General features: G+C 35.0%; 1 protein-coding gene and 2 long non-coding RNA genes across 12 annotated transcripts; 1 reads left to right on the forward strand and 2 right to left on the reverse strand.

Moving 5' to 3' along the window:
* Nucleotides 1–1299: 1299 nt before the first annotated feature.
* LOC123686341 lies at nt 1300–1988 on the reverse strand. Its single transcript, XR_006748451.1, has 2 exons — nt 1788–1988; nt 1300–1730 (listed from the first exon to the last, which is right to left on the reverse strand). It is a non-coding gene; the product is annotated as an uncharacterized LOC123686341 (long non-coding RNA).
* Nucleotides 1989–25818: 23830 nt separating this feature from the next.
* Nucleotides 25819–60574, forward strand: LOC123686342 (inositol-3-phosphate synthase 1-A-like). Of its 9 annotated transcripts, XM_045626396.1 has the most exons (7): nt 29757–29874; nt 31114–31252; nt 36655–37061; nt 38908–39336; nt 54305–54802; nt 54857–54965; nt 59803–60574. In XM_045626396.1, exons 4-7 carry the CDS (start codon nt 38971–38973, stop codon nt 60237–60239), a joined length of 1410 nt encoding a protein of 469 aa, XP_045482352.1. In that variant the 5' UTR covers nt 29757–29874; nt 31114–31252; nt 36655–37061; nt 38908–38970; the 3' UTR covers nt 60240–60574. The 9 variants fall into 9 exon arrangements, with proteins under 9 accessions (XP_045482350.1, XP_045482352.1, XP_045482351.1 ...); XM_045626395.1 differs by lacking the exon at nt 36655–37061; XM_045626398.1 differs by lacking the exon at nt 36655–37061 and having other exon boundaries at nt 29767–29857.
* On the reverse strand, nt 35700–36285 carry LOC123686343. Of its 2 annotated transcripts, XR_006748453.1 has the most exons (4): nt 36171–36285; nt 35998–36083; nt 35876–35944; nt 35700–35823 (listed from the first exon to the last, which is right to left on the reverse strand). It is a non-coding gene; the product is annotated as an uncharacterized LOC123686343 (long non-coding RNA). The 2 variants fall into 2 exon arrangements; XR_006748452.1 differs by having other exon boundaries at nt 35876–36083.
* Nucleotides 60575–60948: the final 374 nt, after the last annotated feature.

Consider the following 60948-nt stretch of genomic DNA (forward strand, 5'->3'; position numbering starts at 1 on the left):
GTAATTACTGCCCTAAAATAACGAAATCAAAAGTGTTTTGTTGTGTTTATGGATGCAACAGTAGAGCAAACAGAGAACCCGTTTCATTCCATAGCTTTCCCAAGAATAACAGTTGTAAACTGGAAATAATTAGCAAAAGTGGTATTGTCGAGAAAGTTGATGTACGAAAAATTTGGGAGAAAAATTTGAAGTGCGGAAAGAAAATAACACCTTCCATGAAAGTTTGTTCAAAGCATTTTGAAGAGTCTGATTTTCATATACAAAGTAAGTTGTAAAAATATCAGTATCAATCGAGCTCCATGTGTAGTAATATTTTTCAATATTCAGGTAAGGAGCTGAGACACGCAGATTTGTGTTTGAGACCGAGAAAAACTAACTTGAGACGCCGAAATTTGAAAAGAAATGCAGTCCCAACAATAAACCTTCCTACAGGTACTCATGAGAACATAAAGAAGAAAGAAAGACGGAATTCAACTAGATATGATCCTGTACAACAACCAATTGTAATTATATAATGATCCTTTTAAATGAAAATAAATCTAATATTTACAAAATTTTCAGTTGAAATCTGACTGTGAAGTAATGATCCAAAATCAAGATGAAAATGAACTTCATGCTCAGGTAAAGTATTGAGATATTCTAGTTGAATCAAATGATGATATTGAAATTTCAGGAAATGATTCACAGGCCTGATGAATTTTTGGCTGCTGAAGCTCTATGTGCTTTTATCAATAAGGATAATTTGTGACAATATTACTACAAATCAAAAGCTTAACAGCTTGACAGGGTTGAATTCTTTCGAAATGCTGAAAACTATTGAAATTTTAGTATTAAGAAGAAAAAGAGAAAATTTTGTTTCATCCCTCAATATTAGGGAAAAAATACATTTACAAAACTAAAGAATGACACGAGCTATGTTGTATTGTCTTTACTCTTTGGAAACATCAGTTCCCAAAGTATAAAAGAAATTTTTTATGACATGCTCACTGTGTTAATGGCAGTATTGAAACCTTCGATCTATCTTCCACCTATTGAGTAATGTTTTACCGTGGAACCTGGTTCCTAAAATAGAAGAAATAATGATTATATGTTGTGCAATTGTAAACCTGTCAAGCCCCATTTTTTCTGAAGATAATTTCTGAATATTTTTGTATTTTGCCTTTATTTCGAGTAGCAATATAGATGTTAAATCTAAAGTTTCTGTGTAGCAAAACAATTGTTATTTATATATATATAATCTGTATCCCATTTGTTACCTTTCGGTGTATGGGTTAGTTGTTATTTAAATAATAACTGGAATTTTATTTCAAAAAATATATTAATTTTTCAATTATTCATTACAAATATGGTGTAACATTTTCTCAATATATTTTTTTTTCAAAGAAGTTAACATATTATATGTGTATTCTTCATCAAAGGGCACCTTAATTTCAATGAATGAATTATTGCTTGAAAAATAAATAATAAAGTTGCAAATGTCTAAATTTAGGATTGCAATTCCCACCTGCACCTGTGCAAAGTATTTATGTTTTTTTTCAGTTCATAATTATTATTCTCTTTTATAATATATTTACAATTCCCCAAGTCAGAGGCTTGCTTTGCTGAAATATAAAGATATTTTTTTTAATATTATTTTCAAGATGTTAAAGCGAACAATTCTAAGCATAATACTAATACTTTTACCTATATTCCCACACATAATACATGACCGGCATTCAAGACCGCTTCTCCTAAAATGTTTGTTTTTTAGATAATGGACGATTATTCTTAAATTAGAATGAATTCACCTTCTATCACATTCCTAATATTTGGAGTTGCTTCCAAATACCGGAAATATTCAGTTAAACTGAGGAATACACTATTTTCTTTGTCCATCATATTTCTTTCTTCACAAATAACACTCAAAATATTTTTGTTTACAATATCTTACCTTTAGCCGAAAAAGCATGCTGAAGAGGGCGCTGCCTACCCTTGAATCGGGAATAGATTTAGACAGGTTGTCTCGTAACTTTCAACCAATGAGCGTCAACCATTCGTGAAGTCACCCAGTTTCTACATTCAAATAAATAACATTAGATTGCGATGAAATCGTTGGTTTTCACGGATTTTCTTATTAGTTTAATCGCGAACATCGTTTGTAGCCTATACTAAATAGTCTTTATTATCTTCAATCTCAAAAAAGCTACGATAAAAATAGTAATAGATATGTTAATATACAATATTTTATTATATATATATATATATATATATATTTTTTTTTTTAATTATCACCAATAAGGGATATCTGACATTAACTGGATGATTCATCAAAGTTAACACCATGCTCAGAAACCTTGCAGAAACTTCCTAACAATTCGGGTTGTACTTAAGATGACCTGCTTCTGGGAGGTAGAGACAACATCAGGTTGCAGACACAATCGTTTTGTGTTCTAAGGTAAGTGCGCTTCCACCATTCCATTAGTTGATATTATTAATGGAAGAATACCAATTTTTTTCAGGTCATACATCTCCTTTATCTGAAATGCCAGATCACCGTACTTCGTAATTCGTAATTAAATATATATATATATATATATATATATATATATATATATATATATATATATATATATATATATATATATATATATATATATATATATATATATATATATATATATATATATATATATTTTTTTTTTTTTTTTTTTTTTGAGCTTGACAATATGGTATATCACATTTTAGTAAGATACAGCCTAGTGCCGTCTACCCAGTCCTCTTCTCCAAGCCTCGCGATCCTGTGTCAGTTCCACGCTCAACTGTCTCTGTTCCATAGATTGGTGCACTCCAAGAGCGTCTCGGTCTACCTCTTTTCCTTCGTCCTGGCGGGACCCACTCAAATAACCGCCTAGGCCATCGATATTCGGGCATTCCCATTAAGTGTCCAAACCATCTTAGACTTTTGGTTTCGATTCGGTCTATTACTGTTTCTCTGGCCTGTAACCGATCTCTTATGCTATCAATGGTGATATGTTGTAGCCTTGATGTTCTTGCACTCCGTCTCAGATAGTCCATCTCAACTGCGTTCAGTCTGGGTTTTAGGTCAGCGTTATAGTCCAGTCATTATAGTAAGTTCACCTCGGAATTCGAGATACCCAGCTGTAAGTCTGTGAATACTTGAATATTGACACCCTAAAAGTTGTCTCAAAACCTACATATGGTAGTGTGTAAGCAACTATTAAATTTCAAGGTCAAAGTTCACAAAAACCGTTTTTTTGCGCTTTTTTTGGAAATATCTCATTTCCTACGGGTTTTTTGCTATTAGTATTTATTATCAATTTTGTAGAATACAAAATTCTCTACAAATTTTGCCAAAAAAAATTTTTATATGATGAACGGTTTTCGAGATAGAGGGCGGAGAGCGCGCGATCTCACCATCACTTCAGGTCAACCGGTGCCTCCGGTCGAAAACGCGCCATATATAGTTGATGGACTATCGATAAATCAATGATTATAAATAATTGTCAATTTTTATTAACTATTATATTATATTTTTTCCTAACCTATCTACTTTTTATTCAGTATTAATTTATTTAACAACATTTACCTGCCCATGTAATTGCAGAATTGTTGATGAAAATATAGGAATTATATTTAAATTTTAACCTAATTAATACTAATAACTTCTTACATGATGAAAGAAAAAACAAAGAAATTATGAATTAATCTTTTCATCAAAAAATATCATTCAATTCATTTATTTTTATTGAAAGTAAAAAAATAGAATAAAGGGTACAAAAACTACAATTTATAATTTTAATCATCTTCTTCCTCTTCATCGTCGTCTTCTGGCTGCTGGTAAATTTCAAACTGGTCTTCATTATCATCTTCAACGACATTTGTCTTAAGTTCTTTCATGATTTCGGGGTAAAAGGTTCCATCTTCGTTAATGTCGCTCTGATATGGTTGAGCATTGAGACAAGCTTGCCCATTACATTGGCCACAAGCTAAAGAGCATTGCAAGCCCGCTTTCCTGCATCCGCATCGCGAACCACAACCACTCTTGCAGTTGCAGAAAATTGTATTTAGCAAACCTTCTGGAGCAGGTGGTAAAATTGTCATGATGGGCTCCAGAAAATCGTTTCGCGTTGCCCAACCCCATACTTGGGCTTCCAAATCATGTCCTAACCAAGTTTGAACTTGATAATATACACGGTTGAAATGTTGATGAGCAGCTGCACTTGTTGGTGGAATATTTGAAAGCTGCATAGGTTTATTAAGTTTTGTAGACTTGACGTAATGCATATAACGAAGATGATCGAGACTTTTCACAGATTTTGGAGCATTATAGACTGCCAATAAGGTTTGAGTTCCACTCTCTAATAATCTCTGGGCAGAACAATTTTCTTCTTCAAATGCTGCAGCTAGTTCATCCAAATTTGTCAGTTTCTCAAAAACTTTTAAAAATGATTTTTTTCCCTTTTTAAAAAGCGCAGAAGTTGTGTCACAGCCACTTAATGCGTGCAGAAATAAAATATATGTTTTGGAATGAGGATAATTATCAAAACTTTTAGTCGAGTATATCTCCGTTTTTACATTTCCTTTCCCAACTTTTTCAAAGAAAATTTCTTATTCGTAAGACAATGTACGCCCAATTAAAATGACAAGTAAATCAATATCTTGTCCTATTATAACTGCAGTTTTTTTAGACTTTGATTCTTCAATTGCAGTTTCAACAATAAGAACATCCGCATCATCTCTGGCTTGTTTAGTATTAATATTTGCAGCATGTAATTTTTCAATTAACATATTGATGAGCTTATCTTTGTTATTTCGATTTGATAAGAATTTTTCTTGAGTAACTGGTAAAACAGACTTCATACGTTTTTGAAAGTGCAGCAGTTCTTCTCTGCTGCTCCATAGCTTTTACGTTCTTACTGTAGTCTGAATATCCGTCAAATACAACAATTATTTTGGAACTGTAATGCCTTTGTAAATAATTCATGTATTTATCAAAAATAATAGAAAAAGTATCTTCTCTGCTCCACACAACATGATGAAGAAGAAATCCGCCATCAATAATGAACGTCACATTATTTTCATTGAGAACAAAATCAATTGGGCTCATCTTGTTATACAATGACGATTTTGTTGTTTTTCTCATGCCATCATTATCAAATAGAGCTGTTGGAGACGGACTCAATTCATATTGAAGATATTCTTCAAGATTACTCTCAAATTGTTTGCTGACAGTAATTCTTTGGAAGAGTAATAATGGATCCACTACAACTTCACAATCATTTATTTGTACAGATTTGTTAACACTGGAAAGCGGCATTACTTTTTCGGAACGTTTCAACTTTATTTCATTAAATGATAAGTCGGTGATCTTCTTCATAGACTCTAATCCAATTTCGTTAGCCCTGTGGCCGTTAATTTGCTCATTTCTAACAATTCCAGAAGCTATCGATATTAACTGCGTTGTATTTGGAAAAGGATCATGGAGTTTAAACCAATCAAATAGTATATTTACGTCAGCATTGTCTTTTTTCACTCTTGAGTCTCTGAAATCTACGTGTTGCTCGGTCGACTCCAAGGAGATATTACAGAACTTCTCGATTTCCTCACAAATAGTACTTGTGGCGTACATAGCATATACCCATTTACACAAAACACTTTCTTTCGTACTTCGACCACGAGATACTCCTCCTTCGGTTTTCATGGATTTCATGAGACTTTGTTCGATGACCATATCTGTCCATGTACCTGAATTATATTTTTCTGTTCGTTTCACTGTGAAAAATCCATTTCTGAAATTCTCATAAGTTTGACAATTATTTATAATCATTGATTTATCGATAGTCCATCAACTATATATGGCGCGTTTTCGACCGGAGGCACCGGTTGACCTGAAGTGATGGTGTGACCGCGCGCTCTCCGCTCTCTATCTCGAAAACCGTTTATCATATAAAAAATTTTTTTGGACAAAATTTGTAGAGAATTTTGTATTCTACAAAATTGATAATAAATACTAATTGCAAAAAACCCGTAGGAAATGAGATATTTTCAAAAAAAGCGCAAAAAACCGATTTTTGTGACCTTTGACCTTGAAATTTAATAGTTGCTTACACCCTACCATATGTAGGTTTTGAGACAACTTTTAGGGTGTCAATATACAAGTATTTACAGACTTGCAGCTGGGTATCTCGAATTCCGAGATTCTTACCTAATTTAAGCTTAAATGACTGGACTATTAATGGTCCATATTTCACTGCCATAACACAGAGTTGATTCTACCATCTACAACAATATTTTATTCAAATTCGAAATATGATGAATCGAATCAATTAAGGTAATTGCATAAAGTTGAAATTTTTGGAAAGTAAATACGAACATTTTTATACAGGGGTGTCATATTATTACATACAGTAATAAGGAAAAATTGGAACTTACTGTGATTTCTGAGAATATTTTTATTAGAACATCTTTAGGTATTTTTTGACTTCTCGAAATAAAAACAAAATTTTTGCAATTTTGAAATTGATTTCTAGTCACTCTGTATCAAGCATCTCAATTAGATATTGGTAGCATATAATATATATATATTTTTTTTTGATATTAGGGATATTGGATAGTGGGGGGAGAAATGTACAATTCTATTTTATGAAAATATATATTTTTTACAAAACAATGAACACACAATTATTATTTATTCTGTTAATTGTTTTACAAAATGGTCCTTGCAGAAAGTACACTGATCAACAATTGCTAGGGATCACTTATGAACTTCTCTTCATTTGTATTTTTTTCAAGTTATCTCGTGAATATCTGTACATTATATGTTCTCCAAGGAAAAAGTAAGATGTTTTGAGTTGATTATATCAAAGTCTTCCTCACTTCATCGGCTCTTGTTCACAAAATCGATTATTATCTGTAGGCTGTTACAGGTGGAGTGAAAAGCAATGTGGTATTTGTTATTAAATCTGTTTTTTTCTCTCGTTCAAACACATAAGATGACAATAATTGAAGAAATGAGAACAATATCAGCTTATCAGTCATGCCGAGAAGACGTTTGGCTCCTGTGCAACTGGACCAAATCATACGGTGGATACAGGAAGGTTTGTCCCAGCGAGAAGTGTCCCGGCGGTTGAATGTTTCGCAAAGTGTCGTGAGTCGGGCTTGGAATAGGTTCATCCAAAACGACTCAGTAGCTTATGTTCATGGGGGAGGTCGGTAGCGCAGTACAACAGCTGCCCAAGATCGTCTTTTGATCCTCAATGCTAGGAGAAATCCCACTTACCCGGCGTCGCGGCTCAATAGATCACTGAGAGTTGCAACAGGAGTTCTAATTTCGAACCAGACTGTAAGACGACGACTACATGTTCGTGGTTTGAGAGCACGTAGGAGGGTAAAACATCCCCGTTTGAATAGGGAACACCGGGTTCATCGACGGCAATGGGCTGAGGAGCACCGCAATTGGACACTTGAAGATTGGAGCCGATGTTTATTTACGGATGAGTCTAGATTTCGTTTGGTCAACTCCGATGGACGTATTCTTGCTTGGAGGGAAAGAGGTCGAAGGTATGCAGAACAGTTTATGGTACCCACAACAGCTTTTGGCGGAGGTTCTATATGTGTATGGGGAGGCATTTGTTTGAACCAACGCACAGAGTTGGTTGTTCTGCAGAACACCACCATGACCAGCCAGAGATATCACGATATGATTATCGAACCCATAATTGTTCCGTTTGCGGCTGCCGTGGGCGAGAATTTCATTTTAATTGACGATAATGCCCGTCCACACCGTAGTCGTCTGGTTAATGAAGCGCTAGAAACTCATGCTATTGATAGGATGGACTGGCCAGCTCGCTCTCCAGTCATGAATTGCATCGAACATGTCTGGTCTGAGATGTCTAGACAATTGTCAACCTTAGAACAACCGATCAATAACCTGGAGGACCTTTCTAACGCTTTATTGGATATTTGGACGAATTTGCCCCAAAATTTTATAAATCGTTTGATCGAAAGTATGCCTCGTAGGGTAGAATGCTTGAGACGAGCTCGTGGGGGACCAACTAGGTACTAGCTTAACCGAAACTTCAGCCTTCTTGTGGTTTCATCATAAAATGTTTATGTTATTCAAACACAGAATTTTGAGTGTTCCTAATAAAGTCTTTTTTTCTCTCCAACTTTCCATATTTTTTCATTCTTTTCTCAAGTGAACCATATTATCAACTGAAAATACTCTGATATCTGACTGAATTTATAATCTTGGAGCGAATATTTCAGAAATAAATTTAGAACAAGTAAGTGATCCCTATCAATTGTTGAGCAGTGTACTTGGGAGTAAAAATTGATAAAATTTGAATTTTAAATTACATGTTGAGTATATTGCGAGGAAGATGGCACAAAAAATTAAGTTCATAAATAGAATAAGTGACAAAATAGATATAAAAATAGATCGTTTTTATTTAGGGCAATAGTTTTATCTCATTTGGACTTTTGCGCGTCATTATTTTTCAACTTGAAATCGAATAGCATAGATAAGCTGCAGAAAATATTGAATCGTGGTTTGAGAATGGTCTCGAGGTGTAATAGAAGAACTCCAATTAGGTTGATGCTAGAAGCGTTAAATTTGATGAATGTAAGGCAAAGGATTAAATTCAGATCATTAGAAATGATATATAAAATTGAACATAAAATGCTGCCCAACTATTCGTCTGAAAATATTAAGTATATATCTGAAGTGCTTGAGTATAATACAAGAAATAGAAATAACTTTTATGCGGATTCTTTTCGTACTTGTTCTGCATCAGGGTCAACACTTGTGAAAGGATTAACTTTATATAATTAATTAATTATAATAATAATAATTGCGGGTAGCGGTAGGTGAATCCACAGCGATTCACCTATCAGGAGAGTTGAATCGACTTCTGCTCACCGCAGATTCCAGGAGCTCCCTGACCCAGGAAGCTGAAACCTGTCAAAGGGTCCCTGTCCAGGGTAACGGACGAAGCCGTGTGGAAAGCAGCTCAAGAATTCTCCCACCGTAGCTCTGTGGATCGTAAAAAGCGATCAAAGGCCGTCTCCCCCACGACACGGAGGAACCCATGAATGATGGTGAATTTGAGGAATAAGAATATAGAGCCGCTGCCTGAGGTTCGCCAGGTCGTGTCTGGAGCCGGCGCTGGACATGACAGTATGCGGGACGTCGGTGATAAAGTGCTAAGGAGACGGGCGTATGTCGAACGAAATGCTACGTCTCCACAATCTCAACATTCTAGGCGAAGAATAACACGAGTTTCTCCGACCGCTGAAGGTGCTGCGCAGGATCCCCAACCAGCACTCACCCAAGCAGGTCTACCAAGAAGGCGCATGAAATGGACAAGTTCGATAAATGAAACGATCATGCGCATATATTATGAAGTGACTAATATGGAAGAGGATACAATAGGCTAACGGCAAAAATTATTTGCAGAATTCCACAGAAACTATCCCGAACTTCAAGTTTCTGAACAAAGAGTAGCCGACCAATACCGGGTCATATTGAGAAATGAACTTGTACCCGATGAGAGACTTAACACCATAAAAAATGAAGTCTAACTGAGGTTACAGAATAGGAACCTCACTAACAACGAAGTGACAATTGAAGAAAACTACGATTGTGCTGAAAACCAACACAACATCAATGCACAAATTAATACTGAGGAACAAAACAGCGGAGATTTGGCACTAGTAAGAGATGATCAATGGCGGAATATACAAACTGCAACTATGGAAAACCGAGAAGAAAGTCGAAGAGATCTATTAGAGCAATTATCTGTTACAATGAATAGATATTTCATAGAATTCGAGGGTACTGATCCTCTTAAACCACCAATTCTTCCTAGACTGAAGAGATCGAAAAAACTCTCACATATTCTGCACATAACGAACAAAGAGATAATTCCACCGTTTTTTTCGAAAGACCAAAACCTAGAGTCATTGCATCTCATTACCTACTGTGCAGCCTCTACAATATCAGCAGTGCTCGGTGTGAAGCCAAAACCTAGAAGTGACCAACCAGCACAGAAAAAACAGCATAAAAAACCACATTGGCAAAATAGGCTAGAAGCAAAGGTACATAGCCTCCGATAAGATATAGGAAGGTTAACACAATTTGAAAAAGGTTCTCCGTCGAGAAAACTACAAAAAATAGTGGATGCAATTATGGATTGCCATAGGCGACATGCAAACTACGACGCCAACAATGAAAGTGCTCAAGAAACTCTAGATACACTCAAACAAAAATTAAGTGTATACTCTGAACGACTGAGAAGATACAATGAGAGTTATAAACGAAAACATGACAATATGATTTTTGAAAACTCCGAAAAGAAATTTTATAGAATGCTTAATGAACAAACGTCAACAAAATTAGTGAGTCCTCCAAGCGCCGAAGATATGGAGAGTTTTTGGACCGATCAACTGTCAACACCAAATCCTTTTAACTACAAAGCGCGTTGGACAAGAAGAGAGGAGAAATCATGTGAGACCATAGAAAGTATGCCACATAGTGTAAAAACGTCTGAAGAACTACAAGAAATATTGCAGAACACTCACAATTGGAAATCTTCAGGCCCAGATGGAATTCACAACTTCTGGTTGAAGAAGTTTTGGTGTCTGCACGGCAGGCTAGTCGAATACATAAATAACATAATACATAATCCAACAGAAATGACAACATTTTTAACAACAGGTATCACTTACCTAATACCGAAGGATTTTCAAAACACTATGGATCCATCAAAATATAGACCTATAACATGCCTACCAACAATATACAAAATCATCACATCATGTTTAGCATCTCGTATCTACGAACATTGCGAGAAAAATAAAATAATTACAACATAGCAGAAAGGATGTTCCAAGAATGCACAAGGATCGAAGGAACAGCTGGTAATAGATTCCTTCATATGCAACCAAGCCTTCAAGAAACATAGAAACCTTTTCATGACTTATTTTGATTATAAGAAGGCTTTCGACTCACTTCCACATGGCTGGCTGAAAAAAATTTTGGAGTTATACAAGATCGATCCAATTATAACCAATTTTCTAAAGCTTGCAATGGACAATTGGAAAACGAACATCGAGCTTTCCACGGCAAACATAAAAACCAAACTGATTCCAATTAAGAAGGGAATTTTCCAAGGAGACTCCTTGAGCCCTTTATAGTTCTGCTTGGCGCTGAACCCACTCTCTAAACAGCTGAACGCTACTGAAAAGGGTTTCAACATTAAAGGAAATTATAATACTACCATCCTCAATCATTTGCTGTACATGGATGATTTGAAACTGATAACAGGCAATAAGAACCACCTAGAAATTATGGTCAAACTAGTGGAACATTTTTCGAGAGATGTAGGTATGGAATTCGGATTGGACAAATGTTTATTCAGAAGTAGGTAACAACAATTACAAACTCTTATAAATTTTAAAATAAAACAAAATTTTATGAGCATATATTGAGGAAGAAAAATCGACCTAAGCTACATAAAGAAATGTATCTTGTGTGCCAATCATCTCTTCCCAAAAAATTTACATTTGAATTCATAGGCTTTGAGATGAAGGCAACAGCCCGGCGGCAGGAACGGATCGGAGGAAAAGTCCAGAATGAAACCATTCTAGTAAAGTTCATTAAAAAAGCTCTGGTGCGCTAATAAAAATTGTTTTATTTTGATCTTAAAACTTCTAGGATTTTGATAACTGTTTTTAAGCTCTGTAGGCAGCCTATTGAAGAGAATTGGACCATAGTATGATATGAATCTTTGGGTGACGTTTGTAGGTTTGAACGGAACGCTGAAAGTTCTTTCCCTTGTTGATCTTGTATTATATTTTCTCAGTGCCATATCAACCGGATGACTAATTTTATTAAAATATGCAATAGCTGAGTGAACATAAAGATTTCTGATATTCAGCACATTGAGGTCACTATACAAAACTTCTGAGGATAACCTATATGGTCTTTTAAACAATATTTTCAAAGATGCGTTCTGGGTTATTGATAGCTTTTTCAAGGTGCTATTATAGGCACATCCCCATATTACAATGCAATATGTCAAATTCGACACAATCAGTGCATGGTATAATGTCCTCAGCAACTTATAGTCTAAAACTTCACGGAGTTGATAAAATTTATAGAATATATTTCTAATTTTTTTATTTAAGAAAGCAACATGTTCCTCCCATTTTAGGTGATTATCCAACATTACCCCAAGATACTTTATTTTGTCAACTTTTTTTATCCTGAGGCAACTACATATATTTTTATCTGAACAGTTTTTATAATGGTCTCTGATTTCACTTATAATCGGCGGATCTACTGACGTGGCACTAAATGTCATAAAAAAAGTTTTTTTATAGTTGAGGCTCAACAAGCTATTGCTCAGCCAACAATAAACATCTTTGAGACCCTGTTCAGCCTTGTCATAGACTTGCGGCCACGAGTCACCCGCAAACAACAACACTGTGTCATCAGCATACGAGACAACACTACAGTCCTTCAGTAAACCTCCCATAGCGTTGATATATACTAAAAAGAGCAATGGCCCTAAAACATTGCGGTACTCCGCATTTAATAAACTTAGGATTACTAATTTTTTCATTTATTTTAACATATTGGGTTCTATCAGATAAATAATCCTTCAGTAGAACCAAGGGACCGCCTCTAATGCCCACTCTCTCCAGTCTACTGAATAAAATTTCGTGTGACACCGTATCGAAGGCTTTCGAGAGGTCCAAAAATACTGCCAAACTTTTTTTTTTACCTTGTAAATTATTATTGACGTCATTTATCAAATTGGAAACTGCATCTTCAGTACTTCTTTTTTCCCGAAATCCGTATTGCCCATCATACAAGATCTTATTTTTGTTCAAAAAACTAATTATTCTAGATTTCAAGCATTTTTCGAATATTTTAGCGAAATTGTTTATAACAGATATGGGTCTATAGTTGGTAGTTTCATAGCGATTGGCTGATTTGTAAACAGGAGTCACAACAGATATTTTCCAATCTGAGGGCAACTTGGAAGATGTGAAGGACAAATTTATTAAGTGAACAAGTGGTCTCATTATATGCACATGAATTCTTTTAATTAAATTTACCGATATTTTATCCCGCCCTGATGTCGAATTATTTTTCAAAGATTTTATATGCATTATTAGTTCATTATCTTTAATTGGGAATAGAAACAGAGTATTGGAGTTAGATTTAGTTTCTTGATTATAGCATGATTCATCTCTAATTATATTTTTCTGAATATTTGAGCCAACATTTATGAAGAAATCAATGAAAACATTACTTATTTCAACCTCATCCATCACTACTGTACCATCATTCTCCAATATAAACTTTTTTTGTGGAGCTCTTTTTTGGGTGTTTGTTATTTCATTTATTAATTTCCATTTTTTTTACAGTCATTCCTAGATTCCTCTAATTTAAATTTATAATAATGAATTTTTGCCAACTTTATAAGTTTGTTTGAATTATTTCTTAATTTTTATATTTTGTTTCATCTTCAATATTATGATTTTTAATTGAAATTTTTTCATATTATCCCTTTCTATTATAGATTCAATAATTTCTTGTGTTACCCACGGCTTACGTTTTCTATATTTACTACTTAATTTAATGGTCTTAGTATGTTTCGCCAATAGAGATAATATTTTATTCTTGAAACAATTATATGATTTTTCGACATTCATATCTGACAAAACATCCCTCCAAGATTCTCTCGATAGTTCGTTATTTAACTCTGTGTAATTTACTTCCACTTTGTGCCGTTGTTGATCAGATACAATATTGGGCCTCGTTACATTTTGCAACGACAACCCTATTGGATAATGGTCAGTTAAGTAAGTTTTGAATACTATAGGCAAAATATCATCCCTGAACAAGTCAATCTGTTTCATTCTCAGAAATAAGTGATCCAAGCATGTCGACGTATTGTGCGTTACACGAGTTGCCTGATTTATACAAGATATATACCCATTTTGAGTCATTATATTTAAATATTTGATAACATTTATATCAGTTTCCTCTAAAATGTTTATATTAACGTCCCCAATAAATATATCGCACATGGTTGAATCACCTGAAATCCCCTTATTAGCCAGCCCATTCAAGAAAACGTTCAAGTCAGAAGAAGGTGGTCTATATACCCCCATTATACTAAAAGACCAGTCCCGCATTTTCACAGTACAGCGCAACAAATTTATTTCCAAAGAATGAAGCAAGACTTAACGACTGAGTTCATTGGGAGAACCAAAAAAATCTTAAAAACAAACCTCAACAGCAGGAACATGACGAGAGCCATCAACACATACGCATGTTCAATTCTAACATACTCATTCGGTATAGTTCCATGGAGCAAAACAGACATCGAAAACTTGCAACGTAAAATGAGAACGTTGATGACAAAAGCAAACAAGTACCATCCGAAAAGCATCATTGAGAGGACTACACTGCCGAGAAATAAAGGAGGCAGGGGTCTTACGGACATCATGGAACTTGCTAGTGGGCAGATAGAAAGCCTACGGGAATACTTCAGAGATCAAGCAAGTACATCAGATTTCTACAAAATACTGTATGAAGCAGACGAATCAACACCTTTACAACTTCACAAGGAGCAATTTTCATATAACCACCAGACAAACCAAGAAAAACTTGAAAGATGGAGAGAGAAGCCCCTACATGGAAGACATTTCAACTAGGTGAACCAGGATCATGTCGACATTGAAGCGTCGAACTATTGGCTCACATCAGGTGCAATGTACCCAGAAACAGAAAGTTTTCTCTTAGCCATACAAGATCAAGTGATCACAACTAGAAATTACTGCAGGCATATCATAAAGGATCGAACTCTTACCGACGATCGATGCCGATATGGGTGTCCAACAAATGAGACAATACAACATATCACGGGTGGATGTCAAATGTTTGCAGGAAATGAATATAAAGAGAGACACGATGCAGTAGGAAAGATATTACACAGAGAAATGGCAAATAAATCAACACTTATTCATTCTGAAAAAGTACCATACTACAAGTACCGACCGGAAACCATCCTGGAAAACGAACGCTATAAACTGTACTGGGATCGTACAGTTTTGACTGGATAATGATTGAACGGGTAATAATAATTTCTCAAGAGAAATATCAAGCAACTAGGACTTAGTGAGTATATATGTAATATAATGTAAAAAGCTGTTCTTTTAGGTACTGCAAGGACAATGAGAAAATTCCTAGGAAGCGAAGGACAGGTCCAAGGATTGCGTGTAAGAGGACCAGAAGTTCGATGAGAACCAGAGGGACCACAAGGACCGGACACGACCGAGCTCTACCCTTCTGATATTTTAAATATCTGGGATTGAGTGAATGTTCCTCTTAGCGAGGAGTGAGAAGCCGACGGCGAGGAGAAATCCTACGCGTATAGGCAAAAGTCGGGTGGATAATATAAATTTATTTTCATAATCAGAGTACATTCCGAATAGAAAACAAGTCAAAGTACAAAAAGACCAAAAGGATGAAACAGCAAAAAATAACAAATATGGAGGTCGGTATCCAGGTACTCACTTATAGAGTATGGTTCAAGGTTCAGTAGTAGCTTTCGAGTAGCATTCTTAAACTCTCTGAAATCAGATAAGGTTTGAAATTTTTTTGGTAGCTTATTGAAGAATTTGAGGCACATAAATTCCACATTTTTTTGAGTTAATACAAGAGGGCACATGGGAAAATGGAAAGGAAAAATTCGTCGTGTATTATTCAGATTTATATAGCCCTCGAAGTAGTGATCATATTTCTTCAGGAAGAGGATACATTTGAAGATATAAAGTCCCGTGGTTGTTAGGATTTCTTGGCTTTTGAAATGCCCTCGACAAGATGTTTTGGCGGATAAACCGAGCATGGTTCTCAGGCTCTCTTAACAAAAATTTTTATGATGTCAGAGCTATTGCTTCATGTCAGAGCTATTGCTTCATAACAATGTGAGATCCATCAGAAACAAAGTTCCCGAGTTGGAAGCTGTGCTTGAGGAGAAACAATATGACATAGTAGCAATCACCGAACATTGGCTTGATGAATACGAGACAAAAGATTTCAATATGGATAACTATACGGTAGGTGCTCATACCTCTCGTGTAAAGTCCGGAGGAGGTGGAAGTATGATCCTTGTCCACAAGAAACTGAATTTTGAGGTTGTAAATTTTATAGAACTTAATATTGAAAAGTGTATCGAACTTTCTTGCATCCTTCTGAAATCCATAAATATCTATATTATAACCCTTTATAGATCACCATCTGGCAGCTTTGAGACATTCCTGGACAATTTGAATCAAGTTTTGTTGAAGTTGGGAAGCCACAGGAAAATTTTACTCACTGGTGATTTCAATGTCCCCTTCAACACCGACAATCACCATACCAAAGGACTATGCGACCTGCTTGGTACTTTCGGCCTCAGCCAAAGGATTACCTCCCCAACAAGAAACGACTCCTGCCTAGACAACATCTTCATTAATTTTGACTCAGCCGCTGTGGATCAGATTGACTTGGGAATATCAGATCATATTGGACAAATTATTGAATTTTCTATTGAAGAAGGTGAAGTATCAGCTAACACACAAGTGAACAAATTTAGACCTATCACAAAACAAGGCTTACACAACTTCTACAACATAGTAGAATCATACCAATGGGATTTCGTGAGCTGTAATAACTTGAATATCGATGAAAAATTTGAAATACTGATTAGACATCTGAATGAAGCATTTGTTGCTGCGCTTCCTGAGAAAAAATACCATGTTCAATCAAATAAGCCTGACAAAGTAAGCTGGTTCAATGAATCACTGAAAAAAATGAGAGATAAATTACAGTTTCTTCAAGGTATTTGTAAACAACATAACACTCCTAGCAACAGAGCAATTTATAAGAAATTCAGATCCAAATATCGGCAAGCCTTGAAAAATCAAAGAATTCTTTCTAATGACAAATTAATAGAAACGGCCAAGAACCCAATAAGAAGTATGTGGAACGTGATAAACGGCAAACGAGGTGCCTATAAAAGACAGAATGTGAAGATTGATCCCGATGAATTCAATGAGTTTTTCAGTAGCATTGCAAAGAAACTTGTCAAGGAAATACCTGCGTCGAGTACTAACCCCTTTAACAACTTCTGCAATCAACAACTACCGCAGCAAAACTTTGAGTTTGAGGAGGTAACGTTTAATGAAGTAAGAGACACCATAGATGGCTTGAAAAACAAGAACAGCACTGATATTTATGGCTTCTCAGCCAAGTTGATAAAAACTATTAAGAACTTGATTATAAGCCCCCTGACTAAACTTATCAACCAGTGCTTTAAAGAAAAACGCTTCCCAGAGTCCATGAAAAAGGCTGTAGTAGTACCCATTTTCAAAAAAGGAGACAGGAATGACATTAAGAACTACCGTCCAATCTCTCTCTTACCGATTATATCCAAGGTCATTGAGAAATGTATGGCAAAGCAAATGGTGAAGTATCTAGAAAATGGCAGTCTACTGTATGAGGGACAATTTGGATTCAGAGAGCATCGTGATACAAATCTTGGCTTACTTAATGTACTCTCCAAGATCATGGACACTTTCGAGGATATGGATTACAACTTGACCAAATTATACGACTTAAGTAGAGCATTTGACTGTGTGGACCATGGAATTCTGTTGGAGAAAATGAGAAGAATGGGCTTTGGAGAGAATAGCATTGACTTCATCGCTAGGTACCTGGCTGATAGACCCCAGATTGTTAAGGTGGATGGAGTGTCTTCCGGGGCAACTATGGTGGATATTGGGGTGCCGCAGGGGTCGGTTCTGGGACCGATTCTCTTCCTCATTTATATCAATGATCTGCCACTGGGGGAAACCATTGCCAATTACACCCTTTTCGCTGATGATACGACTTTCAATGTCTCTGGTAAAACTATGGAGGCGGTCGAGGAATCAGCTGACGAGGCAGAACTTAGAGCACGTGATTGGTTCAGTGCAAACAAACTTCTGCTTAATACCAATAAAACACAGGAGATTTGGTTTGCATTGAGATCTCTGAATGGAAGACCGAATCCAGACTCGGTGAAATTCCTTGGAATTCAACTGGATCAGAAGCTTAAATGGGATTGCCACATTGAAGAGGTGTGTGGCAAGCTGCGAAGTACCGTGTTTCTGTTGAGAAATCTCTCAGAGTGTGTCTCGATCAAGACGTTACTGACTGCATATCATGCTTTGTTCCATTCTGTGATGTCATATGGGATTATGGCATGGGGTGAAGCAGCAACATCAAGCAGGGTATTTGCCCTACAACGCAAAGCAGTCAGGATAATCGCAGGACTGGGCTACCGTGATGATTGTAGAGAAACTTTTCGTAAACTCGAGGTGCTTACATTTCCTTCGGTCTTTATACTGAGCAGCTTAACTCATATTAAGAAAAACGAAAAGAATTTTCTTTGTCACGGAGACATCCATGATCACCTTACACGGGGTAGAAGTGACTTGGTGGCCGCCCATTGCAGATTGACAAAAAGCCAGAAAAGACCTGAATATATAGCCATTAAGCTGTTCAATAGGCTTCCAATGGGAATCAGACAGTTACCACTGCACAAATTCAAGAAGACAGTCAAGAAACATCTAGCAAATGCCGCGGTATATAGCACTGAAGAATATCTAAATTAATTTTTTTCTTTTTTCTCATTACTGTTTGGACATGTGTAAAATTATGTATTTTTAGCACGAATAAATTATTATTATTATTATTATTGCCCCACATGATAATTCCATAAGACAGTTCAGACTGAAAATTGGAAAAATACACTGTTTTGAGTAAATTATAGTCTGCTTGTTGTTTCAAAATTCGCAGTGTTTGCATAGTCAATTCATTGATCAATCGAATTTGTTTTCAGTTAATTTTAGAAGCAGTATCTGGAATTCTGAATGAAAATTGTTGGGAGGTGTGGTTAGACAAATGAGATTGGATTACAGCAGTTTTGTAGTCTTTCAAATTTGTGATTACATTATCAATGCAGGTCGAAGAAATTGGTGTTACACGACTTGGTTCAAAAATAGTTAGACTGGCATTAAAACCTTCCAGAAGTGAAATGAATTTTTGTGTTTCTAAATTACAAGAAATTATATTGATATTAAAATCAAATACACTGACTATTTTCAGACGTGAGTTTTTGAAGAATTGAATTCATTCTTTCGAAGAATAAATCAATATCACACCTGGGATGAGTATTTGGTCTATAAATCGACAAAATCACATAATTTTCTTTACGGATAGAAGCCTCAATAGCAGAACACCCAAAACATAAGGCACACTCCACCTAAAAAGATCTTAGCGCTCCTTGCAGACAAATTTATTTTTACAATAAATTGCGCATCCACCATGACTTCCAATCGCTCTGCAGTATTTAGATACTAATATATATCCTGTCATATGGAGTACATCGAGTTCAGAGTAATTTTGCCAATTCCCTTCCCTGAGGATCAACATTAATCGAAGAAACATCTTTCTGAATTTGTTTTCGATCCACTAGCCGCTGATACTTGAATGTGACAACACATTTCATCAATTGTTCTATTGGAGTCTGGTTCGAAGTGATTATTAATTTCAAAACTGAGCTCCGTTATATCGTCTATTATTTTCAGTAGGTCATTCTTCGTTGAATTAATTGAACTGACCATTGTTGAAAATTTAGTTTTAGTTACTTCACTTGTTAATGATTTTGACAAATCCAATCCTGCAGTATCGAAAATAAATATTCTTTCTTAGCAATAAGCATCTTCATTTTCCGTTCAGTTGACATTACACCCATTCATTAGATTATTGTTTAAAGTAATGCAGACCATATTTAAAAAAATATGGATAGTTAACTCTTCCATGTATTGATATGTATAAGATGTTAACCCATATCAAGCTGACTGAACTTCAGTACCCTAAAAATTCAGATTTTCATCGTTACTTAATCATAGGATCAAATGATTACGTTCTTGATGTAGATAGATCGACAAAATTTGAATATTCGCCATTGTACACTGGGAAAAAACTGATGAACAAACTACCAACAAGTATTAAGAATTTACCGTTAAAAGTTTTCAAAAAAGAAATTCAAAATATTCTTTTGGACAGATGCTACTACTCGATGTCGGAGTACTTGATGTAAATTTTTATTTTGTTTGTTTTTGTGTTGCTTATATTTGTTTGTCTTGTCACATATACGTCTAATTGCAGATGAGATTTATATTTCTGGATTGACGTGTATATCCATTTGGAAATGGCTGTTATACGCATATATTATTATTATTGTTGTGTTAAAAGTGAAGTGCGCAGAATACTCAAAAACTAACCCCGCGAGTCTCAACAGTGAATTGAATACTTTTGTGTAAGCTAACTCTTGGAACCAGATCCTATTCGACAGCCATTGAAAAAAAAATACAAAAAAAAACTCCAGCACGTTTTTACTGCGCTCAATACCTTATGAACGAAAAAAATAAACTGAATGAATATTTCCAAATAAAATTAAGAATGAAATGAAAATGAATTCTGAAACTCTGTATACTGATTGAAACCAAAATAAATGTAGATTCAGATTTAAGATTTAGATTTAATTAAGGAGGTTTCGTTTCACTGCGACCTAATGGTCTATTCTCTACATAACGTGATCTACAGCTCGCCTTCCAGTTCCAAAGTTCTGATGAACTCCAATATCTGGGATGGCTTCAAGGAGGCTAATTCCTCACTTCTATAAGTTTCGTGTCCAAGGCAGGTTTTGCGTTGGTTAGCGATGGCAAGGCATTCCGTCACCAGGTGATCCGGACTTTCTTCCTCCTCCTCACAGAATCTGCACTCGTCGTTTTCTGTTAGACCCATTCTCATGAGGTGTTTCCTAAGGCGGCAATGTCCTGTGAGGAATCCAGTGAGGAGGTGTAGCATATTCTTACTAAGATCCAGATACTTCTTGCATCTTTTAGAGTCAAAGTTTCGAAGAAACTTTTTGGAGTGATTCAAACTAGGGAGATTCCGCCAGAGTTTTTCTCTTTCGGTTGCCTCCTTTTCCTGAAACTCTTTCTTGTAGGTAGATTTGTCTATACAACAGAAAGGTTCCGGGCCGATGAAAGGAGTTTGCGGTCCTTTTCTGGCAAGTGTGTTGACCTTCTCATTCCCTCTGATTCCCGAGTGGCTGGGAACCCAGACTTAAAGGACCCTGTTATTCTTACCCATTTCATTAAGTTTTCTTCGGCACTCCAATACCATCTTAGAATCGATTATATGTGAGCTCAGTGCTTTAATTGCAGGCTGACTATCAGAATGTATCGCTATGTCACATTTCCGATAGTTTCTTGCTATGTTAATTTCTACACATCTTTCTATTGTAAGTATCTCTGCCTGAAAGACACTTAGACAGTGGCGCAGCGATATTGAGCATTTGGTACCAGCCTCAAATACTCCAGCGCCAGTTCCGGTCGTGGTTTTGGAACCATCTGTATGCCATTTGTGGACTCCTTTTCCCAACCCTCTTTTCTACTTGGTACATGAACTTACTTACATAAATGTTACTGAAACTTGAATTAAAGTTCAAATATCCGGCTCGAAGGACCAAAAAATGTTGCATTTTCCCTATTTCAACCAACAAAATGATGTTATATTAGTCCTATCAATAAAACTGATCTCTACTTCTACACAGCACCGCACTGTATGAGGATAGAAGGGAACAGGTTAAAGGATTGAAATGGAACAAAATGGGATTTATACAATCCAAACTGTCCTCCTAATGAACTCTAATCTTAATATATTTGAAAATGTCCGTGAATAAAACCAAAAACTCTATATAAAACACCGAAAACTTTTTACTACCAAACTTCAACTTTTCTTTCCGATAACCATACATCTAATTAACAATCAAACAAAACATATGTCTCGATATTCCCAGAATACGCGACGTTGCCAAAACTAAACATCACAATAATTCAAAATAGGGCCACAACAGTGTTGATTCGTCTGCTTCACACAATGTTTGGTAGACCTCTGACGAGCTTGTTTTATCTTTGAAGTATATTCGTAGGCATTCTTTCTGCCCATGAGCAAGGTCCATGATGTTTAGCAGACCTTCCTTATTCTTCGTCAGTGTTGTCCTCTCGGTCCTGTCCTGTCAGTGCTTGTGTGCTTTTGCGTTGCCGGTTTTCTATATCTGTTTTATCCCATGGAATTATACTGAATGAGTATGGTAGAATTGAACATGCATATGTGTTGATGGTCCTCGTCATGTTCTTGTTGTTGAGATTTGTTTTTGAAATTTTGTTGATTCGCCTAATGAAATCAGTTGTTGGGTCTTCCCTCATTTTTTGATGGTTGATTCGTCGGTTCTGTTTCATTCCCAGGTATTTGTAAAGATCGTCCGATTTTATTGCGTCTATCTTCTGTCTATTCGAAAAAGCGATCGGTTCATCTTAAATTTTTCCTTGCACTCCTCTAATAGTACGATACTTGTCCCGTCCGAATGCCAACCCCACATCCCTCGAAAATTTTTCTACCAGTTTGAACATAATTTGCAAGTGTTTTTTGGTGCCTGCTATCAGTTTTAAGTCATCTATGTATAGCGAATGATTAAGTGTAATTGTATTAATTGAAACCTTTTTCAGTAGCATTCAGTTGATAAGAAAGAGTGTTCAGCGCCAAGTAGAACCGTAAGAACTCGATGATTCTTCTCCCTAGCAAATTTCTCTTTCAAATGGAATCTGTTCAGTAGTTATATTCGCCGTAGAAAGTTCGATATTCGTTCTCCAGTTGCACATTGTATACTTCAGAAAGTGTAATAGCTAGTTTTCAATGAATATAGCCCTTTCAACTGTATTTCCAGATTATATTTAGAACTTGTAAATACAAATCGCAACTTGACTTTTAATAATAATTTCATGACAAACTCATTTTTTTATCCGTCAAAAAAATATATCATATTTCACAGGGTATTCTGTAAAAATTAACAAAATGAACATCTCTTTATTCGGGCTCCCACAGAAAGTTTATTGTAATTGGATCGATCTTGTATATTTCCAAAATTTTTTTCAGACAGCCATGTGGAATTGAGTCGAAGTTCTTCTTATAGTCAAAATATGTCATAAAAAAGTTTCTGTGTTTTTTGAAGGCTTGATTGAATATGTTGGAATCTATTATCAGCAGTTCCTTCGATCCTAGAGCATTTTTAGATCATCCACTCTGCTGTGTTGTCGTTATATTATTTGTCTAGCAATGTTTGTAGATATGAGACGTTGAACATGATGTCATGATTTTATATACTGTTGGTAGGCATTAAATTGGTCTGTATTTTGATGGATCCGCTGTGTTTTGCAGATCCTTCGGTAGGAGTTAAGTGGTCCCTGTTTTTAAAAAATTGGGCATTTCCTTTGGATTATCTGTATTTCATCTGGGTCTGGTGATTTCCAATTGTGTGTGCTCTTCAATATTTTATGGAATTCTTCTATAGAAACTGCGTTATGCGGCATGTGTTCTAATGTCTCACAGGATTTCTCTTCACTTCTTATCCAATTGGTCTGGGAGCTGTAAGGAGTCGGTGAAGCCAGTTGATCTGTCCGAAATTTCTCAAAATCGTCGACGCTAGGATACGCTAGGATAACTTCCTGGTGTCGCTGACCTATTATCGTTTAACTTTCTATAGAATTTCCTTTCGGAGTTTTCAAAAATTGAATTATACTGTTTTCTTCTTCAACTCTCATTGTATCTTCTCAGTCTGTCGGAGTACACACTAAGTTTTTGTTTCAGTATGTACAAAATTTGATGAGCATTTTTCGTTATTTGGATCATTCGTTGTATGTTGCCGGTGAACCTCTTTGAAAATTGGTGGGCCTCCCAATATCTTGTCGGAGTGTAGCTGGTTGATCTGTCCAAAAATTATTAATATCTTTGGCGAAAAAATAACTCCTGGTTTTGGGAATCGGGAAGAAATTTGGGTATAATCTCTCTTTTCGTCATGACTAATGAATGAGACAGTTTCTTCGATGTCCTCAATCTTGTAAAAATTGGTTGTCTCAATGGATTTATGCCCTCAAAATCTATGACGCAATTAATTGTAGCAGATAATCGCTCCACATCTCTTCTTGACCTTCGGGGTTGTCGACGGATGCGATATATACAGGGTGTCTCATTTGAAAGTGTCCGCCCTCAATAGCTCAACAACGTATCAGCATTTGTGAAAACCATCAGACAGGTTGATTTTTGATGACAGGGGGACATGATCTGGGATACAAAGCTTGTTTCTACGAGCAACAACCTGTAGAGGGTTGCAACCCCATCAGGAATTTGATTAGGGAAAGTGAGTAGTTTGGAGCACAAATGTATGAATGGATTTATATTTGTATGATCCTGCAGGTTGTGTTCTATAAAGTGAATATTCACAAAGTTACAGGGTGTTTTTTATGGAATTATGGTACCGATAAAATTAAATGAAACAGGGGTATTCTAATTGATCATATAAATTCTATGAAAGAAAAATATTTTTAACAAACAGTATTAGTAAAAATTTACTCAAGCTCAAAATGCTTGCCATTATATTCATTGAAGAAAACCATTATTGTGATGAAAACCAACACAACATCATTATACAGTGCGCGTCAAAAATTTTGGAACAAATTCATTTTCTCAGAAGAAAAATATTGGGCAATAAAATCCAGAAAAAGTTCAATTTTTGTTTGAATTTTACCAATTTTTTTTTTTAATTTTTGCACGCCTGAAAAGAAGATACAAAGACCTTATCAAAAAAGTACCAAATGACCCACTTTCCCTATTCAAAAAATTTAGAGGGTCGATGGGGATGGCACAGGGTGCAACAAAAATCCTTCAAAAATGCATAAAAAATTTGTAAAAATGAAACAAAGATTGACCTATTTCAGGGTTTTTTTGTTTTTTTTTTTGAGAAAATGAATCTGTTCCATTATTTTGACGCGCACAGTATATTGATGTTGTGTTGATTTTCATCACATTAGTGGTTTTCTTCAATGAACATAACTCATAAATTGAACTTTTCTAATTTACTCAACAAAAAAAAAATTTTTTCGAGGAGGACTTGACCTCAAACGCCAGTTTGAGGAAGGAAGGAGACACCAGCCATGGTGTCTCCTTATTTGCATAAACTAGGGGTAATTTTTGAATTTTGGACTAAGACTGAAATAAATTGCTGAATTTGGGATAAGTGGAAGCAAGGATGTATCCGTGTTTTGGTTATAAAAAAATTATTTTTCTCGAAAACTTTTACCCTGCCTCTCAAAAGTTAGCACGTTTACGACATACGTTCATATGAAGTTTTTTCTTGAAATTGCGGCAATAATCGTCCCTTAAAGATTAGCATATCATTAAGGAACAACCTGTATATAGAATAACCATTTCATGCGTCAGAAACTATTTAGAATTCATGCAGAATGACGAAAGAAATTGAAGAAAGTACTTCATTAAGTCACGAGCTTTCGAGATCTCGTCCTTCAAGCGGCAATTGTGCCCTTGGAGCTCGTAAAGCGCTGAAATTTTTACCACCCCCAGCTGAGGAACTAGTGAATGTAAGGGTTCTCAAGTCACCAAAGACGTCTGTAATTACGTAATCAGTAATAATTTCATGCAACCCTAATTTTCCATGTATCAGCATTTTAACGGATCGGATGTAAACATTTAGCTTATTCCAGAATTTTCCTCAACACTATGCGCAAGCTCCATTCGAACTGAAAACAAAACTTCCATCTCCTATTCAATATCCAGAACCTTGGCACACTGTCTTTATAGTTTCAGGAATTAATTACTTAGTACATATTGCCTTCGTGTTTGGAAAGCTCTTCTAGTTCAAGTTAACGCTGAAGTGAATTGATTAATTCAACTGATATTTCTACTTTATTCTTTATTTTGAAAATGGAAGTATTTATTGATAGCGAGAATGTGAAGTATAGTACTACTTACATTGAAAGCAAGTACGATTACCAGCATACTGAAGCTAAAAAAATTGGAAATAAAATAACGGTGAGTTAAAGTTTTTCAGTTCTCCATATTTGTCAATCAAGAAATTGAATCAAATTCTATAACTATATCTCTGTCCGAATTCAAATTGGCAAATATGATGTTTTCTTTATCACAGGAAATTGTTAATTATTTGTAGTCCTATATATCAACCCTATCTTGAATCTTCATTAAATTGAAAGGATTGATTGAAGGGATGAAATTTCCATTATACAGCGTGTTTCATTATAAACTGGACAAACATATATATAGTCGAGTAAATAAGACCGGGAGAATCAATTTTGCATTTTGACATATGCCCATTTTTCGAAGCGTAAGCGAGATACAGGATGTTTAACGTAATTTCTGAGTAATATTCTATCGAGTGTGATTAGGTAAGTATAACTTTTGAAGTTACGATTCCTGGCCAATCAATTCAGAAAAGGTGGAGAACACTGAAAAAAATGTTCAAAATGGCAGACAACCTGCATTGTTTGTGATTATTTTTCTCGGTTGCCAAATTGAATTTCATTTTCGGAAAGAACTCAATTTTCTGAGGATTTCTGAAAAAAAATTTTTCCAAAATCGAACAAAATCTTTTTTACATGTTTACATGAAAAAAACAATTTCATCCGAAATTGTTGAAATGTTTCACGATTGTACGTACCTTTTTTTACATAACATGAATATGAAAACAGAATCGAAAAATATGGAGTGGTTCCTTCATTAAAGCCATCCGAATTTCTCTTTCAGTCTTCTAACATGATTGAAAAAAAAAACTGATTGGGCTATGAGGACCAAAATTTTGAAATTTGACTGTCGAAAAGTTAACCCAAAGTTCAATGAATCTGCGTTGGGTGTCGAACTATTCACCTGTGGAATGTAAATTTCCATATTTAACGATTCTGTTTTCATAATAATAATAATAGTTTAGTAATCCTGTAAAAACAAACAAGTGCACAGGACAAGTCAGTGAAAAACATAAACAATCAGTTTCAAATGAGTCACAAAGATAATCATTTACACAGTAATAACATTATTTTAACATCAATGCTTTAACAACTTTCTCAAATCTATTTACGTTAAGGGATTTTAAATAATTTGGCATATGGTTATACAATTTGATACAATGGCGATTTTTCAAATTTACTGGTTTATGCTTAGGGATAAATAATGTTTCCTCATTCCTCGTATGATAACCATGAAAACTAGAGAGTTTTTTTATTTTGTTTTCGTTCTCCTTGATATAGGTACGACATTTGAGAATGAAAATGATTTTTTTTCACAGAATTCTTTGGATATTGAGTTGTTTCAGAAAAAGAAATTCAATTAGGAAACTGAAAAAAAAGGATCATTGCTGGTTTTTCACCATTCCGACATTTTTGTTCAGAGTTCTTCACCTTTTCTGAATTGAGCAATCAAAAATAATCTGATGTGTCCAGAAATTGTAACTTTAAGGGTTATACATAACTGAGATTGACCACAATCAATAGAATATTGCTCAGAAATTGCATTGAACACCCTGTACCTTGATAATGCTTCGAAAACGAGGTATATGTCATAAGACAAAAATGATTCTTGCGGTGTCATCTACACTACTGCATATGTTGGTCCAGTTTAGGATGAAACATTATGTATTGTTCTTCCTCAATAATTGAAATATTGAGGAAGTTCAGTTTTAGTTGTATGTGATAAAAATCGATTCCAAAAATACTGCTAATTTTACTGAAAGGATTTTCACTTCAGTGGAATAGAAGTTATATTTTTTAAATTATAATTTTGTTAATTATTTATAACCGTATAACGCTCTCAACGTGATGAAATTATTCAGACTTATTAATTTATAGTTGGGTAATCATGTAGAATGGTATATGACCTTGATTCTCTAGAATCTGCCACGTCAAATTGGTAGCTATGTTGCCAGATCGAAAAATTAATCAGGTATTTGAAGTATTTCTTGGAAAACAGAATTTTCACCATTCCCCGTCATCGGTCGTGACAGTTATAATAATATGTCACATTATGCTCTGAATATGTATTCTGATTTTGAATACGACAGATACTGCTACAACAAAATTCATTCTAGAAGCCAAGATATTTATGGAAATGCACTGACTGAAATCTTCAAATGGAATGACAGAAATTACATTATTATTATTAAGTTCTGGGATTAGTGGTTCCTCGTCGTAGAGAATCTTCAATCTCTTTGTTAGCTCAGTTGGCAGAGCGACGGACTAGTGATTCGGGGGTTGCGGGTTCGAATCCCGCCCGGGGAGGTACTTTTTCCAGAATTGAAAATTTGTCTGCATGCCGTAAAACTATTTTCTTGTATTTATCTCACAGACGTTAAAATCACTTTCGTATTATTATTATTAACAACATGATAACTAATTTTCTCTAATTCTGTGGTTATTCCGTTCATTCTTCCACATCTTGTAGAACAAAATCGTGCGAGAATATATCAGAAACGCACAGTTTTCATGGTTATATTTTATTATTCTATGTTGGTACTCCGAACTTTCCGCCACGGCTTTATCTGTCAAGTCATCAATTTGCCTTGAAGAAATCAGTTCAGCCAACCAACATTTTTCAATGCAAAAATTACTAAAATATATTTATGGGAATATTTCATTAATTTCAATGAAAATGCAATGAATTAGAGAAAATAATGTATAATACTCGTACAGAAGGCTCATTCTACCACTCGTTCATTCCAAAACTCGCCACTTCGTGGCTCGTTTTTGAATTTTGAACTCGTGGAAGAATATCAATGCCTTCTGCACTTGTATTATAAATAACTATACTGAACCAGAATGTGATTCTTTGTAAATTAGATAGAGTGCTTAATAGCTAAAGTGAAGGTTTTCTTTGCTTTGTTTATAGTTCTGCGAAATAAGTGAGTGAAATATTGAAATGAATTAAATGAAATAAATGTCTCTTTTTCCGGTTAAAAGTTTATTGAAATCTCAGATCTCCAAACTGGAGATGTATGGGTTCAATAATAACGAAATACTAATCAATATCATTAATAACAATTTGTAACTATAGTGAATTTTTTTCCTGTAAACTGTAGAGATACCTATTCTTATGAGGAATTACTATAAGCTACCAGGAAAAAAATTTTGGTAAGTTTAATATTGACATCAGATCTCACTTTTATTTGATGGGGCTGTGAAAAAAGATTACTCGATAACACACAATGGCAATAATCTTATAACTTTATCCCCTTTCAGTCCTGCCATCAGACGCGGATCCAGGACCCACTTTTGGGGGGGGGAACTTTTAGATACTCAAAATACTGAAAATGTGGACCCAAGACACTTCCACCATTTTGGGACGTAATTTTTTTGCCGTTCATTATTATGGGTTTTCAAAAAATGTATTGAAGGTGAAATTAATGCTGATCTTGTAATTATTTGAGCCTTAGTATGTCAAATTCTAGAAGGGCCGGCAAAATTTAAAAGGTGCCCGGGCCTTTTAGGGGGGGAACGTTCCCCTAGTACCCCCCCCCCCCCTGGATCCGCGCCTGTCTGCCATACATTATAATGTTTTTTTTTTAAATTTGAATGAAGGCATCATCGACTGCTATTGTCATTAGCTTATAATATTTTATGTACGATTTTTAGTCGAACGAATTAAAATACTTCTCTACTATGACAACAAACGTTTTTTTTTTAATCTGGCAACGTAGCTGCTAATTTGACGTAGAAGATTGAACGTCATTCGAGTGTCTCAAGGTTTTCTACATGAGTATCGGGATGGAATTTCCATTATAGTGTTCTTCGTCAATGATTGAATTGTTGAGGTAGATCAGTTTTGTTTGTGAGTGTCGTTTTGTTGTAAGTTTAAACCTTTCAGTGGTGATTTAACATAATAGTATAAAGCATTGATCGAGATGAAATTTTGCAGACTCTACGATTCTATAGTCAACAAATATTGATCGCAGTTCTTCAAGAAAAAAATTCACCAAGGTCACTTCACTCAATAAGTATTATACATTCTTGATATTTGTTTTATTCAATGATATTTTCCAACATCAATATGTCCGAAGAACCTATACAATTAAAATTTTGTTTGTTTTGAAGTATCAATTGTCTACCATAATGAAGATTGACAAAAGTTCTTGTTTCCTTTCATTTATAATGACCTTTTTCATTTATTGAAATTATAATTCATTATAAAGGTCAGGTTAGGTTAGGTTCATTCATTGCGAGAAGTCCTAGACCTAGGCTCATAATTGTTAACTTGTTCGAACACATATTCCATCACGTAACTATTTTATGTATCGCTTCATTACTTTAGTTTGCAATTGTTTTTTTTCCGTTGTAATTTTTTTTGAAAACTGACTATTCATTAACTGAAACCTGTTGAGATATTCGAATCAAATTTGGCGGGTTCCAGCGCATTGCTTTTGCTATTGCGCATTTATTGTCATGCAATTTTGTTTTCATTGGCGCGCATACGGGTAATGATCTCCTTTTTTTGAGAAAGAAATTGTGCGCCACTGAGATATTTCGAACTGAAAAACATTTTTGAATTCCTTGTTCGATTTGTGACAAACATTTGTCATGCCTATTCTCTATGGGGCGCCGTTATCATGCAAAAATATCAAACATCTTAATGCGTATATTTTTTTCTCAATACATCATTATTTATTATAAAATAGTTTTTAATAATGTTTTAAAGTTAAGAAGTTTTTTTTTTTTGCATGAAAACGGCGCCCCAGAGAAAAAAATGACATGAGCGATTTTTTGTCACAAATTGAACAAGGAATTCAAAAATTATTTTCAGTTCGAAATATCTCAGTATCGTACTATTTTTTTTTTTTCAAACTGAGAGCAATAAATAAATGAAGATTTTTTTAAGGAGCTCGTATCTTCGAATACGAAGCATTTGCGAACAACAGTTATATATTACTCCCTTATTCTCCCCCTACCCCTCTGAACTTTGTAGTGAAATTATGTGATTGTTCATATGATTCTCTCCTAAATTTCCAATGTAATTTCTTTCATTAAATGTTGATACATTCTGTATGAAACAATACTCATTAAACGTTTGTACATATATATTTTTTTCAGGAAGATACGCCAGCATTGTTCAGGCGCGTCCATAGGTTTTTTCTAGAGGGGGGGTACTTACAAAGTGGAGAAATTGGGATCATAAATTTGGGTTGGCTAGTAATACACCGTCGAAATACATTTTTGGGCTAGGTACCAGGTAAATTTGAAATATAATAAATGAAAATTTAATTGTGCTTCATTAGCTTTATCTTTATTTGAAGCAAAGTTTTTTTTTCATAATAAAATACATAATAGAAACCGCGGAACCAGTCACTATCACTTAAATCAGGCAAAAACAATGAAATAAACATACTTCAAAAAACATGACGAACACCCTCCATATGATTCAATATATGTAGGGGAGAGTAGGGCAAGTGAGCCATACCGGGCAAATGAGTCTTTCGCAATATACGATACAATGCAATACAATACAACGCAATACAATACAATACAATTAATTTGCATAAGTTACATCTTACAAGTTTTTGAGCTTTAGTAAAAATATACGCAAAAGCAGACTACTACATGAGCCGAACACAACAGATGCCGTGGCACACATTGTGTAGCATAGACGCATTGGAATACCATATAAGAATCCAAATTATGAAAATCATGGTACAAGAAAAAGAAGCATTCATCAAAAAAATTTCTTTTGAGATACCTTGCATAATAATTTGTAAATTAAAATTTCATCAAATTATTGATAATTCAACTAACATAGAAAGCCAAACCGTCAGCCCAGTATTATATTGTTTTACATCCGATTTTAAATTCATTGCCGATTCAATATATTTACCACACCACTGAGTTGAGCAGTCTCAAAATTAGAACCAATGCCGTAATAGTGCGAAGGAGATTATTATTATTATCTCTCTCTGCGCCTTAGATTTGCCATCTTATTTGGCGGCAGCTGTACTAGTTTCAAGAAACAGAGGTTTAAAGTTTGAACTTGAAAGTTTTGAAAATGGCAAATTAAATTTCTATCCTCAATACTTGTTGCATGCTCTGGAATCTGAATTTTCAGATGAAAAATACTTCAATGGAGATCGCCATTGTCGAATTGCTTATTTTGGACATAGAACAAATGGTCAGTTTTGTGAAAGTGATTGTATATTCTGAGGATATGGAACAGTATATTGACATAAAGAACAATCCAATATTAAGATATAAATCATTTGCGAAAATGGATAGTAATATGAAAAAATTTTAATAACGCAATTTAGCCATTCACATAGTAATAAAAATAACTGCAGTTATTCCACGAAAATTTTTGAACTCCACTCTATTGAAATATCATTATTATTATTATTATTATCACAATTGAATACAGGGTAGAGGCTTTCAAGCCTATAAAACTCATCAAAAAATAATCATACACATACACATCATTGAAGAAATTACTAAATAACAGAAGCAATATACTGAAACTAAAAAAAAACTAAATAACAGAAATCAAAAATCCCTGAGAGTAAAGGGCACAACAAAAATTAATTAACACCGCAACACTTCAGTGAAAGTAAACCTGATATGTCTCACATATTTATAACATCACTGGTGCTCCAAATAATAGAGTAAGGTTCAGCAAAAATAAAATCTTATTATGATTAAACCTAGTGGATTGAGTGACAACGGAGCTCTTGTGAGGTGCTACTTGACTTCACTCATGTTGAAATCACCAGCGATAACTATATTATTTCTTGCATTGGATTTTTCTTTTCCGAAAGAGAAGCCAGGTTCGTGTACAAGATAGTGCATTCCTCGAAGTGAGTTACAAGCTCCCCGATGAAGAAACACCAAGAGAGGAAACGATGGAAGGCTCACCTTTCATATATTTAATCGTGATATTTTTTTCACCTTTAGCCAACCGCTTTTTGAGTTCTTCACGAGTTCGGTTGAGTTTTTCAATTTGCTCGCGTGATTTATCATCAGAAATATGGTAATTCTTCAGGGCAGGATTATCTAAAATCAATCTTCTATTTCTCAGCACTTTGAGGGGTGTATGAAAATTCCTGAAGCAGACCTTAACTGGTCGACGGTCATTACTAGCTCTACCGATTCTGGTGACTGAAACAACAGTAATACATGCGGAATTATCGATAGCATTCAAGATTCCTCTAACCACCTCGACGTCATCTGCATCATTGCCTTCAGGGATGTTCTTAACTATGATATTGTAGGATCTCTTAAAAGATTTCTCTCGAACTTACAACATCAGAACTACCTGAAGCAGAGTTACTCGCAGTGACAACCATATTGCCAATTTCTTCAACTCTTGACTTTAGGGATGAGATTTCGCCCAAAACAGAATTGTTAGTTGTGTGCAAATCTGTAATACTCCGCTGACACTCGGAAATAGCGGAATCATGCTCACGCAGTATTGGAATTTTTCTCGACCTGTTCGGAACATTTATTTACCTGTTCACATAGGTCAGTTTGAGTATTTTTTATTAATTCGATGTCTGCCGTGATTTTATCAAGCTTTGAAAGTTTTTTAATTATCAACGCCAAGGGATCCGACATACTAGCTTCCTGGTCTCTTTGGAAATATAACTTGTTTTATTTCTTAGGTTTTTTAATGGGCACACGTTTTTTTCAAATTTGCAGGTTTAGATGTGCAAGATTGTGAGTTCGTATGTTTCGTTTTCTTCTTTGATTTTCCAGAAGTGGACGATGTTTGTTTTCCCGAATTCATCGCTGATAATGAAATCATTTGTTTATAAAATTCTCTTTCTTCTTCAGGAATTTAAGTCATCATTTCTGTGATATCTTCTTTCTTTTTGTTCGAAAGAACAGGGCAGGAGTTAACACCTTGCAGATCCAAAAGAAAATGTGACTCTTCTTCTATTCGATTTCTCTTCTTTTTGGCTAATTTAATTTTTTTTAATTCACCTTCAAAACACTCCCTAAAAGAAATGTTCTATATGCAATCTTTATCATATAGAATATGTTTAACTTTAGTGTGTAGAACAACATTGTATTGGAAAGGATTCGAAACTAGTTCGTAATTTTTATAGTCCTGTTGTCTCATTCGTAGAACTTTGAATTTCAGTTTCCATGTTCTTGGCAGTTTAAGGAAAATTCTTAACAAAGCTAGAGGACCCAAGATTTCAAAATGTCTTATGTATCGTTCAATGCAACTATGTGCCGAATCTATTTCCTGCACTGTGCCATCCTGGTTCACTGAATTTTTACTCTATGACTTTCAAATTTTTTGAATCAGGTGAGTTCAGGGAATTTGGTGAAGCAAACGACATTATAGAGTTTCTATTCTGTGGGACGCAGCTGTCAGACCACAATATAAGTCTCTTTAATTTTGGATTATCATTAACTACACACTTCAAAATTCTTATTAGTGCATTTGCTAGATGCACTCCACTCCTTCCACAAATCATTTCATGCCATATTGCATTGTACACCATTTTCTTCTTCTCCAGGTGGGCAGTTAAATTGTAGGAGGTCAACTTACTTCTGTAGAAAAAATTGCTTATGTTTGCTTTTGGCAGGGAAAATATATTCTGCATATCAAATGTTATCACCCACACGGTTTCATCATTGGCATGAGCTATTCTATCACGGTCTCGTTCCGCCTTTCCTATATTTTTCCTTCTCATATGCTCTTCCTTGGCTCTGATTTCTTGCTCAGTTGGATTCTTTATTACATTGAGAGTTTGGCACTTATCACATAGATCCTTCTTGGGTTTGAAGAAACTGATATTGAACTCTGTGTTAAAGATCTTTCTATAAGTGCATAATTTAACAGGTTTTTCAATATCTGTTTTATATAAATCATACATTCTCTGTAGGTTTAGATTTCACTCCAAATAAGTCTTAGAGGAATTTGCGCAACAGGAAAAGATGATATACAGGGTGGCCATTTGAAAACGAAACAGACGAGATTACAGACGAAATAAAGCTTTTCGATAGAAATGCTCGGGACAGGTCGATTTCTGTTTCGAGGGGGACAACTTAAGATGTAGGTTACGGACGCATAGCGCTTCAACACTTGCTGCTACAACCCCCACCCCCAATTTTTGAATAGGGAAGATGGGGTGAGTGATACCTCAAAAATTTGGGGGTGAGGGTTGTAGTAGCAAGGGTTGAAGCGCTATGCGTCCGTAACCTACATCTTAAGTTGTCCCCCTCGAAACAGAAATCGACCTGTCCGAGCATTTCTATCGAAAAACTTTATTTCGTCTGTAATCTCGTCTGTTTCGTTTTCAAATGGCCACCCTATATGTTTTCTCACAATGTCTTTGCCTTTTTCTGAAATAACTTTTTTTTGTGTTTGTGACTCCAAAACTTTCTATTTATGTTATTTCTTTCTTCTTCTGTGATTTTCGTATTGCACTTGAAGTTACAAGCCGGACTTTGGCAAGACGCCTTTCTAGCACTTTTTTCCGATACTAAATTTCCTTTTCTGTTAATATGTTCCTGTCGATGTTGGCATTTTTTCCTCTGATATTTTGTTTGCAACTGTTTGTATATCTCAGCCTCTTCCTCGAGTTTTTTATTTACTCAACTTCATTTTCTTTGTCATCACTTTTCCTTATATTTCCATAATTCTGAACATTTTCCTTATCATCCTCATAATCGAGTAGTGCTACATCTTTTTCTTGTTCTTGAACTAGTCTGGTGACTTCTTCGCCCACTTCATCAATGTCTGTGATTTCCAAAATAATTCTATTTGATTGTGATAATTCGGTGGGACTAATTCTACCTTGTGGTGTACTGAAATATTGTTTCAATGGTATCATTATTATCGTTTCCCAACTGCTCTTACCTTGATGAAGCAACAGCTTGTTTTTTCGTGTTATCACTCCAGCTGTCCGTTATGATTTGGGATAGTGAACTGAACCAAAAAATATGAGTTCAATTCCTATTCATGATAACATAAGAACTTACTCCCAGACATCACTCGCACAAGAAGGAGGACCTTCAGGAGGGGGAGAACTATTCACACTGGTTTTTCTTCATTTGCATAACTGAATCTGTATACAGGACATAAAATTAATCAGTGGATAAAGACAACTGAGGTTAGGAATGTCAGCTTTAATGTTTTTTTCTTTTATACTTACATTCCAGTATTTTCCAACTCTCCCTACAATTATTTCACAGTATTTTTCACCACTTCCCATTTTCAATGGAAGGCATTTACTATTATCGACGCAACTAAATCAATTCACAAAAAAATCAGAAGAGAATGAGCGTGTGTATACACTAAAAGCGAACTGGATATAGAACAATATGATACTGAAATACTTTCCATGGTCTTGTAATGGTTAAACGATATCGAACAATATAATATCGACTCCAAAAGTGAAACAGGTGGACAGATAATACACTAAATCCATTTGGGAACATAGAACAATATAATTTTTATGGGATTGAGAATCAATGGGGATATAGCATAAAAGTTTACTGAATTCTTATCATTTAAACAATTAAAATTAACGATTTTATGGGATATAGAACAAGCTAATTTTTATATTTGTTTTCGTGGAGATAGAACAATTTAATACTCAGCTGACGAAACAACCTTTAAAAAAGATTCTATTTCAGTAAAAATGTACACAGCCAGAGTTTGAGCTGGTTGTGGTAAACTGTTGAGTCTTCTACTGATCATGACCCACGCATTTGAATAGGGGAAAAATCTTAAGACCGTGGTGGCCATGGCAACAAATTAGTTCCGGCATGCTCAAAGTAGTCTAACGATCCCCTTGCCTCATATGATTGGGAATTATCCTGTAGGAAAGTTGCGTTTTGGTGTCCTAAGATATGGAATCAAATATGGCTCCACTATTTTTTGTATGTAACGCTGCGTGGTCATGCTACCTCTGATGAACACTAAAAGTGATCTAGAGCCGTAGGCAATGGCACCCCACATCAGAATCCCAACAGTACGATGAACATGCCACTCAACATGAAATTGGGTATCACAGTGTTCACCACGTGGTCTAGGGTTAAAGGTAAGGTCAAGTTTAGCAAACTATTGATTTGCAAATGCCCTGGTTGTAGAGGAAAAATCTCACAAAACTAGCAGTCTTAGGCGGCGGTATTGAGAGGTGTTCTACTGCGAATTCGTCCTGTGCTCCTGGCTCTTTCTGTTCGGTGTTCTTGAATCCATGATGTTGACTGTAATTTTGAGTTTATGGGTGAAAAAAACCCTTACTATTTCCATTTGCCAATAATAATAACATCTCTCCATACCATCTAAACTGATTTTAGATCGCGGTGTGAAAGTTGAGATTCCCTCAGTCCAAGTATTCGTCTTCGTTCAAACTCGCTTGATTGATGATAATAAGCAATTCTTTGCACTCTGGGCATTATTAAGTTTATTAGAATGATTGTTGATAATCCTAACTATACTACTATTTTGAATTCAATGTGTTAGCTTTAACTTATTAAAAAATAAATACGAAAGAATTAAGGTTGAAAATTTTATAATGAGTTGTTTTGTAATAATAAAACTAGTACCTACAGTGAATTCGGGGATTATGGAATATATCAGGTATTATGGAATACTATGGTTTTGGTTGAACTACTATAGCCATTAATGCCAATTCCTTCCTTGATCCATACTAGTGTTTATCCTTTTGTCATTCGTCGTTTGTTTAATATCCCAGGAAAAGTGATTTCGCTGCACATGGAAGTTTTTCGGTAGGACATTAAAATTTTGTTAGGACTTTTCTTTGATATCTTTGTTCAATTGAGAAGATTGATAATGTAGAAAAGCTTTAGTTAGCTAATGGGATAGTATTCCGACAAAATATTCAATCGGCAAAGTCGGTTTACCTTTCAGGAATTATGGTAAAATTACATCACCGCAACCTCTGAAAATGGAATGAAGGAGACGTGACAAAAGTAGTAATAGCAGTAGTCAAACAGCCATTTTCACGTAATGGATCGATCATTTCATCCATTTTATAAGACCGAATGCCGAAAACTTGAACTGCTGATTTTGGACAGACATCACACATATAATAGAAACTCAGATGTCATTGTTGGAGCTAGGGAAAACCACTTACTTTTTTGTTTGCTTACCTCCTCACCCAACGCACAAGATGTAGCCACTCGACAAAATAATGGGACCTATTAAAATGAAGGAAATCTACAATTTTTGAGAACAGATTATCCATCAATATCTCATTTCGATATCAGTGAACTGCTTGATGAAGCTTATTTGAAACTGTGCTAGAGGGCATTCAATAGATTTCGGCAAACTTGGTGGTCATCGTGAAACAAGAATCAAGATAGCAATAAAATAAACGTTGATGCCAAACCAATTTCCAGTCGCTATGAAAAGAGAGCGAAATATGAACTGAAAGAGGAAATTTCTTCTGATAATTTTGATGACAGTATCCCATCCTTGGATGACGAAGAATTTTGGATAACTCTCAATAACCCAAATGAGGACGTAGTTACAGTGTCTTAATATGAACTTTGGTCCCACGAACTGTGCACCGATACTGAATGGTGTTGTTTTATTTGTAATTTCTATCATTAAAATTGGAAAGTTATAAGTATTCCATATTACCAAACAACTTTTTCGAATGTCAGAAGAGTATTATTTTGTTAATTATTTTGTAAATTTAACAAGCTTGTTTTCAATATATATTTTATTTCATTCAAAATATTTAGGAAAATAAAAATGATATTCCACAATTCCCGATACTCCTCTAATTTTACTGTTTGTTCCAAGCAAAATCATACTCAAAATAATTCTATTAAGATCATTGGTCTTGTGATATCATGTATAAAATGTTATTAAAGTCGACCAAGTCAGAAATGAAAGATGCTTTGTAATTTTCACAGGTAACACCAAAAACAGATCACTTGGTCATCCGCACCAATCGCAGAGTACCCCGTTTGGGGGTGATGTTAGTAGGCTGGGGAGGAAACAATGGTTCGACCTTCACAGCTGCTTTGATTGCCAACAAGCTTGGCCTTTCCTGGCCCACCAGAAATGGAACACAAAGCGCAAATTGGTATGGTTCCGTAACAAAATCAGGCACAGTGAATTTAGGCACGAATGTGAACGTGCCATTGGGTAACCTGTTGCCTTCAGTTGATCCAAACGATATAGTTGTGGATGGCTGGGATATAAGTGGTAAAGATCTGATAGAATCGATGGAGAGGGCAAGAGTTCTGGAACCTAGCCTAATGGAGATGTTGAAACCGCATATGAAGAAGTATAAACCGAGGGCTTCCGTATATGTACCTGATTTCATTGCTGCCAACCAGGTATGAATTGATAAATAAAATAAATTTTCACACCTACCATTCTCTAAAAGTTGTTCTTCTAGTAAGGTTTATGTTTATGCATTAGGTTTACACCAAAAAATTACTCTGTTTTCTTTGCCGAGCTTTCGGATTTTATTCAATCCATCCTCTTTTTATTGTAACTGATAATTTTTGTTGATATCTTGTACTTCTTCTACAAGATATACACGAATAAACACAAAACTGTCACAATGGTAGGTGCATACAGTCATCGATAAAACCTGATTGAAATGAAAAACAAAAACAATTGAAGACATACTCACTGAAATCGAGGTTAAGGTGTCATCAAATATATATTAATCATTAAGTTATTTATCTTCTGCTTGATAGTGCCAATCCGTTATCGGATATTGGAGACCATTCTGGCTATTGTGACCTTATTCACTGCTGCACGAAACAGTCCAATTGTTGTTTCCGAGAATCAGACTCTCAAATTTCTGAGCCACGAAATTCTCCTCCTGCCGGGACCTCTCCTTCCCTCAACCTTGCCCTGCAGTATCAGCTGGAGAAGGCCGTATCGTTGTTCATTCCGCATGATGTGGTCCAAGTACTTCAGTTTCCTCCTCTTCACGGTGTCAACAATTTCAGTTTTCTTGTTGACTTATATTAGCACCCTCTCATTGGTCATGTGCTCTGTTCAACTGATTCGGAGTATTCTTCTGTAGAGCCACATCTCGAATGCTTCAGCCTCTCACACGAAGCTTCAGTAAGCGTCTATGACTCCACCCCATACAGAAGCATAGGAAAGACATAGCACTTCAGAAGTCGTATTTTGGTCTTCTTGTTCAGGTCGTGATTCGTGAAAAGTTTTTTCATTTTAATGAAAGCTGCTCTTGCCTTTTCAATTCTACAGCGAATTTCCCTCGAATGATCCCATTCATCATTCAGCCCAATGCCGAGGTACGAAATTGTTTTGACTCTCTCTACCATTCTATTGTCGATGTAAAGTTGTCCTTGTAATGTAGAATTTTTGGTGACTATCATGAACTTCGTACTTCAGTACTGAGAATCTCTTCGGCATATACATTAAACAGCAATGGGGACAGAATGCAGCCCTGTCTTACGCCACGTTTTATGCGAATATTGTCAGACATTTCACCTTTAAAGGTGATCTTTGCTATCTGCCCCCAATATAGATTCTTAATGATGCGTAGATCTTTATCATCTATTCCTATCTTCTTCAATATCTCAATTAGCCTTTGATGTTTCACTCTCAAAGTTATTTATAAATCAAATAAAATATTTCAGGAATCTCTAAGTGACAACTCGGTATCTTATGTAGATAATGTCAATATTTTAATGCGGAATATAGAATCAAATAAGATGGTGGTATTTGCACGTGCGTTTAAATCATTCAATTTAGACAGAAGATAAAAATCAATGAGACAAGGCATCAAACAATGTGTACAAGAGAGATGATGGGTTTTGTTCACAAATTTAATCATTCATCGACGGGTCCATCATAGAAAATTTTCTCTCGGTTTGGGTATGTTAACAAATATGTGTATTACTAAGATTTTGCGTGTCTCATTTACTGTTAATTGCTTCTTCTTCTTCATTGATATGGATCATCTCTAATATAATTCTTTTATTGTAATTCCGTTCTCTATCAATTATCTCTACATTGTCAAAAAGAAATTTATGATTTTGTTCTAATGAGTGCTTTGTAAAGGCACACCTTTTGTTCTTCTTATTTATGTCGCTCTTGTGAAGTGATATTCGATTTTTCAACAATTGAGATGACTGACCTACATAACCACGCGAACAATCTTCACACTATATTTTGTAAATTACGTTTGAATGCAACATAGTTGGAATGGTATCTTTCAGCCTACTATACACTCTCTTGACAGTTTTGTAATTATACAATACTGCTATTTTCACATCATCTCTACTCAAAAATTTTTTATTTTACAAGTTAAACCTTTAATATTCACAATACTACCAAACTTCATTTCAACGTCTTCTGTGTCCGTAGATCTGAGTACCATATAGACGACAACGACCGCTCACCACAGGTACTCAGATTTACGGACACTTATAAGCATAGCCTTTTTCAACGAATTCGGCAATTTTAGCGGAATATTGGGCAGCAAATTCGGAATCCTGATCCATTTTTCTTTCTATACAAGACAATATTTTCATAGCATTATCTTTGCTGAATGATATGTCTTGGTACAATTAGACCACAATTGTCTTGCCCAATCAACAGTTCCGGTTTTACATTCTCAATGGACTTCAAAATATTCTGATCCAGGTAGGGAAACCTCCTTGACAGATGTTCAACATCAAATCATTGTTTAGGGAGTCTAAGATTTTTCACAGTTCTGACTTGTTTTAGTTTGAAAAATAGTGGAACACTTTTATCGGCAGCAATGTCAAGGGTAACCATTTGTGATTGATTTTCATAGTGGGGTATCTCATTTGTCCACTGGAAACAAAGGGGTACGACAGGACCGGGAGTTTGTAATTTACAAGCCAAATCTTTTCCAATCATAGTACACGTGGATCCTTCATCAAAAAGAGCATATGTTCTGATTTTTCCTGCAGGTCTCTGTATAATTACTGGCGCTATCCTCAGTAAAACAGTTTTATTTTCTCTTGGTGTAGACTTACTGGTTAAACTAGCACAAAAATCAGGAGACAAATTTCTATCAGTGGAATCACTTTCACTGTGGCAGGAAATTCAACATCGTAGTATAGGATCCCGATATAGAACGACCTTCACCGAGATGCTTATTTGATAAAACGTATTTTATATTTAATTTAACATGTCAATGAATATATCACATATGGGTTGCCTAACAAATTTTAGTCCAGAGTAGGTTTAATTAATAATTAAAAAAAATTTTTTTTTCGAACATTTCACCGGTTTGCTTATTAGATAAATTCTATACCAATCGAAAGTATGAAGCCCATAGAATGTGCAAACGTTAGGTTGCCTATTTTTTTCCGGTCACAACTCTCGGTTGCCAGGTATAAACAGGTCAATCTATACTAGCATTTTGCAACGGTCTGACTATTTAATCAAAATCAATATGATTAAAGATTATTTTATTATGAACACGGTGGTATAGGGTTGCCTGCGAAAAATCAGTCCAGAATCCCGGTTGTCGAATTTTAAAAAGTTAAATATTGCTGCGAGTGAGGACACAGCATAGCAGCTGTTTGAAGTCCGTCCAGTGAAAGAAAGAGAGTGCGCATGCTATTTGTTCTTGGAAATGAAAAGGATATATGCGTGCATTATTTTGGAGCAGATAATTATCAAAATAGATGAATAGTTATTTAATTTTTTTTTAATCAATTAATTATTTATGTGTGTATATTTTTTATGTGACACTAAATGAAAAGGATAGCGATAGACTCGTGTATGCGTGCATCATTTTGGAGTATATATAATATAATTTTTGAAATAGAGGAATAGTCAATTAATTATTTATGTGTGTATATTTTTTATGTGACACTAAAGAATCTTTCCTAAAAAAGAAGGTTATAGTAATACATATATAATACTAATCTTGCAAATTTCATCTTTATTATTAGACGACAAAATGAAAAACAACAATTAAAAAAATACTTCTGTTTTTCATGAAAAATTATAAATACAAAAATTTTTTGAAATTATTCAGGTTCCGAGTCATCGGACATATAACTATGATCTCCAACTTCTGAATCTTCTTCGTCATCATCACTCTCCGTTTCAGTTCTTTCGACAATGTCTTCTATCTTCAAAGGTGTATGATCCCCAATGAATCCTACTGGTTTAAAATATTCATCTAAGAACCAACCGCAGTTCTCAGGCTGAAGTTTCACGCATATTGGATCCGTTGCATTAAGCCACATGGAATTTACAAAAATAGTTCGTGAAATTTTTTGAATTAATGATATCCAGCATGGTGGTATGGAGTTGGAGTCGAAGCCTTTTATTTTTTCTAAGAAGTGCTCACTGTCTTCTTTGGCAGAATAATTTTTCATAAAAATGCGATATCTCATGCGAAAATAAAACAAGATTTTATTTCAAAATTTGAACGACAAGAAAAAAGGAGAAAAAAAACCGAACAGAAACAAATAGGATCAAAATAGCAAACATAAACAAACAAATTTATATATTTCAATAAACAAAATGATATAAATAGAAATAAAAACTAAAATCTTTCAGATAAAAATAACATTAAATAAAGAAATGAATTACTACAGTTGAACATAAAAAAAATTATTGAAAAATTAGTATCAATCTGCAGTCAAATCATCGTCTTTAACATCCATACATAAATTTTCACTATCCATCGAATCGAGCATATTTTTTGTAGGTTGAAAACGACAACAATCACCTATCTCTTTAAGTCCTTCTTTAGCATGTTATAATAATGCTATATTTTTACTTAGAAATCTGTTTCTATTTTTTGTTTTGATGCGGTTAATAGCCGAAAATATTCTCTTGCATTTGGCATTCGAAATCTGAAATATGCAGCCACCCAAATTTGTCGATGAAATTCCAGTTAGACATTTTTTTTTCCACTGAATAGAATACCAAATGTGAGATAATGGTATATTTTCAACGGAAGTTTACACACCACCTGTTTTCAATGAGGCACCCTTCGGATATTCCATCATTCTTCGTATTTATTCTCAGCCGACAGAAGTTTTATGATTTTATTATGTTTAAGTAGGTACGTTCTTCTAGAAACACGTAGAACGTAGAACCTCAATGAGAATGAACAATGAATTGATTCATAGAAACAGTCTAGACATCCGAATTTCCATATTCCCAATCGGCTCGGTTATATTTTTAAAACTACCAAAATCTACTAAAATCTACCAAAGGATTTCTTCCTACTAAAAACTCCATGAAAATGCGAAAAATCTACTAAAAAAGTAGATTTCTACTAAATCTGGTCACACTGTATACGAGTCATCGCTATCCTTTTCATTTCCTAGAACAAATAGCATGCGCATTCTCTTTCTTTCACTGGACGGACTTCAAACAGCTGCTATGCTGTGTCCTCACTCGCAGCAATTTTAACTTTTTAAAATTCGACAACCGGGATTCTGGACTGATTTTTCGCAGGCAACCCTATACTACCGTGTTCATAATAAAATAATCTTTAATCATATTGATTTTGATTAAATAGTCAGACCGTTGCAAAATGCTAGAATAGATTGACCTGTTTATACCTGGCAACCGAGAGTTGTGACCGGAAAAAAATAGGCTACCTAACGTTAGCACATTCTATGGGCTTCATACTTTCGATTGGTATAGAATTTATCTAATAAGCAAACCGGTGAAATGTTCGAAAAAAAAATTTTTTTTAATTATTAATTAAACCTACTCTGGACTAAAATTTGTTAGGCAACCCATATGTGATATATTCATTGACATGTTAAATTAAATATAAAATACATTTTATCAATAAATAAATAAAAACACTTGACTATACGTTCACAAATTTAATAAAATATTATATTACGTTGACATGCATGTTTCGGGTTTTACCCCATTCTCAAAACTAAACAGAATAATAAACGGTACAAATTATACATCAAACAAAACAGATGTTAACACCGGAGATAAGCGGAACTCCAGCTGATCGTTCACAATTGGCAATTTTTGTTTATGTGCTGAAGATATTTCTAAACATTCTAAAAGATCTAATCGCTTACTTTTCTCTCCTTCGTGTAAAATTTTGGTTTTATTGAAATCTATAAAATGGTTACAAGAGATACAATGAGTTGAAAACCCCGTTGTGGATTTATTTTGTAAAATAGATTTTTTATGTTCTTCAACCCTAACTTTGAGAGAACGACCGGTTTGACCAACATAAAAAGCAGGACATTCGTCACAGAACAACTTATATACACCACTTTTTTCTGAATCACTTAACTTATCCCTACCATCAGAAAACATTGATCTCAAATTTTTCTTGTTTGTACACACAATATCAACTCTGTTTTTTCTTAATCTATTACAAACTATGTCGCTAATCTGTGGAATATAATTAATATATACAAATCTCTTCATTTGATCTTTAGGTTGAGGTGGATAGATACAAGTTAAAAGTTTTTCACGTTGTTTTTTCAATATTAATTTATCTATTATGTCAGGAGAGTAGCCGTTGTTCTTTGTTAATAACTTTAACATCTCAACTTCTTTTTTGAAGTTATTCTCCGATAGAGGAGTGGAAATAAGTCTGTGCACAAGGGAATGAAACGCAGACATTTTAATTCTATAAGGGTGTGAACTACTATTATGAATGAGAACATCGGAAAAAGTTGGTTTTCTGTAAATATCAAAATCAAGATGGTCATTTACGATTTTTATCTGAATATCCAGGAAGTTGAGTGATTTATCCAAATTTTCCAATTCCAAAGTGAACTGAACACCGTCATAAAATGAGTTAATAAGCTTTAGAAATGATTCGAGTTCTGAATCCGAGCCAGTCCAAATACAAAATACGTCATCAACATATCGCTTCCAGTACAGTACATATACAGTCAGATTATTATTCATTATGGAAAATATTTTCTTTTCCAAATGTGTCATAAAAATTTCACTGAAAAGGGGGGATGAAGGAGAACCCATTGGTAGACCATCTAGTTGTTGATAAAATTTCCCATTGAACTTAAAATAGCTCTGTTCAAGACATATTTGTAGTATTTTCATTGTTTCTTCAATTATTTCCGTACTGAGTGAAATATTGTCATGGAGTTGTTCACTGACTAAATTTTTGATTTCTGCAGTCGGTATGGATGGAAATAAATTCACTACATCGAATGAAATCAACCTGGCATTTGAGGGAATTTTGAGGATCTTTAATTCGTTTGTTAATTGAACTGTATTTTTGATAGAATAAATAGGATTATGTTGTATCATACCTGGTAACATCGAATTCAAGAATTTACAGAGCTTCAAAGATGGTGCATGAGTATATGAAACAATGGGTCTCATCGGACAATTTTCCTTATGTATTTTAGGAAGAGCATATAATAAGGGTATTCTGGGGTTCATTATGGTCAGAGGGAAACTCACTTGAGATAACAAGTTAGGGCAGCTCTTAATTGTCTTCTTCACCGCAGTTTGGAATTTTGATGTAGGGTCAAACTTCAATTCTAAGAAATTATTAGAATTCAATAAACTTTCAGTTTTTATCAAATAATCATTTCTGTTCAAAAATGTGACTGTATTGCCTTTGTCAGCTTTTGTTATGATCAGGTCATTATCTGAGGCTTTCTTTTTGATTTGTTTTAAAACCAATGACTCATTTTTATTATCTTCCACGGTAGCTTTTGATATTATTCTCGCACATAATGATTTTTCGAGATCTCGATTTTCATTTTATCAAATAAGCATCTCGGTGAAGGTCGTTCTATAACGGGATCTTAGACTATCGTGTTCATTCTTTTCATTATGTTGTACATGAAGAAGGGAGTTATGTCTTCCTCTACAACCATCCTTGCCACATCTGGATTTCAAGAAACACTTCGTAGCCATGTGACCCACTTTGAGCTTCAACTTGAGAACATAATCTCTCCTTTTTGCTACTGGGAGGTCTATTAATTTGGTGCATTTGACAATTGTATGGCCAGAACTTTTACAGAAAATACATTCGGGTTCAGTTTTCTGTCCATCGTTCTTTTTGGAGACCATTACGGTTTTTTTTCTATAAAAAGATTTGTTTGAAAAACCTTTTTGGAAAGGAATACTGATAGCTGCCATGAAATTCAGTTCTTTTTCGAACCAGTCCGCAAAATCTTCCAAGGAAGATTGAAGTCCCTTAACATCACGAATATGCTTGAACTTTCCCCAAGAAGATTTCTGAATGGTGGGAAGTTTCTCTAACATACTTGCTAATAACTCTGGATTGAAAAGATGAGAGGAAGAATTCACATTTTTCATGGTTGTAACCATATTATTTACAGTATTAGAGAACTGAATCCAAGAGTCCAATCTGTCTTCTTTCACGATGCTCGCCTTTCTAACTTTTTCGATCAAAGAAAGGATTATCCAATCTGTCCTTCCAAAGTTCATTTCCAACATTTTGATAATTTTTGTAACATTTCTTGGAGATATGAGTAGGACCTTGACAGTGGTCTCTTGCTTTACTTTTGAGAGCTTTGTTCAAACGTATCAAATTGTCTTGATCGGATAAATGTAGTTCTTCTGAAGATCTTTTATACTAATTTATAAAAATAGGTCATTCTGAAAGATCACCAGAAAACTGAGGGAGATTTCGCATTTTATGTCGCATCAAAATTTTATTGGTAGTTTTTGTATTTTCGATACACTGCCTAATAATATTCAAGTGTGAAGGATTGTTTCCTCCACCCCCCACAGAATTTAAACAAATGACATCAGAAAAAGGTATGAATTCTGAATATTTCTCTTGTCTTTTTACGAGGAAATTTACCGATCGCATTGAAGTTGGAATGGAGTTATTAATGAACTCTGGAATCTTTGCCTGACCTTGCAGTAGTATATCATATGTTGCGATGACGCTGGTCTCGATTGACCTATGCCAATGCTTTTTGCTTCGTTCTTGTATTTCCTTGAGTAGTTGTTTTTATGAACGCGTCATCGGATCCTGGTTCAATTAAACATATCATTGCTTGTAGTCTGGACTTGACCTTCACGTAGGCGGTACCGAGTAATGCAACGGAGTTGTGAAGATTCAATATTTTCGGTGGGGATATATGCATCATTTCCGAGCATGACTCTCTTGCTTCGAAATGATGGTTTTTCTATTAGGTTCCCAGTTTTTAGCAAATGGAGGATTAGGACATCCCTGGAAAGGAATTTGGTTGGGTTGCTATTGTCTTGAAATTATTTCATTATTGCATTCGTTTCGGGCAGTTGAATATGTATCTTTAAACAGATGATCTTGAGGTGAACTATTTTGAGTCAGTTCAATGGTAGTAGGTTTTCTGATGGTTTTCCTACTGGGTCCAAGTGCTGGCAAGTTGCTTATGGAATTCTGTAATTTGAAACGCTTGTCTGGTTTGGATTTTTCTTCTTCTCAATTATGGATGTGGCTTGGCTTGAAGGACTTCTTAAGTTGTTTATTTTTGGTACTTGTGGAAGTACCTTGGCTTGAAGGACATCTTAGGTAGTTTCTTCTTGGTACTTGTGGATGTAGTTTGTACTTGTACGGCTCAAAGGACCATGTATCTTTGAAAAATACCAAAATACGTTTCTGCTTCCTTCAATGGGTTGTGAATCCTTAGAAGTAGCAGTGCAGAATTTAGTGGTTTGTAAGGCTTCTGAATTCAAGAAGATACTTGATTGCAGAGTTTCGTAAATCCACTACAATCGAAGTGAACACGTGGGGGGTGTTGAATAATATTTATTGTGTATAATACAAGAGATGATAATTCGAATTAATGATAATATGGAAATCAATACAGTTTATATATTATATTTATTATGCTAGATTTCAGATTTAATTAAGGTGGTTCCCTTTCACTGCGACCTAATGGTATTTTGTGTTCCGCATCAGAGAGCTATTCTCTCCATAACGTGATCTGCAGCTCGCCTTCCAGGTCCAGAGTTCTAATGAACTTGAATATCTGGGATGGCTTCAAGGAGGCTGATTCCTCACTTCTATGAGTTTCGTGTCCAAAGCAGATTTCGCGTCGGCTAGAAATGGCGAGGCATTCCGTCACCAGGTGATCCGAAGTTTCTTCCTCCTCCCCACAGAATCTATACTCTCGCAGAGTTCGAAACTTTTTGGAGTGATCTAAACCAGGAACATCCCGCCAGAGTGTTTCTTTTTTGGTTTTTTCCTTCTCCTGAAACTCTTTCTTGTAGCTACATTTGTCTACACCGCAGAAAGGTTCCGGGCATTTATTATTCTAACGCAGTTTCTTCATAGTCTGTTCACGTGTCGGTCGTTTAAATGTGGGCCTTTGGGCTAACGTAGAAAACCATCATGATCGGTTCGCCTGGAGTTTGCTGAAATATGAGAATTTGGTATGTCGAGTGTTCTTGAAATTATGGTAGGAAATGCCAATTCAATATAATATGTTTATATCAATTGAACAAAATGCATTACTGACAATTAGGAAGTGTTAAGTCTTAAGTGTCTCTGCGTTAGCAAATTCGTCACAAAAACTGATTATACAATCAGGGATATTTTACTCATGTATCAAATTCATACCATTATGTATTCTATTCATTCCTTGATGATTAATTTATAGTTATAACATTCCACTGTAATCATTGTCGACGTTTAAAAGACTGTCGCAAAAACAAGCAAATGCGAAATTCCTAACGTTCAAGGTCAACGCAAGAAAAACAACTTAATAAAAACGGTTATGCAACGGTTCTTGTAATTTTCATTGTCGTAAACAAATACGCAGTGCATAAGGATACTGTTAGAACAGGTTTCACGATGGTAGGAAGTCCCCGAACACGAAAACATAGGGGAAAACAACTTTTATCAATTAATCTTAATATTTATTCAAATGAGAATATGGATACGTTGAACAAGAAAACACAGCGCTACATTTTAGAATTTTGAGCTGTAAATGGATAACGATAAGGTCCGAATTCGTCGTTAAATTCAATTATGTTCGGCCGTAAATGTGGTAACTTCCGAACGAAAAAAGCTAAAAACTTGAAACTTATAGGGTAGATTCGGATCTCGAATGCAGCGATTGAGTACAGGATGTCTAGGACTCTACAAGACTCAGAAAAAAAATTTTGAAGGACCCCTGATCTCTTTTTTCGAAATAATAGGATATAAGAAAGCAGGTCATAGATATCTCGATTTGTTCTCGAATTACAGGGCCTTTCTGAAAAAATGACTAAGTATTTCAAATATTCCGCTATATCTTGGTTTCTGTTGGAGATATTGGGAAAATTCTAAAACGTATTTTTCATGAATTTTCATGCTTCATATGATACTCATTCAGAACATAAAAATCAATTACCATTTTGGAGATATAGAGAAGGTTTTCTGTTCTTCAAATAAGACACATATTTTTCAACGCAGTTTTTTAGCCGCAGATTTGTCGAAAAGCATCCCCTCATCAGTTTTTCAAAAATGTCACCCAATTGAAAGATGTTGAGTTTTTCGACTTCATTATTTTGATGGTATACCTAATAATATATAAATATTTTTCATTTAATTCGAGATTCAATCAATTTTATGCTTTCTCAGTAATGTTTATGTTTTATATTTCACTCATAACGTATCATAGATATTAGTTATGTTAGTTGATGCTTTTCAATAGGACATCCTTTATATGAATTTATATTACAATTATAAAATGGACCCAAAATGGATTAAATATGGAAAAAATGTATATTATATAGTGTCCCATCAAAAAAATACAGTCGAAAAACTCAAAATCTTTAAAACGTAAGGCTTTTTTGAAAAAATCATAACGGGATGCTTTTCAACAGATCTGTGTCTAAAATACTGCACTGGAAAATATAGGGTGTCCCATTTAAAAAACACCAACTCTGATCTATATTTCTAAAACGGTAATTGAATTGTATGATGTGTTATGAGTATCATATAAACCATAAAAATAACTGAAAAAAAATGCTTCAGAATGTTTTGGATATCTTGAACAGAAACCGAGGGCAAAATCCAAGGAGATTCGAAAATATGACCGTTCAAAATTAAGTTGTTTTGTTAATTTCAAAACTGCATATCCGATTTAGGTGAAAATTGGCCTTCTGATGTGGAATGACAATTTAAAGCCTAGTGCAAATTTAATATTGATGGATCAACCATAGAGACCGAAACCATGGAATATTCAAGAAGCTGTGTGAAGCTGGCACCTCCAAATGCGAATTTTTGGATGAAAATTTCAGGATCGTTTGACCATCGTAGGCCCACGTTTGTCCACCTTTTTTTTCATTTGTCCAGGCACCGTTCGAGAGATATAATAAAATACATCTTTTCCGTTCATTTTCATAGCAGCACCCCCAAATCGCAAAAAAGTGTTTAAAATGCCCTAGATCGTTTGTCCATCATAGGTCTACGTTTGTCCACCCAATAATTTCATTTGTCCACCCCCAGAAACAAAAAAAATCGACCATTCAAAATTACGCGAAGTGTGAAGTTGGCACCCCCTGTTCCGTAACCACGGAATTCTTAATTTAAAATTTGGCTTTAGAGACCTTTCACAGTTGTTTTGTTTTCCGGTTTCCTTTTTGTTTGTTATTTTTAATTTCCTGCTGGCCAACGTCTTGCGCCGAAAGGAAGCGTGGACGTATATGCGCGGTGCTCGCCTGTGACGTTTTTTTTGAAGACTAAATTGAACAGTCGAACACATGTACTAATAATTAATCGCTGTGTTTCACACGATACGTAATTTTCCGAAAGTGGATAAAATAAACGCTAAAATCAAGAAGTATTCGCTGTGAACGCTAAAGAACTAAAGTTTCAATAAATTGAAACGCGCAAAAGGTGTTGGTGCGGTTTTGGTTTGTGTGTTCTTCAAGATTAAGCTGCGGATGCAGATAAGAAGGGACCTTCCAGACTCCATCATCTCAACCCACAAGGTGAGGTGCAATTCGTTGGTGGCTTGCTTTGAGTTCGGGTTATTAATTCGCATTTTTACTTTATTTTTCACTCTGTGAAAGGTGTCGCAGACATTTCATCGTTGGTTGTGGGACGAGTGGCCCAAGTCCATATTTTCTCTCCGGCAATACAATTTATTCCTTTTGAGTTACTGAACAATATATAACACCCCAAATGCGAATTTTGAGTTTAAATTTTCAGGATTGTTTGTCCATCGTAGGTCCACGTTTGTCCACCCAATCATTTTATTTGTCCACCCCCAGAAACCGAAAAAATCGACCATTCAAAATTACGCGAAGTGAGAAGTTGGCACCCCCAAATGTGAATTTTGAGCTCAAAATTTCAGAATCGTTTGTCCATCGTAAGTCCACATTTGTCCACCCAATAATTTCATTCGTCCACCCCCAGAAACCAAAAAAATCGACTATTCCAAATTACGCCAAATGAGAAGTTGGCACCCCCAAATGCGAATTTAGAGCTCAAAATTTCAGGATCGTTTGTCCATCGTAGGTCCACTTTTGTCCACCCAATAATTTGATTTGTCTACCCCCAGAAATCACAAAAATCGACCATTCGGGGGTGCCAACTTCACATTTCGCGTAATTTTGAATGGTCGATTTTTCTGTTTCTGGGGATGGACAAATGAAATTATTGGGTAAACAAACGTGGACCTACGATGGACAAACGATCCTGAAATTTTGAGCTCAAAATTCGCATTTGGGGGTGCCAACTTCACACTTCGCGTAATTTCGAATGGTCGATTTATTTCGGTTTCTGGGGGTGGACAAATAAAATTATTGGGTGGACAAACGTGGACCTACGATGGACAAACGATCCTGAAATTTTGAGCTCAAAATTCGCATATGGGGAGCCAACTTCACACTTCGCTTATTGAATGGTCGATTTTTTTGTTTCTGGGGGTAGACAAATGAAATTATTGAGTGGACAAACGTGGACCTACGATGGACAAACGATCCTGAAATTTTCATCCAAAAAATCACATTTGGGGCTGCCAGCTTCACACAGCTTATTCAAGAAGAATAAAGAACTAATCCAATATGATACCAACGGAGATTTCATGAATAAAATATAGATTCAATGACTTTTTTTACATATCTTATTTATATAGCTTGATGTGACCTTTGTTGGTTACCTGTTCATCCATTCTTCTCGTTATTCCTCAAAAATCCTAACTTCAGTCAATCTCCAAAGAATTTTTTAAATTCATCATGTGAGCTGTGAACTAACACATTATACCAATTATCAGCAGAGAAGGCATTAATTTACAACCTAATTATGGAATAATTCTCCATTCATAGATTTATGGTAATCCTTATGATCACCACTGTCAAAACATCCAGGTAAAAATCCAAAAATTTTTCCAGATTTCAAAATAGTGTACCTTCTACCTTTACCCTTGAATATACTTGCTAAACCTTTTGGTTTTTTTCTTTCTAGAGTCCACTGTTGAATAAGACTATCATTTTCAAATATCTGAGTCTTATCTAGATAAATGCATTTTTCATTTTGTTGCAAATATTCTCTGTAGTCTATTCATTATTTTTTTCCGTTTATCAATTTTCCTTTGATCAACTGTTTTGAACATGTAGTAAACTAATTAATTTTACATAATGTTGTCTTTGATTGATTCGTGAAATGCTATTCAGACCGATATATTCGCAATCAAATCATTCAATGATTCTTTGAAGATAAAATACTATTGCACAAGTTTTCTTCCACTAATGATGCAGGCTGTAATGATTCTTCACCTTCTTTTTTTTTAACCCTACTGGGAGTCGGGAGAAATACTCAAATTGATTAATCGATGGGTATTCAAAATTGATAGTATTGGTACAATTAAGATTCACAATTTCCTGGATTGAAACAATTAGACAAACAAACTGAACTAAATTCAATCTTCTATCAATGATGACATTTCCAATATCTACTCGAATTCTGCAATTCAAAATATTACTGACAAAATATTACCAATTCAATTTCGGTTTCCCACAGCCGCCCGGGGTGTCAATAATACCTGAACGGACTAGGTATATACAGTGATGTGGTATTCAATGGTGCAATTAGCGGATGAATTAACACACCTGACTTCACGGCAGTGCATTCTTCACTTCTCTGAGATTTTTATATATCGTGTTCTACTGAACTGATTTTGATGAAATTTTATATAGATATTTGGCTTGGATCATGAGTGGTTTTAGATGAATTTTAGCTGTTAAAAATCTCGAAATGGCAATTAATTATCATTAATTTTCATGATATTTATTGAATGGCACATGAAAAAAGGTTTATGTGGGTTAGACTCTCACTCAGTTCAAGAATTCAAGTTGAATAATCTCAATCCCAACTTTGAAGTTCAAATTCGATAAATTTTGTTACAGTCTTCAAGAGCCGACAACATCATAGAAGGCAGCAAGAAGAAACAAATAAATCAGATATGCAGAGACATAGATTCGTTTCGATCCAAGGAGCGTCTGGAGAGGGTTATTGTCCTCTGGACTGCGAACACAGAGCGCTTCTGCGACATAATAGCAGGAGTGAACGACACCGCCGATAACCTGAGGGAGGCCATAGAAGAGAACCACGAAGAAGTATCACCCTCCACCATGTTCGCTTACGCTGCCATCAGCATGGGATGTCCCTACATCAACGGATCCCCGCAGAACACTTTCGTTCCGGGCCTGATCGAATTTGCAGAAAAAAAGGGTGTTTTCATTGCCGGCGACGATTTTAAATCCGGCCAGACCAAATTTAAGAGCGTCATCGTCGACTTCTTGGTCTCTGCCGGGATCAAGCCTGTCAGCATTGTAAGTTATAACCATCTAGGGAACAATGATGGCAAAAATCTGTCAGCACCTGCTCAATTCCGTTCGAAGGAGGTAGGTTCGGAAGAAGTCAGATTAGAGGGTTTTTTTTTATCAATGTCCTTGCAGATTTCGAAGAGTAACGTTGTGGACGATATGGTGAAGTCCAATGATGTTTTGTATCAGCCTGGGGAGAAACCTGATCACGTGGTTGTCATCAAATACGTTCCCTATGTTGGTTAGTTTTAAAGTTATTAAGAAATATTATAGTACACTAGTACAACGTGTCTCACGGCTAACTGCCACATATCAAAATGCTCTATGATAATTGTGATCTTAGGTGTATAAGTTTGCTTTCGCCGTTCTGCAATAGATGGCTGTAGCGGTAAGTGGTAGTCCATGGAGATAGAATAGAAGGAGACGCTATGAGCTGTTATCGTGCTAGAAAAAAAGTGACCAGTAGGCGGGGCTAATTATATTGCTAAAATTAATTAAAATAAATCGATCGTAGATGTCATACAATAAACATGGGTATTCGTAAACATAACGCAATCGAAATATTAATCGATTTGTGTTTGCATCATAAAGTTATTCTCGATTAAACATGTCAGCTTACGAGTCAACTCCTCGTTATCTGCTTTAAATTTCCACTTCAATATGAAGAAATCTGCAGCTGAGGCTCATCGAATGCTCTCAACTACCTATGGCGAGGCTGCTATCAGTGGAAGAACGTGCCGAAGTTGGTTTCAACGCTTCAAGAACGGCGATTTTGACTTCGAAGACCAGCATGGCGGGGGAAGAGAGAAGGTTTTCGAAGAAGCAGATTGAAGGCATTTCTTGATCAAGACTCGTGTCAAACGCAACAAGAATTGGCAGGATCGTTAGAAGAGACGCAACAAGCCAACTCAAAACGCCTGAAAGTCATGGGAATGATTCAGTTTCAAGAAAATTGGATGCCGTACGAGTTGATGCCAAGAGATGTTGAACGGCATTTGTTCGCTTGTGAACAGCTGCTTGCAAGGCAGAGACAGAAGGAATTTCTGCATCGCATTGTGACTTGAGACGAAAAATGGGTTCATTACGATAATTCAAAGCGCAGAAAAATCATGGAAATATCCCCACCATGCTTCCACGTCGACGGCCCAACCGAATATTCACGGTTCCAGGGTCATGCTCAATATTTAGTGGTACCAGCTCGGCGTAGTGTATTATGAATTGTTGAAACAGACTGAAACAATCTCAAGCGATCGTTATCGAAAGCAATTGATATGTTTGAGCCGAGTATAGAAAAACAAACGGTCGCAATACAACGAGAGACATGATAAAGTGATGTTCTCTATTTCAGTCGCGTTATGAGTTATTCATTACAGTTCTAAAAACAGTACTGTAATGAACTCATTACAGCATTGTTTCCAGTTATACTTTTCGTTTTGTGGTTGTCTACACAGACTTCCAATCCTATCAAAATTCAAAACACATCAAATTGTCAATACCTATAATATAATTTGGATTTAGTGAAATGATTTGCGACATTATATTCGCAATTTGTCTTAATTCTGTTGGTGTTAAATTGATTTCGTCAGACATAATTGACGAGTATAATGCATAATTATAAATCATTTCAAAATTCGAAACCTACTATTCAAATTCCGTAATCTGTCAATTTTCGTAACAGTCACACCAACTGCCAAGATTCAATACAAATGTCACTAGGATATATAATCTGAATTTCTCATTGAATTTCGACAATATTTCACAAAACTTGACTGAAATAGAGAAAATATCTTCTAATACTCGTTGCAGAAGGCAATTCCAACACTCATTCGTTCCAAAACTCGCTCCTTCGTCGCTCGTTATCGAATTTCGCATTCGTGTTGGAATAGGAGCCTATTTTGCAACTTGTTTTAGAATATACTATTACAGCATGACAATGCTCGACCCCATGTTGCGAAAGTGGTCAAGACATACTTAAAAACGTTGAAATGGGAAGTCCTATCCTACCCGCCGTATTCTCCAGATGTTGCTCCCTCGGACTATCACTTGTTTCGATCAATAACATACGGCCTGGTTGACCAGCACTTCCGGTCTTATGAAGAAGTAAAAAATTGGATCAATTCGTGGATCGCTTCAAAAAATGACCGGTTTTTTCAAGGAAGGATTCGTACACTGCCCGAAATATTGGGAGAAAGTAGTGGCCAGCGATGGACAATACTTTGAATGATAAATGTTTAACAAGTTTTTTTACAAGTTTTAGAATAAAGCTTCGAATTTCGGAAAAGAAAGGCGAAAGCAAAATTGTACCCCTCTATAGATATCGAAAATATATTCTCTGGCAATAAGTCAGGCACTTTGCTTCCTGTGAAGTCTTTTAAAGACAATTGCGATCGATGGATGAAGATTTATAAACGAAAAAAAATTTGGTGATTCGTTTCCAATGTCTTTTGAATTCACATACACTTCTTGAGATTGGTTTCACCTGTCGAAGTGTCTCAGCTGTTGTATTCAAACGTGAAAAACTTGAAAATTCACCTGCATCAATTTTCCTTTTTTGAAGAAATTTTCCCAAGAAGTTTACTTACTCATAAATAAGATTTTGATTGGTTTAGAGAATGTTTAGGCAGTGAGTATTAGAATCAAAAGTGCCGACAAAGGGATAATAAGATATAATCTGTAATTATTTATTTATTTTAAGGTACTAAACAATAGGAGAAATTGCTTCAGGATCTCTTTAATTTTTACGCGATTGTTTATCATCATTTTAACATTTATAGCCCGTATGTAAATAATGATTGTGCCGACGACAATTGGATCAGGATCAGATCGAGCCCTTTGATATAACCGCTGCTTGATGAATTCGTGGATTCAATTTTTACACGATCAAATTATTGTACGCCACTGTCCTCATTGCTCGAACTCTACGTAATGAAAATATATTATTTCCAGTTACACAGGGTATTCAATTTTTACTAGGCGAGTCTCTAATCAGTTTTTTTAATTGCAAAACCTGTTTCCTTTCCCCTTTTTCGCTTTATAGTTTATACAAGAAAAACACGAGTTACTTCAATAAAATACTCACTTGTTTTATATGGACGGTTTTCATTTATATCAAAGATATTTATTCCATTATTGGTTTCTTACTGTAAAATTCGATATTTCAAAATTATGAATGTCCGTTCCCAATTTATTTTTGGTCAAATATTATACATGTGTTTTTCTCTCGAATGGAACAATACATCTAAAATGTATCCCGTTATTGGTGTATTGATGACATTGGTGTATAAGTTTTGAGGTAAGGAATCGTTGCATAGGGTGTAGCCAATACTATATTATGATTTGATTTTAGTTGTTTTGTTTTCCAGTTTTGCATTGTAGATTGGCGCTATCACATAAAATATTTTGACATTTGATTTTCAATAAACGATCTGTGACATACAAGTATTTGCCAAGATCATATGAACATCAAAATGTAATTGATAATTGTATACAGAGTGGCCACTTTTTCAATGGGATTGTATTGGTTGGTAACTATTAAACCATATAAGTTAGAAGGTCGGTCAAATGGAGAAAAAGTTGCATACATAGAAGCATTATCAAGCAGTTCAAACAAATCGAGATTATCAGGGCCGGTTATTGAGATATCATAAGAAAAGTAAATTATGTCATTTTGAAATTTCTTTTTTTCCCACCTTAATTCAAATATCATCGAAAAATGTTACAGGAATTTTTCTTTCGACAGTAAATTATCCTCAATTTGAAGTAATCAGATTTCGTATCCAACGTTTCGTTCTCTCTGGGCCACCCTCAACCTCATTTTTTTCAATACGGACCTGCATATTTCCTGACACTTTTCGAAATAACTTTTAACGCTGAATTCAACGATATATCATACAATGTCATTCAAAGTTGATTTTCAGGTGATTTGACATTTATCCAAATTTTCTGGTGTGTATGTAAGAAAAAACAAGTCTATCAACGATATCAATGTTCTGACCCAAATTCAATTGAACCCAGAAAAAAAATTGAGAACTTTGGCCAGTGAATGGAATTTATCAAAAACTGCTGTTAATATAATTGTCAAGAGACGCGAATACAATGATTTTAAATTTGAATACCAAGCCTTGCAAAAATTATATCATAATGATCTCAAAATAAAGTTCGATTCTGTAATTTGTTTCAATTATAGTGATTCCTCGCGAAAAGATTGAGAATGTAATGGAAGGTATTCAAAGAGACGAAATAAGCAAATGTATAAGAAGTATGGGTTCCAGAAACGTAAAGCGCATTTTACAAAATTGTGGACATCTCGAACACTTACTTTATTAATTTTCATTTACTTTCGAATAATGATTTGATTTTTTTTCATTAGATGATACTTTCGTTTAATTATTATGAATTGAAAAATGTAAATAATTATTAATGCTTTCTTGCTTTGATTCTCATATGTTCCATTTAGTTCAAGATGAGTAAGTTGATTCTCTTATCGAAATGTACTGCTTGTTGTTAAACTAAAGGTAACTAAATGTAATACAGATCCGACCCAAAGAAAATTGGATAAGGTTCAAAATCACCTGAAAATCAACTTTTAATGACATTGTATGATATATCGTTGAATTCAGCGTAAGAAGTTATTTCGAAAAGTGTCATAAAATATGCAGGACCCTATTGAAAAAAATGGGGTTGAGGGTGGCCGAGAGAGTACGAAACGTTGGATACGAAATCTGATTACTTCAAATTGAGGATAATTTACTGTCGAATAAAAAATTCCTGTAACATTTTTTGATAATATTTGAAATAAAGTGGGAAAAAAAGAAAAATGAAAATGACCGAATTTACTTTTCTTATGATATCTCAATAACCGGCCCTGATAATCTCGATTTTTTAACTGCTTGACAATGCTTCTATGAATGCAACTTTTTCTCTATTTGACCGACCTTCAAACTCTTATGGTTTAATAGTTACCAACCAATACAATCCCATTAAAAAAGTGGCCACTCTGTATATGTATTTGTATCATGATGATTATTATTATAAAAATTTGTTGTTGTGATTCCTAAGAATGTAATTCGTAATTTTAGGTGACTCCAAACGTGCAATGGACGAATACGTCTCAGAGATCATGATGGGTGGTCTGAACACCCTCGCGGTCCACAACACATGTGAAGACTCCCTTCTGGCAACTCCATTGATACTTGATCTGGTCATATTGACCGAGCTCTGTACAAGAATCAAAATAAAGAAATCAGACCAGACAGATCAAGAGTTCACTGGTTTCCATTCAGTTCTTTCGATATTGAGCTATCTGTGCAAAGCGCCATTGGTACCTAATGGTACTCCTGTTGTGAATGCCCTCTTCAGGCAGAGAGCTTGCATAGAGAACATCATGAGGGCTTGTTTGGGATTGCCACCAGACAACAACATGTTGTTGGAGTATAAGCTTCCAATATTGATGGAAGAAGTTGTTAAGGAACCGCCCACTAAGAAGTTGAATTATGAACTTGGAGATAATTATTAATCTTGGGTTATTTCTTCTGCTATTGGATGTCGTTTCATTATATAGCGTAGGAATACATATTTTGTAACATGTTATGTATTATGTTATTGGTGGAGGATAAGTTTTTTATTTTTAACGTCAGAATATTTTAGAGTAAAACTGAGAAAACTGTAGCATATCAAACTCAATATGCATTTCATTGAAACAACTGAAAATACGGTAATAACAATTTCGAAATTTAAAGTTTTTTTTTTATTTTCATTGATCTGATATGCAACATTTACTTATTTGTTGAAAATTTAAAAAGTAAAACTGACCAAATTGTTTCAAGATCAATAAATGAACATACTTAACAATAATTTGTTTTTTTTCTATAATTTTTTTTTCAATACTTGCCTTATGGATATTTATAATAAATCTTATGAGAATCTGCTAAGATTTCAATTAGAGTGAGTATAATAAATTGAAAAATTCAATAAGGCATTTCAAGCTTGATCAACAAAACTCACATATTAAGAAATTGAAAGTACGTACCGAATGAACTGAATTGAGTCAGAAACTACAGCAAGAAAACATTTATTCAACATCAAAACCATAAAGATGAATGCATGGATATATTAATATCCATGCATCCAGATGTCGTGTAATCCCCTCATGGTACTGTTTACCATTTATTGACGCTAAAAAACACATCACAAACAATCAGGCTTGTTCCCTTTGCTAAAATTTT

This window comes from Harmonia axyridis, chromosome X (assembly GCF_914767665.1).
Source record: "Harmonia axyridis chromosome X, icHarAxyr1.1, whole genome shotgun sequence".
Classification (NCBI taxonomy): Eukaryota; Metazoa; Arthropoda; class Insecta; order Coleoptera; family Coccinellidae; genus Harmonia; species Harmonia axyridis.

Coding starts and splice junctions, on each gene's coding strand:
- LOC123686342 (XM_045626394.1), top strand. CDS start 25,952: ATGGAAGTATTTATTGATAGCGAGAATGTGAAGTATAGTACTACTTAC. Junction 26,060..38,907: donor AAATTGGAAATAAAATAACG/GTGAGTTAAAGT, acceptor TAATTTTCACAG/GTAACACCAAAAACAGATCA. Junction 54,966..59,802: donor CAAATACGTTCCCTATGTTG/GTTAGTTTTAAA, acceptor TCGTAATTTTAG/GTGACTCCAAACGTGCAATG.